This window comes from Chlamydotis macqueenii, chromosome 1 (assembly GCF_036417535.1).
Source record: "Chlamydotis macqueenii isolate bChlMac1 chromosome 1, bChlMac1.mat, whole genome shotgun sequence".
NCBI classification, from domain to species: Eukaryota; Metazoa; Chordata; class Aves; order Otidiformes; family Otididae; genus Chlamydotis; species Chlamydotis macqueenii.
In genome coordinates, this window is record NC_141556.1 from 24,201,488 (window position 1) to 24,273,576 (window position 72,089).

Below are 72,089 nucleotides of genomic sequence, written 5' to 3' on the forward strand. Positions count from 1 at the left end.
GCTTTGATGCAAGGGTAGATGCCAGTTGGGCTGGGGAAAGAAAAATGTTTTCCTCTAATTGGCAGGGCAGCTACAGAACTGTTTCACAGTTACTGCAGGCAATGATCAATAAATAAGTATTAAGAGGAGAGAGAGGACACCTGAAATTCCAGTATGTTGTTTGGTCCATCTTCTCCACTGTTGAGCACAATTCTACACCCAAATCAAAATCAATGTTATCCTTTGCTGAGAATAATGGAAGGACACAAATTACTTTCCTTCAAGTAAACATCTAAGGTCGAAAATGAGGGCTAGAAAAGGTACGGCAAACAGAAAGACACATGTAACAGGCGCTACAGGGAAAAAAAAAAGTTCTAGCTGGCACCCAAGATGCTGAGAATAATGGAAGGACACAAATTACTTTCCTTCAAGTAAACATCTAAGGTCGAAAATGAGGGGTAGAAAAGGTACGGCAAACAGAAAGACACATGTAACAGGTGCTACAGGGAAAAAAAAAAGTTCTAGCTGGCACCCAAGATGACATTCGTGCAAGAAATGAAAGAACTTATTGTCCCACGGCATTGGTTCTCAGGCTCCAGCCTGCTCACCCTCATGGTGAGGACGCTCTGCTGTGCAGCTGGCCCACAAGACGAGAGGATTCATCCTACTGACATTACACTTCCACATCCATATGGACTTAGAAGAGGCTTTACTGACTAATTAAAATAAAGCTTTGTCAACTTTGCAACTTCTGTGGCTACTTCATGTCCTTCTATAACTGAAATCTACAGGATATAAATTCAATATAGAGAAAAAAAAACACCATAGACTCCAGATCCTCTTTCTTCCAGACTACTACCCGCCTGAAACAGATAATATAAAATCTCTGTGAGAAAGGAAATGCAGTGACTGAATCTGAAATGAGCCGTAACTTAATAGATGATTCAGTTACCTCTAGAGCAGGCTGAGATTCCTAAATGTTTAAAGGTTCAGTGCACAGAGAGTAGAAGTGAATGAACCTCTTGTCAGGAAAATAATACATTATTTGCGACCGATTCAGTAACAATGTAAACCCCATTCTCTTCGACAGGGTCTCTGTTGAGAAAAACAACATCATTTACTTAAAAAAGAGAACTTGTGTCTTCACAGCTCAAAACCCACTTCCAACCACAAAGACAGTTCCTTTTTTTGGTTACCACAAGCGGTTTTACAGTGAGTGGACTGGTGTTTTCCACAGGCCCAACCAAAAAGGGTGTTGAGGGAAACAAGCCCTTCCTCTCTTTTGTTCATTCTTGGGCTGCCCTGTTGACAAATCCCTCCCATGTGGTGACAGGAATCACACTCTCTCACTCGTGTTCTCTCCCAGCCATGCTTATGCGGTCACTGCACCAAGGTTTGCACTTGTCGCAGGCTGCTCCACTTGTCACCGAGTATAACATGAGATGCAAGAGAGATGGTAGGAAATTTTTTTTCTGTGGAGAGCCATGTTCTCCTTTAAGCCTGTTTGTTCTTGGTGTAAGCAACTGCCTCTTCATCTTATGGAAAATAAGAAAACCAAACTGTGTGAACTAAATTCAGCACTGGGACAAAAACCAAGATTTGAGAAATGCAGTGATTCTACGAAAATAATAAATCTTTGGAGAACTAACAACTTCTTGCATTTAGGTAATTCAGATTTTGATAAAACCTTTAAAAATATTCTGATTTGTAGCACTAGAAAAATGAACTTTAAGTACAAAGTTTTCCTCACCTTTTTACTCCTCTTTCAATTGCAGAATGTGATTTCTGAAATTGTGTGGATATTTAAACTCTGAAACTCAAAGTATGAAAGTATGAAAAATTACTGTAGAGGTCCACATTTAAAGACAAAATTCAGATATATGTTTCCTGGCAAAGATTAAGTGTGACAAGGATAACAAAACTTGTTTATTAGATAATTAATTATAATATAAACCTTTAAAATCATCGTGCTTGTTTATATTGACACACGTTACATCACCTCCAATGTATTTCAGTACCTTGGTGCTACGAGCTGGTACCCTGAAATGGAAAAACACAAAAGAAGCTTACAGACATCAGCAGTGGGTAACATCGCTTGAAACCTGACTACAGGGAGAAATTCAGAGGAAAGCCTCCGATAAGCAATGACAGCAATTTCCCTAAGAAAGGCCAGAAAGAGCACTGCAATTTCTTCAAAATACAGAAAGGTAATTCTAGCTGGTGGCTTTCCTTGAGAGAACTTGCTTGAAATTGTACGTTTTATGCAGGAATAGCAGCTCTTTGCTGATGTTAGTGCAAACAAACAATAAGGCAAAAATCTACTTTTCAATGGGTCCCTTGGACTCATCACCAGATACTGATATTTCCATTTCCCTTCAGGACTTGCTGCTTTGCCATGATACAAAAACAGAAACAGCTTTTGCATAATTAATGAAATGCAGGGTCTGAAAATAGTCCTTTTTTCCTTCCCTTTCCTGCCTACCTCTATTAAAAAAGCAAACAAAATCCAACAATAGAGCCTGAAGGTTAAAGGGCCCTTACAAATAGCTACCAGTCAGCTAGTTTGAGAAGAACACTATGAAGCAAAACATATCACCCGTCACATCCAGAACTCTCTTTGAATGGCAAGATCTACACAGTAAGGAACAAATAGTAAAAGTTAACAGAAATTAGGAAAAAAAATAAAGGAACATAAGGGGTCAGAGAGATGAGGAAGGTGTACCCATCAAAGGTGTACTGCACTTTTAGCTATTTACACTGAGACTACCAACAGAGGTATTTAAATTTCCTTGAAATGGCTTTGGCTATAAAATGTTAGTTTGTTTTGTGAAATTAAAAAAAAAAAACAAGTGTGTTGTAAAGTGCTTCCATGTATTTTATCTTTACGTACATTTTCAGTGAGTGAAATGTTGCCAGCATTCTTTAGCTAAAATATTTCCCCTTCCACTAAAATATGCACATACTTACATAAGAAAAGAATGAAAACTGAAGAACCTAGAATTGCTGAAAAGTACTTTGGTTCCTACTGTTTGTTTCTCCCTTACAGCAAAGGAGATTGAGGAGTCCTGTATATGCAGATTTAATTTTTTTTTTCTATTCTGGAAGCTCAGAATTTTCCACTGTCCTCTCCCTTCCTTACACTTTTGGACACAGTTACAGGCTCTTTTAAGTACAGGGAAAAGGGCCTATAAGCAGAGCAGAAGGTGTTGCCATCTGTTGCCGCCTTATCTTTTGGAAGATAAGAAGTCAGTACAGCTTTGTACAAAGACTTGTGTTCACAGGTTTTCCTCCTGTGCTTCTTCAGTTCTTTCCTATAATACAAAGTAAATCACCATGGGGTGACTGCTTTACTACCCTCCAGGTGGACAATTAATTTATCAGAGGATGTGAAGCTCACACATTCTTCACCTAAAAACACGGAGAAAACTAGCAAGGTGCTCACTTTGACACTTGGTTTTCACCTTTGCACACAAGAAGCACGAGCATTTCCTTCGTGCAGCTGAACGCCAGGCTGGGCATAAGGCAGCTGTGCTCCGGATCTTCAGGCTTTGAAAGGTCTTCAACCTCCATCCCAGCTAGCTGCTGTCACATGGAGGAAAGCAGAAGGAAGAGAAATCCAGCTGACAAAGGCTGCTGGTTGCATACATGATTTCTCCTCAGCAGCTGACCCCCGGAGAGCATGGAGTACTTACTACTATTTTTAGGCATTTCACCTCAGACTGTAGCAACCTGCATCGGGCAGTGCGATCGCGGCCTCTGCGCCTCCAGGACTGCGCAACCACTGTCCTGCACAACGCGGCGGGGAATGCCGCCAGCTCCGGGACTTGAAGGGAAAACCATGAGGAAACATTTCCCTTTCAGTCACAAAAGCGGAAAAGATTTTCGAGTTACAAAGTACGTCTGGTTTCACTAAAAACTGAAGGGCTTCCAGCACACCCTCACTCCCTCGGCCCGGAAGCCCTGAACGAGGCCAGGCCCCCCCGGGCACCCACTAACGAGCTTCAGTCAAGGCAGCGGTGCCGTTCCACGGACTTCGAGGCCTCTTCGCGCTCCGGGTGACTCCTCCTCAGACGGATCCGGCCTCCCCCCGCCCCTGGGCCGCACGGCCCCTTGCCCGCAGCACCCAGCGGCGCCCTCGGCCCCGCTCCCCATCACGCCCTGTCCCCCCCGGCTCCCACGGCCTCTGGGGCAGCGCCGCGCCGGTCCCATCCGGGCCAAGGGACAGCGGCGGCCACTCCCTCCTCTTCTCCTTCCTCTCCGCTCCTCCCTCCTCCTCCTCCCCGCCCTGCCCGCCTGGCAGGTACCGAGGGGGCGGGCGCGGGCGGCGGCTGCCGAGGCGCGGCCCCGCGGGGCGGGAGAGGAAGGCGGTACCCGCCCCCCCCCCCCCCCTCACGGCGCATGGTCGCGGCGGCCTCCCCTCTGTCTGCCGCGCGCTGTAGTCTCGCCCGCCCCCGCTGCCATGTTGGATCGTGCGGCCGCCGGAGCCGGGCCGGAGTTGGAAGTTTAGCGCCTCTCGGAGGGGCGGACGCGATCGGCCGCCGGCGCGGAGCGGCACCGGCGCGGCTGCTTCCTTCCCCGGGTCGCCGGCAACCGGCCGAGGCCCCGCCGCCCCTCTCCACCTCCCTCCTTCCCCGGCCGCGAGAGGGAGGCTCTGCGATGCGGCTGCTGTGAGGCCGCGGCGGGAGCGGAGGAGGGGGCCGCGGGCGCCAACGGTCGCAGGGCGGCGAGGGCAGCGCCGGGCCGGCCCCGGCCATGAGCGGCAACCCGCAGCAGCAGCCCCCGCAGCCGCGGCGGGTCACCAATGTGGGCTCCCTGCTGCTCACCCCGCAAGAGAACGAGAGCCTCTTCAGCTTCCTCGGCAAGAAATGCGTGGTGAGTCCTGACCCGTGGCGGCGGGGAGGGCAGGGGAGGGGGCGGCCCGCGGTGCTCCCGGGCAGGGGACCCCGAGCCCATCCCCTCCCCGGGCGCGGAGGGCAGGGGCCGTGTGAGGACAGGTCGGCCGGGCCGCCGGGAAGTTGAGGGCTGCGAAAGTTTTAGTTGCCCCATCCCGGCCCCCGGGAAGCGGCGGGGGGGAGCGGCCTCCGCAGGCCTCGCTCCCTGCTCGCCTCGCCCGCAGCACCCCGGGCGGTGGGAGCAGGGCGGGGGTGATGGGGGCGATGAATAGGGGGGCCGCGTTCCGCGGCGTGGATGGCGGGGCTGCCTACCCCTCCGCCGGGCCCGGCCTCGCCCCCTCCGCCGGGCCGGCTCCGGGAGCACTAATAAGGGCTCCGTCCTTCCGCACTCCCCTGTCCCGCGGCGTTGAGCTCCCGGTGGGCTCACTCCTGCCCTGCACCTGACCCGGGCTCCGCAGGAGGAATTGGTCAGCAAGGGAGCAGCCACGGGGCTCGGTGGGAAAAGTTCGGTTGCTCAGGCGAGGCTGGGACGAGCCCCAGGTGCACCTGCGGTATAACAAAGCAGTGTTGACTAAGTTGTAGGCAGGCTCGTATCAGTGCTAGGCCTGCCTTGGATTTAGTCTGTACTTTTCCTAGCCTAAACAACAGGTTCGTGTACTCAGATGCGACTCAAATACTGCATCTTTTCCTGTTTTTATATATATGTATGAAAAGCAGCATAATAGTGTAAAGAAAAAGCCTTGTAGTAAATGTGTCACCAAATACATCAGTAAGCTTTTCATTTTCAGAATACCTTCTTGAATATTAATATAAAACTGTGCTTACGTGTATTACAGAGCTACTCGAAGGCTTCAAAAGTTAACCACTTCCTTTAGAAAATAAGCAACTTTTAGAAAAATATTATTTTTGGGAAAAAAAGAGAAAATGCTTTTTAAAAAGAAATATGTTACCATTTGGAAGCCATTGAAAACTATGTTAGTTGGCTTTCTTATGATGCTTTGTGTCCAATGCTCAGCCTACTAATGTTAGGCGCTGTGCATCTTGCTATAACACTATGAAGAGTATTTCATGAACTTAAAATTGTGATTTAAAGCAGGATATCTGTACAGCCATAATGGTTCCACGTAACTCTTTGGACTTTGATGTGGTATTGTTGATCAAACTGGCTGTTGCAAGGAAAGCATAAGATGTAGTAACTGAACAGGAAGTAGGTGATATTTACATTAGGGTAGGTTAAATAAGATGCTGTCACAGTAACGAAGTTGAATGGGTCAGAAGGTGTGACTGTAAAGCATGTTTTTTGAAAAGTAATAGATCTGTAAAAACACCCTCAATTAACTGAACTACTTTCAGGTGCACACTTCATATGTTTAGCTCCTTTGCAAAAAAAAAAAACAATTTTTCTCTAAATCCAAACCGTAGTGCATGAATTTGTGTGCTTAAGTTGATTGCCAGTTTGTTTTTTTGCAACTTGAATTTTCGTCAAGTGAACACACTTTTCATTTTTGTTACGCTCAGCTGTAACGCTCACCTACTCAAGTTCTCAACTTTTCTGCATAAATAGCACATTGAAAGCAGACTTTGGAGGTAAATATCTTCACAGTGTCTGTTGTGTGATTTGTGACAGGTTGATAGCTTCATAGACATGACTTGCTTTGTATTTTTCTTGAAACTACACATTCTTGTGGTTTTCACTGAATCTTGGATGACTTTCCAGTTGAGGTTCTAGTTGTGGCCTATTCTCTTCCCCTTTTCCCCTAGCCCTTTATGCTCTCTGGGTTAAGCATAGGCACATCTTACTATAGTTGAGGATCTCTGCTCAGTCTTGAGGACTTGAGTGTTGAGGCTCTAGAAATACTTCACCAGGCTTTTTTAGCTTATTGTGGCATGAGCCAAAAATGGTGACAACTCAGAAACTAACTCTTTACCAGAATGGACACCTCTGTCCCTTGGAGGGCAGTGTCTATCAGAGAAGTGGAATGGGCACCTGGCGATGGAAACAGCTTCGGCTAACTTAATCCACAATGCCTGTCTGTTAGAGCCTGATTGTACTCTTCGATACTCTTGACCTCGCCTGACTCAGTGTTGGCATGCTGTGCTGATAAATGCCTTTTTGCTGTAATGTACATGATATTTGATCACTTGATATCCGTGTTTGAATTATTCAGTAGTGAAACTTCAGACTATAAATGCTACTTTTAAAGACAGGAAAATCTTTTGAGTTTCATAGGATGCTCCAAGCTTGCTTTCCTAACCCTTGAATTGTCTATGCTGCCTGGCTGCTACAGATGGTGTTCCTGTCAGTGTGGGGCATGGATATGCTACTGGATGTGAAGTGCATCTGCCATATTGACATAATTTTAGGTTATGTTTGACTTGACCTTGTGTGTAGGTCACTAGTGAAATGAATGCCAGAGGAACCGTTGAGACATTAAACTGTGATCCTAGATACTCTTTTTGTAGTAATAATTTATAGTGCTCTTATGGAGGGCACAGTGTTTTTATCTGTCCTGAGAGGCTCGGTTAAGAAAGCATGTGGTGCTCAGGACTTGATTTATTTCAACAGTCTTTACTTTGACTTTATTTTTGACTGATAACAAGGCAGCTACTTTGAGATAACATTGAGGATTCAACTACTTGATTTTTATTCTGTGGAAAAGCAAATGAAATTATCACGTAGCTTAATGTTGATTGAGTACTTGCAACTTAAGAACTCCGATACTGACATAATTTCGATGGCATCTTAAGTAATGATGACTGGTAAACACAAAAATTATTTGGGAGTGGGGGAAGTAGTGAAGAGCTATCACTCTGTGTGTTGAAGAGGCTGATACCATTTTCTGGACTACTACTGATACTTTCGGAATCTCATTAACTAGTAAGCAAATGTATGTACAGAAGGTTACTGATTTTTTTTTTTTAATTCCCTTTTTTCCGCCACTTGCTAAGCTGTAAAATGCTTATCTGAATCTATAAGCAATTGAAATACCTTTGTCCATTACAGATCAGGTATTCAAAACCAAGCCACTGGCTAATAGTCAAAGCTGCAGCTAGAGTTAATTTGGTTGAAGTATGCATCCAAATGTAGAACTACTTGCAGTAGGTATCCAGCATAAGGTAGTCCTTTAGGACTTCCATTGTTGCTTAGGCATGTAACTAATTTTCATGCAAGTACATGACATTTGTTATCTAGGCCAGGTGTAAGATTTTCTATTTGTAGAAATTTTTCAATAACTTTTTCATCAAAATATAGAAATAAAAGTCTATATAGACTTATGCTAAGGTCCACTGTGAGATTACTTTTGTGTGTATTTATGAAATATTTTTGTGGTTATGGAAGTCTTGGAACTTGGAAGTTTTTGGTTAAGTCTGCTTCGTTATAAATCAGTCACTTTAATTTTGTTCTGAGGAACAATAACGGGTTTTGTAAGGAAAAGCAAATGTTAGATGTCTCACTGATAATTTTTAATACAGAAGGTACTTTTATAATTTACATTATTAACGTTGGTCAGTAATGTCACTGACAAAAAACTGGTTGATTCTGTAGAAGTAATTTTATATGTGCAAGAGGTCTTAGGAAAGAAAACATGAGAAGTGTATACTCAATAACGTTAGAAGTAGATAATGGAGTGTTGATATTTTTTACTGCTTAGAAGTGGGACTCAGCACTTGGATAAGGTGTAAAGAGTAAAGCTAGGAATGGGTTGTTATTTGTAAGATGTTGCCTTGGTTGATATGATAAACAGGAACTGGTAAAGAATGCAAAAAGTAAAGTAAAAGCAGCCAAAACAGTTTTTTGAAAGTGCATGTGACCTGAATAAGATTGTATGTCAGACCCAAAGGACAAATTACGATAGTAATTGAGATAAAACAAAATAAAAACCTGAATGGCAGTTATAGCTCTTAATTTATAAGAATTAAAGGTTTTACCAAGAAAGGACCTATAAGATTACTTGTGCGTATGAAAACAGCATGAGCCTAAGACTTGAAGGTGGACTACAGGTCTGAGTAACGAGCATCTTCATGTGGCTGAGAAGTGTTGAGACTCTTCAGTTTGAGTCTAGCTGCAGGCTGTATATCCAAAAAAGGTTGAGACTGTAGTTTGAAAATAAGTTGTCTCTTGAACAGATAGGAAGAACTAAGCCATCAATTCAGTGGTGGTTTTCATCTTTGCATGTTTTTTTTAATGAGATGCAGAGAGAGAAGACAGTGTAAAGGATAGGGTATTGTGAAACAGAAGAATACTGGGAGTTATGCCTGGATTTCTTTTGAGAAAGAAATCTTCAGATGCCTCACTAGTATCTACTGGAGTCACTTCCCTAAACAACTTGTCAGCAATAATCTTCCCTTCTGGAGGGAATTACATAGATTTTTGACATTTCCTCTGAACCAAACCTGTGTGTACAAAACTAATTTTCACAGGAATGGGTCAGATCAGACTCTTCAGAGCAAGCGGCTCGGCCATCATCCTCAAACTGTCTCCATGTACCTATAGTAGGGTTACTTATCATAAAGTGTCTCTCATGCTTGTTTTCCTCACAGCTTGCTGTTAAGCTAAGGTAGTGAACTATGCTGTAAACAGATTGTTTATCCATGGATGAAAAATGTTTTGAGACCACATGTGAACACCCTACAAGGCATTGCATCTCATAGCTGCTTGTATTTGAGACAAAGCATCAATTCACAAAGTGTGGGATTTGGTTCAGGAGTAAGAGACAGAAATTTAGGAGTTAAAATCCCATAATTGTCAGTAGACAACACTGGCTGTCATCTAAATTTCCTATGCCACTTACCTTAATACAGAAACTAAGAATTATCAGCTGAATTCCTGCCTTTGCTGCATTGACTGCAGTGGTTACATCTCTCCTGACCATGCTTGTACATGTGCTAGATGCATAAAGCTGTGTCTTGATATGCAAGGTGAGTCCCACTACCAATTTCTCTGTCATGAAGATGCTGCTAAACAGAAGGTGATCTAGTAATATAGGGCTGGAACAAGTATCTCAATTTATTAAGGCTTCAGCGCTCTTGCATTCCCTTCTGAGATACTTTGTGGATCTTTTCTCTGGTTTGGAGGTAGTCAAGTGCTGCAAGTGTCTTAGCATCTCTGTGGTTAATCAGCTGGTGAAGTATGCCATTCATACTCCTGATAATGTGCTCTGGAATGCTATAGTATGCAGACGCAACAGGATGAAAACAATTTATAGTCACAAGCTGTTGTGTTGTAACTTACCAGCTCTTCACAGTTAACAATCAGGTGGATTAAAAAAACCCACAAAGTTTTAATGTAGGATTCAGATGAATAGTCGTGTTTTGACTGCAAGATTTCCACCAAGATGTCCATACACCACATCTTTAGGAGAACACCTAAGGAAGAAGTAGTTTCTTGTTAGAAGATAAAGATTTATTTTACTGTTTCATGACAATATGTAAATGTAAAGACTGTACTTTGTTCTTCCTTTAATGGAGAACTGATGTGATTTCTCTGCATTATCTGATCATAAATATTGATTTGAGTCTGTTACCACTAGAATGTTTCCACTGTGAATATTTCTTCTGGGCTTCTCGGGGTTTAGTATAAGCCCTATTTGTAGCAAGTAGAGTGTATAAGATCCATCTTATACTGTGCAATTTCAGGGTGAAAAGATGATAATGGAGAATGTTCTAAGTTTAGATCTCAAATATCTTCTTTTGGAGGAGTTCTGGGATTTCTGCCTGAAAAAAAAAAAAACTTCACTATCTTTTCTGTGAAGCTTCTTATGACCCTTGTTGCTCTACTGTTAGTATCTCTAGTAGTGCTGGAATTAAGAACTTGTTTATTACTCTCACTGGTAAGTAATGGCTGCAGGTGCCAGCAACAGCAGCAATTGCCACTGGCAGCTCCTAGTTGAGTACTGTCGTGGGTGAAGTGTTGAATGGTTTGTATATGATGAGCAAATATCATCTAGAAACTTTGCAGTAGTTCATTAACCAATGTGACAAAAGTCCTGATTCTTTCATTGACCTTTTATAGGCAAAGCTGTCTGCAGTGGAGATGGGGTTTGCGAAGCTTTTAAGAGCTCAGTTTGTCAGAGAAAGTTAAACTTAAACCGTTCACTTAGAGCCATGTTGTAAGTTGGTGTCATCTCTTCCAGTGAGTGTGTTTCATAGACTGATCTCGTGAGGAATCTTTGTAGTACAGAAATAAAACTCAGTATAGTGCAGGAGACTTATGATTTCATGACCTAATACCTAGATAATAAAATATAGGAAGTAGCAAAAATGTGTCATGGGCACTAGACAGAATTGCTTATTGGTAGGTTAGGGTTCCTCAAGAAAGGTTGGCATTATGTGTTGCTTGAGCACAGAGGGATATTTTTTTATTGGACAGTTTATTTTCCTTGTAACAGTAAATCATATAAAGTGGATTTAGTGGAACTAGAAGTATATCTTCATGGGTGGTTTTAAACAGCCCACTCTACTGGGACATGACTCAGATGCTGTGCAAGATAGTTTTGTTTCTCAAGGCATTTGCTTGGATACACTGCCACACTAACTTCTGTGGCTTTCAGACATATTTATGCCTGGATAACCAATAAAATTGGCACAGTAGATGCACAGTTACCTTCAGGGACAGTTGCAGTTAAATTCGAAGATTCTGAAGTGTGCTGTGATCTTCACGTGACAGGAGCAGTGTACTAGAAGGGCCAAATGGAAAAAGAAGAGATGTAATGCAAACAATCATAGGTCTAGTTTCTTAGGAAGCTGTTAACTTCCTTAATTGTTCAAATTCAGTAGTGTATTTTCAGTTACCTGTGAGTTAAAGGTAGACAATTTTCCTGACACCTCTTCATGTTTATGCAGTGAGTGACACTTCAGACATCTCAGATTAGAATGCCTGTATTAAGAGTATATGATTCTGGAAGAAGTTCATTAAATGGATTACTCAGTTCCTGTAGACTTAATGTTCTGTGGAGAAGAACGTTGCTGGCAAGGAAACTGTTGCTGCAGAGCTCCACAGCATACTGGCAGATTTGCAGATTGGAGCTCACCTTAGGCACTTTCATGCATGTATCCCCATCTTGGTGAGACTGTTTTCCCTGTGCTGTTTGTTTGGCTATTGCTAAAATCCTTACTCTAAGGCAGCTTTTTTCTTTTAAGTTTGCTGAAAAACTGTATTCATGCATTTTCCAGTTTTCCAGTGTGTCTAGGTTAAAGCTGAAAGATCACATTAAGGCTTGCTAATCAAGGTCACAAGTGTTTCCATTTCTGTAAGACAGTTTCACACACCATCTTCCCCTTCAGAGCCTGATGTGTATTTCAGAATTTTCCCTGCATTCATCTAATTTCTCTTCAAGTGAATGTGTTATTTTGCTTTTTATCTCCCCTTGTTAATTAGCCACTATGCAGCATCAGAGTGCTGTAGTTATATGGAACATATCTGTGCTCACCAAACATATTTTGTATGAGAGGGTACTGTGCCTGCAATTTGAGAAACACTGACCTAATGAGAGGAAAAAGTGGCTTTCTTGTCTCTGAAAAGCTAAGAAAACTGTGTTTCATTATTTGAACTCTTAATTATGGAAAGATAACTCTTGTCTCTAAGATTGTAAATACTTTTAAATAACGTATTTACTTTAAGTGTTATTGATGATGGTTTTCCTGAAAGTTAGCCAGCATTTGGTGAGACTATTTACAAGAAAGGTTAAGTTAAAATATGGATTCCTAAAGAACATTCCCTGAGTATTAAGTAACAAGACCTAGTACTTGTCTTGCTGTCTAGGCTGAAGAACAACAAGAATGTTTGAATATGGTAACTTGGCACTAAAATGTAAATGCTTTCTCTCCCCTCAAGGTGACAGCTAAGAGATTTACTTATCTCTGTGTGATTTGTGGATAAGAAAAGAAATGGGAATTAATTTGTTGTGTTAATATCTTTCTATGTTAGGGATAAAGAAAAGTAAAAGATGTTTACAAAGTTCTTAGTACATTTTGTAATAGAAGCAGTAATTTATTGACTTAAAAAGAATGTTGGTTTCTGTGTAGAAAATAAAGCTTTAAGATTTTTATATAGCAGATTATTGTAAAGTTAGTAATGATATTCTAGGAATCAATTTAACTGCTATTTCTTTTGTAAGCCCTGTCCTGCACAGTGACCTCTGTCCTCCAAATCTTGTTTCTCAGCTTTCATCAGGGTCTCCTTGCACTCTTACCACACACACTCTTTTTTTTGAAACAAGTTTTATCTCCTAGCAAATGGGTGTCCTCCTCTTGTTTCCTCTTTCCTTCTTGTACCTCAAGTGCTTCCTGATCTTCCTTTCTCCCTTCATCCCTTGCATCCATAATCTGCACAAAGATCTCCAGATAGAAGTGTCTCTCCTCCTCACCATTCTTCCTTCCACTCTTACCTCCCTATTTAGTTCCACAAATGCTTTATTCTTGCTGATTAACTTTGTCTCATCAGACATGTAGTCCTACCCATACCCAGTACTGGGACAGACATGGGTTGTATTCTTCTAGTTCAACAAAGCGTTGCATGAGGAAAGAGATGAGGAGAGGAGACAGTCTTTATACCAGCCAGCTGTTTACTACTTCATACAGAGAGCGCACTTCAGCCTGAGATAGACATTAGGCGTTTCTCTCCTATTTCATCGTCACTGACCCAAAGTCATTGTTAATGTTGCTATAGAAAAGAGAATGTTTGGTTTACAAGAGAGAAGGAAGCAAAAACCAGAATATTATATTCCTCGGGCTTCTTGCACTGCTCCACCCTCCACTGCTGCTTCTCCAGGGAGGACCAGACTCTCCAGTTCGTAAGCTGCTATATTAAGAAACTGTATACTGGAAGATACAACTTCAGCAACTCTACAGGCTCAGATTTGAAACCACAGAATTGCTTAGTTCTACTTTGAGTGAACTGTAAGTTATTTCCTGCTCCTCTAACCATGTGACAGCTCTCTCAGCACAGCTAAGATGTGGTCATTCTTTGTAAGTAGGCATATTTTTCCTTTACTCCCCCTCAGTCAGCCAAAGCAAATAGAAACATCACTTGGCTTGTGACACTAAATATACACAAAGGCATCCAAATAGGCTTCTCTCTGTAAAACTGTGCTTGATTTTTGTGGTTAACTGAAAAGAGGAAGAAAACTATGAACATCCTGTAGTGGTATGTGTTCTGTGTGATACCACAGGCAAAAGCTTCCCCTTGTATTTGCAAAGAAGGAAGCGGTAGTTTCTAATAAATACAATGCAGGGCACTTTTTTCTTCATCTGTCTTTGTAGTTAAGAGTATCTCAGGTATTAAATTCCTTTTATAATTGGGCACACAGAATTATTAGCATTTATAATAGGTTTGTCTCTGAGAGATTTGTCCATATCATGTTCAGGTACCAATATTTACATACTTGAGAGACTGTTACTAGGTCTGTATCTCTGCGCAGAGCATGTCCTTCTTTGCCTTAGTTCAAGCATGAACAAGATGCAACACACCTAGTTGCGTTACGGTTTTGTTTGATAGGCTGAATGGAGATGGATTTGATGCTAAATGTTTCTCTAGGAGATGTACATCTTACTCCATGTCAAGGTTTTAACTTCATCTTTTTATGTCACTTAGGAGGTCTCTCTTGCTTCAGTTCTTCATTGAGACTTTTCTTTAATAGTCTCTTTGAACATCTCTGGCCTTTGCCTGAAAACAACAAATCATGTCTGTTCCTCTGTTCATATTGTTTAGATGAGCATTGCTTATTGAACAAGTGTTCCTGCTGCTGCTCCAGGTTTCACACTGTGTAACCAAAGGGTCCATCCCTCATACTGACCAGACCTGTCTGGACCGTACAGCTTTCTGTCCCTGATAACCACAACAGACAGGCTCAAAATGTACCTCCCAGGGTACAGTGAAACTTAGTGGCAGAAGGATGCATCTTGTCCTTTCTCTCACCTCTGTTCTGTCAGCCAGCTGTGCTAACATACTGATGCTAACAAACTGAAGTAGGGCAGTAGCATGAACTCAGGCACTATTCTGTGACTGTCCATAGTATTTCATTTGTTGGCACACTTCCTGCTACAGATTTGGGTAATGTTAGTTAGTACTTGTCCAAATTAATAAGCATGGTTTTGGGAATGGAATGGTATAAACACAGTTCCTAATAGATGATATGGGTAGGGCCATCCTTACCCAATTTGTGTTGTGTTGGGAGGACTAAGAGTTCCTCTGTGCAGATGTGCATTCTACTGTATCACTTTTCATCAGATCCAGAAAGAGCCCCTTGTCCTAGTTTGCACAACCAGTGAAAACTATCAGGAGACAAAAGCAGCTGTAGTGCTAGGGGTGGCGAAGTGTCTGTTCTCACATTGTCTGTAGCATGTACGTCACAGAATAAGGGTCAGCTCTGCTGCTGTTCTCATGACTGTCCTCTTTGACATCAAACCAGAGTCAAACCTGGTTTTCCTGCCAGCAACAAAGTTCAGTCTTGTCTCCCTGCTCCTAGAAATTGCTTTTGGAAACCTGAGAAAATGCAGGTGACTAGAAGTTTCCAGCAGATGAAAGTGTGCCTGTGCATGTAGCAGCCTACTGCAGTGGACAAATGATCAAGTGCATCTGACATATTATGAACACAAGCTCATAATGTTCCTGATTCTTCTTCTCCAGTTTCAGGAGGGAAAAAAAAAAAAGCTGTTTTGCCTTCTGCTAAGGAGATCTGTCTGGTAGCTGTGCTTCTACAGACTGCATTAGGTACAGCAGGGGTGACCTTAAGGGCTGCTGCATTTCACTTACTGTACTACTTGATTTCAAAGCACTGACTGACCAAGAAAATGAATTCCTATCTAGAGCTTTTTTTTTTCTGATGAGTAGTTTGTAAGTAATTTCAGGAAAGTTCTGTGCATCTTTAGAGACTCCAGGGATGTGCTGAGGTCTCTTGGAAGCTTCCCTGCGGCTGTATTTTGAAGCATTTTAGCAGTTTTCTCTCAGTTCAGATGCAACAATTTGTTTCCCACTTGAGGTCTAGAGATAGTTCTAGGGTGTGAAGTAGCATGATTAATGATAACTTCATCATCACATACTCTATCTGTTCTGGTGTCTCACCTTAAGCATTGATTCTCTCTGGGATGTAAAGGTGCAGACTCGGGAACCTTCTCAGTTCTATCTTCTACATCCACTAGATATGTTAGATGGTGTGCCTCAGTTCTATAGGCACATACCTGAAAGTTTTTTGTCTCTCCCACCCTCTAGTGTCTTTTCCCCCTTAAGCCATATTTTTTTTCCAATGGCTGCTTTTATAAGTCAGCACTTGCAGGAACTGGACCTCTAGCAATGCTCGGTGCTGTACAAGCAGTTCTCCCACAGCTGGTAGTCTTTGCTTCAGAGCAGAAGGGAGATAACAATCCATCGTGGATTTAGAAGCTGAGTGCTTTTAGTCTTTAATTTCAGTTTGGTGACTTGCACGTCAATTCTGGATGCGATAATTGCTCTAGCGATGAAATGACGCAAAACCAATATCCCTATCACTGGAAATAACTTCTCCAGGGTCACCACATACAGAGAATATCACTATGATGCAGGTCTGAATTAACAAAGGGCATTACGTACTTGGCTTACTCCAAATAAACAAACCAGCCATAAATGAGGATGTCTGCCATGTATCATCAAGGCTGGTTTTTCACTTCATATGCTTTGGGCACTGTGTTGAAGTGCAGTGTATTGTCGTGGTTTGTCAGAGTAACCTGGTCATGAAGTGAGGTGACTGACATGTCAGTTCTTAGTCTCTGGGATTCTTCGGAGGGCTGTAGTGTTTGTCACAGAACTGAAGCTTTTACATGGGGACTGGCAGATTTAAAGATCTGAGTTCCACATCAGCTAATATGCAACTCTCAAGTTCCGTATCATATTACACATCACATGTTGGATGGCAGAGGCCACCTTCTGAAGGATGCACTTTTGTATAACAAATGTTCTGTAGGACACTTTAACTGGTAAAGTTGGCTAGCCTTGCAATTTATTCCATAAATCTGCTTCACCTTCTGCAAATAGTCCACATGCCCAGGAATGGATTCTGGACTACCAAGAAATCAGGATTTTTTTTTAATTATTTTTTAAATTTGTTTCTGTTTCCCTTGGCTTGGTCAAGGTCTAGTTGTGTTGCTGGCATACCTTCATTGATGTTTGTACCACAGTATTGAAGTTTCTGGCAGATCATTTAATTGCTAGATCTTTTGAGGACTCAGTTATACAGACTTTAATCTGCTGTTCGTAAAATTTTCCATACAGAACATCTAGCAACCTGTTAATGGATTGCTATTATGTAGGTCTCACTCCTGTGATTATTTCTTCCAGGAGACTGGAAAAAATATCCTGTTTCTATATGAATATAAAGTCTTTTGAGTAGAGTGTCATTTTCCTTGAACTCTGTCTTAATTGAGTAATCAGCTTGTTTTCTCTGAACTGTATACTCCTGGCTGGTATTATCTTTCATATACTCATGATCATTCTGTTTCTGTGCTGATTGTGCATATTGAGGCTGTTCAGGTGCTCAGAGCAATTGGTGTAGTTAGTTGATCACAAAGAAAAGGAATATCCATACAAAAACTGGAAACTCAGTGTCTGCTTTGACAAGGGGTACCTTGTTTCAATCATTGGGATTTAAGTTGTGTCAGTGCCCTTGTAGAGGAATATTTCATTTCCAAAGGTGTTACACATCTGAAAATATTAATCAGTATGCCATTACTAACCTTTTTTCTGGTTAACCGTTTTCTGGTTAACGGTTACACCAGTATAAATGAACACTTTTGTTCTGTAAGTGTGGTGTAACGATATACCTGCTGCCGTTATACTGTCATAAAAGCAGTGAAACTTGTCGTTGCAGAAGTGGAGGCTTTCAGAAAAGTGACAAATACTTGACCTGACAGTAAGGCTGCTGCCAGTTCTCCCGAGCAGCAGGGACCAGTGACAGTGAGGCTGTTAGCCTCCCTGTCAGCTGTGGAATAGTCTTGGAGACTTGTAGAAAAGTAGATCAGAAACTGAAGCATGTCATGCTTCAAATTGGATGCTTGGTTAGGGTAATTATACTGGCTGCTTGGACTGCTAGTGTAATACAGATTGATTGTTTTCAGTATTTCGTTTTCACTGGGATCGAAAGCAAAGCTAGCTTGAGATATTTTCCGTTAAAGTTACTATTTTGGCTCAACTTGCTGCATTTCTTTAATTCAGACAGTTCTCATCAAAAAGAATAAAGATCAATTTCAGACCTAATGTTTATTCTAAGTGTTATTTGAAACAAATATTTTCTATCATAAGAGTTTTTAAAATATCTTAAACTACTGTGTTCATGTTAAAATTATATTGATGTGGCTTCGTGGATTCTAAACTCTTGTATTGGTCTAATAAATACTGATTTTCTTTATTGTAAGCTTTGTTTCTCACACAAGATCTAGTGCTACTTCAGGAGCGTTGTAAGTTGTGTGAAATAATTTCTGTATAATCTGTAAAGGCTGGTATGTATTTTTAACTGTTCATGTAGTGTGTTTGAACTAACTGTTGAACAATGTTCACAAGTTGTGAACAGGAATGCAGCAGTACTGGAGAACTAATTATCTTCATTTTTTCTCTGGGGATGTTTTTGTTCTGACCCATCCAAACATATGAATATTTAACAATAAAAGATTGAGAACGATATAAGTGCCTTTGTTCCTCAGTTCTGCCTATGGTTGCTCATTAGAACCTCTTTGTGAAGTTGTGCTACCAGCTCCACTCTGAAGGGAAAAATAAGTATTGTATGATTTAAAATGGAAACTGGTGAGTGGACATGGACACCAAAGCATTGAGTGTAGAGGAAAAATGCATCCTGTTGCCCTCTTCCTACAATGTTTTCGTTGTATAAATAAGCACTTTACTAATTTACACAGTTAATGATAGATTCTTCACAGTTTTTTGCAGTTCTACTTGTACCCAGCAGAGCAGAGGGAACCTTGTGATAAGTAACATACTGGCACCTTATAGAGTTACAGATGAAGAATTTTGGCTTCAAGGAAGAAGCTTTCCCATTCAGCAGCCCTCTGTGCATTCATTTTTGGGTAGTAGGTAGTAAGTTCAGAAAAGAAATTAACTCTGCTGTTAATATCTGAGTTTCAAGATTGTTCTTCATCTGAACTTTTTTTGAAGTCCTAGCTTGACAGAGGTCAGTTGTATCCGTTTCTTTTTTCACCTTGACAATTGAATATTGCAAACTCGGCAGTTCCTTTCCTTAAGGTTCTTTCCTATCAATAGACTGCACTCAAATATTACCTTTGTACTATTTCATTTAGATAATCCAAGGAAGGAGTGTAACAGAAGTACAAATTGTACAGGGGAGCTCTTCTTACATGGTAGGAATTTTAGGGTTTGTGATACCTGGCTTCAGAATTAAAATAAAAACCTTGAGCTGCAGAGCCCATGCCTCAGGATATCACTGAGGGCAAACTCTTATATAGTTTCTAAGAGGCATAAGTAGCAATGCCAAAAGCTGAACTAAACTGTCTCTAGCATTTTTTATTATGTAGCCTTAATTATTTGTAAAAGAACCTAGATGTATGAGGTGGTGATTGCCCTATTGAAGGGCTGTGTCAGAACTAGGGTAGAGTGCCTAATTTTCAAAACTTCTTTTGTCAAATGATTATCTAGTTCCTCTGGTATTGCCATCAGATTGGTTGGTTTTTTGGTGCATGGTCTCATGATTTTCCCAGTAATTATGTCCCAAGACTTCAGAGGTTTTTGTTGCTCAGGGGTTAGGGTTATCATGGAAGAGACAACTGAGAATTGCCAGGTAGGTGTGAAATTACTTTTGTTTCATAAAAATATTTTTCCTTTTGCCATTAAGTTTTGAGTCATGTGCGTTGTGATTTTTATTATTCCATCTTAAGAATCAAGTGTTAAATGTACTATATAAAAAGTAAGTTTGATGATGACTTTAAAAAGCATTAGTAAGTTTGTTACAAAGAATTTACAGCTACACTTTGCCTAAAATAGAAATGGGTGACTTACCGTAAGCCTGAGATTTGCGTAGAATTGGTCACGTAAGACCACCGTTCTGTGGCACTACTTCTAAACTATTAAAGTTTGGTTACACATGGGTGAATTTAAGTGGCTTTTGGCCTCCAGTGTACATTTGTAAATGCAGTGCTTTGAACCTACAAAGAAGGAGCCCATACAGGCAGTAACAATTTTAACTGTTGGATTAATAAATGTCACTTGACTCTAAGGGACATCATCCCTCATGGTAAAAGAATGTCTTCATTTCCGTATCTTCATGCTTATAGCATGTCTAGGACATTCTAAAACAGTCAACAGTGACCAGACGATCAAGTAATAATTAGTATTCATGCACTGAGCAGAAAAACTAACACTAGTGATATGCAAATTAAACTGTTTTAACATTTACTATTAGCAGGGAAGATAATGTAGGCACACCACCACACACACACGCCCCCAAAATAATTTCTCTCTGTGGCACCATAATACTTTTTTTTTCCATCAGTAGTTCTCAAGGCATTTTACAGAAGTAGGGGTCTGTATCTCCATATGACAGAAAAGGAAACTGAGATGTGGAGGGGGAATAAACGCTAACATGCAACAGGTTGTTGCCAGAACTAAATGAAAAATAGCAGAATCTCAGACATTCAGCTGATGCTTTCACTGTTTCACTCCAAAAGAGCTTGTAGCATTGTATCCCTGGAATGAGCTTTGGCTATGGCCAGGGATCATGTAACTACTACATCTTCATGCAGTTTTTCCTGTACTAGATCTACTTTTTAAGATGTACAACTAGGAATAACTTTTTTCATAGCAGACTCAGTTATTGGTATAAAGAAAAAAAAAATCTTATGTACAGTTATAAGCTTCCTTATACCTGACTTGAATTATTGTAACAGTTCTGTTCAAACATGAACTACTGAAGGAGAAATTAAAATATGTTGAGTTGTGGCACAGTGAAAGTGTGAGGGGGGGATTGCTTTTCTAAATACCTTTATGTAAGTGGATTGAGTCTGCTTTATGGGACAGGACACAAGTTGCATACACAGTTGCAAGAGCAGTTGCTGGCTATTGTTCAAAGAGGTTTTACTTTTAATAGCCTTTTCTCAAATTTGTTAATATTTTGAAGGGGGTTCTTTGTTTTATGTTGGCATGAAGTTCATGTTTTCTTATAAAAGAGTGTTTTTTCTTTTAAAATTACTTAAGCTGTTTTATTTCAGTGTTCTCAGAGTATCTGGAGTGAAAATTCCTTATTATTTTCTGTCCTGAAGTGTAACAATCAGAAGAAAAGTTCACCTAAACCTCACCTCTGCAAGGCAAATATTCTTTCCTTATTTTTATTTTTTTTTTAAATCTGGACCTAGGAGTACCGGTAGATGCTAAATAGCATCTTCAAGGGCTTGTTAATGAGTATTTCAGAGTTGGGGTAATTGAGGAATTCCTGAGACTTATGTTTCACGTCCTTTCTTTAACAAATTTAACTGTTCTGAAAGCTTTTACTTGTGAATGTGATGATATATATAGCATTAAGTGGGTCTATGAAGAACTACAGTAGGTCTAACTCTTAAAACAAAACAAAACAAAAACAACAACAAAAAGAACCCTAAACAAACAACAACAACAAACCCCATCAAAATAAAAACAAACAACCAAACCAAATGTGTTTCAGTTTTTATGGATGGTAAGTGAGGATCTGCTTATAGGAACCTGTGTTTAAATAGGGAACTAGTGTGTAGCATCTGGAAAAATGTTACAGCATAGAAAATTGAATAATTGGTGAAGGCTGAAGAAAGAGGACCTTAGTGCATGAAGGCAATGGATTGCTGGTAGAAGAGAAGACAATATTGAGTCAAAGGAGCTGGTTTTCCTTATAGCTGAATAGGCAGTGGAACAGGACAAGATTTGCTCTCCAATTTTATCCCATGGATTGCATGAAACTCATGATTCTTGCCTTGAATCTGGATGGCTTGAAACACCAATCTGCAACTTCTGAAACATAGTTTTGAGAACTGGTTAGTCTACATATCTGTACAGTGCCCTGTTTGTGTGAGGATCATTCTAGTCTTGGGAGCCTTGATTAATTTTAAATGGCTCAAAATTGAAATCTAAATATTCCCCGAGCTTTGAAAAGAAACCGTCTTATGCCATGATTCTGAGGCTGGGGGTGGCAAGTGTAACTGCAAGATAAACTGTCTGTCTTCGGCAGTGAGGATTTTTGCCCCATGGTGGTAGGACAGTAACAAATTTGTGGACGGCCTGCGTAGAGCACACTTTCTTTTGTTCTGAAAGTAACTAAATGTATAACTTTCAACAACAGAACAGAAATAACTGCATTTTGTCATGTGTCTGCTGCTTTCTGGCCAGCCAAGATTCAGCAGCATTAAGCTGTGAGAGGCAGCCGAGTAAGCCACTGATGATGCTGTGCAGGTAAACAGGAAGTGCCAGTGTTTGGTTTGCTCATTAATTAAAACCTCAGGTTGTGTATGTCATCTGGTAAATTATCTGCTAAACTGAGATAGACCAGCTTGGAACATTATAATCTGGAGCATGCTTGTGGTTATGGTTATGTCATATCTCTGGAAAGCTCAAGTCTCACATGTGTTGTCTGAACTGAGGTTGCAGGATTTTAAAGTATCTTTGTTCTGTGCCTGATAAAAGCACATCTCTTTTAATCACGTGCTGTTTGATTTGGTTTTATATGCTATGATGTTTACCCACAGCTTGATTGTTGGTCTTCTGTGACCCACAGCTGAGCAACAAGTGTTTGGGAAGGAGTCCTCCATCTCTGCCTGGCTCATCTGAGGGGTTCTGGGAGGTACTGAAAATGTAAAGGAACTTATCTGTGAAGACACTGAGAAAAATGTGAGCTGCAACTGGCTGACCAAGGATTTGGAGTGAAGGATTGCTTTGCTAGACAACTGCAGACTTAAGTCTGAACAAGCACTTTTATAGTTAAGTTTGTTAAACAGCAGTCTCCTGTTTCATCTCTTTTTTTTTCTTTTTGTTGCAACATCACTTAATGATTACTGGTACCTTCTACACATCAGTAAAAGATCTTCAGTGAGGATATTGCAGCTGACTTGTGTGCTGATCAGAAAAAGGCAGGGAATCCATTCTTGGGTATTAACTTTTTTTTTTAATTGGTTTTGGTTTCTTGATCCCTTAAATGTTTTGGGCTATGTATTGTGTGGAATTGTTTTTTAACTTAGATACTCATGTTTCGATAGACTCATGATTCAGAAATGATCACTGAAGTGGCTTTCTGCTGTTTCTCTTCCTTCTTCTCTGGGCAACCTGTTCCAGTGCTTCACCACCCTCATCGTAAAGAAAAATTTCCTTATGTCTAGTCTAAGTCTTCCTTCTTCTTTGATAGGACAAGGGATAATGGTTTTAAACTAAAAGAGGGTAGACTTAGATTAGACATAGGAAAAAAAAATTTACAATGTGGATGGTGAAGCACTGGAACAGGTTGCCCAGAGAGGTGGTGGATGCCCCATCCCTGGAAATGTTCAAGGTCAGGTTGGATGGGGCTCTGAGCAACCTGATCTGGTTGGGGTCGTCCCTGCTTCTTGCAGGGGGGTTGGACTAGATGACCTTTCAAGGTCCCTTCCAACCTAAGTCATTCTATGATTCTATTTTCAAGTAAGAAAAAGGCAGCATCTCTTATGCAGCGTCTTTATTTTTTACATGCCTAACTTTGTGTATAGGTGGAAAAAAAATGCTAGTTTCTTAGTGTCTACGCATAGTGCATTTTTAAATTGGTGGGCGATTATAGGAAATTAAGAAATGAAAAGGAAGCTTTAAGCTTAAAATTGAATGCTCTTGGTGATTGTAGCAAATAATTTCAAAAGCAGTAGAACTGGTGAGGCCTCAGTGTAATTGAGTGTAGTGAGTAATTTTTCAACTTGTACCAACTAAAGCTTTTCTCATGTGACTAGCTATTTACAAAAGGCTCTCTTATGTCAGTTCTGTCAAATAACATGAAATCTTGCTTTAGTTTTCTTGTCTGTGGAGCAATCAGTCTGTCTTCTGAAAATAATGTCCTGTAAATGGCATTAAAATTAGAAAATTGTTTCCAGCTGCTTAACTTGTTCAAATCTACTGGCAAACTTCTGAAGTTCTGTATTTCTTCTTTCTATGGGAAACTAGTTTAAAATGCTGTTTGTAGCATCTGAAGATAACTTTTTTGCAATACCCAATGGTCTTTAAAGATAAGACTGTTAATAATCTGTTAAATGTATCTTTAACAGCTATAATAACTTTAAAAATGGAAGTAATCACAGTTTACCCGAATTGCAAATTAAAAAGTATCCAAATCCGCACTAGATGAACACTGTCACATGTTGGACTCATTTGTGAAGATTCTGGAGGCAACCTGGTGTGAAGACATGAATTATAAGCCAGTCTAAGAGTGGCAAAATCTAACTTACTAAAATCTAATTTCATAGACAAAATATTGTATAGTCCTTGAAAGGTATTTTTATCTACAGGAAAGTGTATATGTACTATGAAGAGAGTATCATCACAGTCTTTTATTTTTTTACAAAATGCATTAACCATAAATAGCCTGATCCAGTGCTCTTAAGGGGAAAAAAGCTAAAAAGAGATGGGTGCATCTATAGTACTTACTCTTCTGTTGTCATTACTGACTGGGGCCACAGTCCTTGTGGTCCTTCAGTTGAAGGCATCAGCAAGAAGCAAAAGCAGAAAAGCAGTGAGAGTTTATCACAGAATCATAGAATAGTTCGGGTTGGAAGGGACCTTTAAAGGTCATCTAGTTCAACCCCTCTGCAGTGAGCAGGAACACCTTGAACCAGATCGGGTTGCTCAGAGCCCTGTCCAGCCTGACCTTGAATGTTTCTAGGGATGATACATCCACCACCTCTATGGGCAACCTGTTCCAGTGCTTCACCACCCTCATTGTAAAAGATTTTTTCCATATGTTTCATCTAAATCTACCCTCTTCTAGTTTAAAACCATTACCCCTTGTCCTATCACTACAGGCCTTGCTTGTCCCCAGCTTGCTTATAGGCCCCCTTATGTACTGAAAGGCCACAAAAAGGGTTCCTGAGAGCCTGTCTTCATAGGAGAGGTGCTCCAGCCCTCTGATCATCTTTGTGGCCCTCCTCTGGACTTGCTCCAACAGATCCATGTCCTTATGTTGCAGGCTCCAGAGCTGAATGCCGTACTGTAGGTGGGGTCTCATGAGAGCAGAGTAGAGGGGCAGAATCACCTCCCTCGACTTGCTGGCCATGCTTCTTTTGATGCAGCCCAGGACGTGACTGGCCTTCTGGGCTACGAGCGCACATTGCCAGCTCATGTCCGGCTTTTTATCTACCAGTACCCCCAAGTCATTCTTCTCATGGCTGCTCTAATTCCCTTCTTTCCCCAGCCTGTATTGATACTGTGAGTTGCAGGACCTTGCCCTTGGTCTTATTGAACCTCGTGAGGTTCACAGGGGCCCACTTCTCAAGCTTGTCCAGGTTCCTCTGGATGGCATCTCATCCCTCAGGTGTCTCGACCACATGTCTCAATTTAGCGTCAGGACCAGTGACACTAAACTCACCTTTAGTGTCACTAGTCTTTCCTCTATCCTTGTGCTCTTTCTTGATATCTTTATCCCTTTGCCATCTAAAACTGCATAAGTGAGTAATTACAAGTTGACAATTCTGAATACTGAGAGACCTTTAAAATTTGGTGAAGGTGGTGATTCATATTAATATTTCTTGCTGTTATGCCTGAATTTGCACCTAAGCCATCATACTAAACACCCATGCTTGAAAGTGTTGGATTACCTGCTATCTAGGGCTAATACATATTGGAGGATTCTGAACCTAGTTAAACTCAACTTTTCTGAATTTCTGTGAAAGTGCTAGGAAATATTTTTGTCTATTCTAGCAAATGCCTCTGCTACTTATAATGTGGAAGTTCTTAGGGAAGCATACTTGCATGTTGTTTATGTGGCCTAATTAGTTAGGGATCATCTGCATAGTGGCAGGCTTGTTCAGTTCATTTAAAAGCACCATTTGAAGAGATTGCAGTGCGTGCCTTCTGTAGGATTGCGTGGTGATGAAAACATTCACCCTGGAAGTGGGTTATCAGCTCTTCCTAGCAGGAAGGGAACACACTGTTCCCACATGGCAGGAGGCATCCTCAATGCCAAGAAAATAGCTATGTTTTCTCTTGAAATGGGACTGTTGTGCAGAAGGGAAATCAAACTGCCAGAAAGGGTGAGCAGAGCTTGGTTCTGTAGGCCACTGAAGGCCTTCCCTTAAGAAGGGGAGGAGGCTCCAGCACCTGGTCCTTGCAGCAGGTTTTGTTTATGTTTCTATATTAAGAGTGATGAGATAAAATGCTTAGCTGTATTGAGCACTGTAGACATGTTCTTGGAAGCTCCATATATCTTATGACACTGAAGATAAGGTAATTGCAGAATAACATGAAGGTGTTATCACTGTCTAACTGCAATTTAGTTTGCTTTGAATAACGTGAATTTATTAATGTATTGACGTTTAAATGTGTAGTTGCTTAAGCATAAGCTTTTTTGAGATAAACTAATATTTCAAGCAGTATTTCTACTTGATTGGTCAGTGCTACATTTCAGGTTTGGGTTTTTTTTTTTTTTTTTTCTGCAGAATGCTTGTAATCTAGAGAAGGAAATGTCAACCACAGAGTTCTGTCTAATTGCCTAATTTTCTGTGGAGTAAACTGATTTCTCACTGTGTTAGCTGCCCTCCATTCTCACTTCCGCTTGTCTTTCTCATTCATGGGTCTTCATGAGTTTCCTTATCTTCTTTCATGACTCAGGTAATGGTAGGCTTTTAGAGATTGACCAGTACTGAAGCTTCTTGTCCTTTTTGTGGTCAAGATTAGAATTACATCTCACTAAGTGTTTTCCACAGTGAAATGGTGTTTGACTTTGGGATGTCACTGTTCCTGAACCCTACTGTCTGAGGAAGATTTACTTAATGTCAATGAATAGCAACAGTCCTTTGTTCTTGAACAGTCATCCTAGAAGCAAACTTCAGACTATCTTCCTGGTCTTGTATCAGAGAAGAAATGAGTGACCCAGAAGCACCCAGCATCACCTGGTCAGGCTTCAGCATGTTGGCTTAGCAGTAATAAGGATTTTCACCGTAGTACGTCTTTAAAAATGCCTGCCCCACGTACCCTCTCATCGGCTGTAATATTGATCAGGACAACATTTCCAGATATCTACTTCAAGGAGTTTAAATTGCACACAACTATTCACCATAGTTTTTTTTCCCACAGAAATCTTAAAGTAGCTAACTTTGTTCACTGTGACTTTCAGACTGAAAGTCTGACTTAGTGAAGAGGCTACAGATATTATATCAGCATGTTTTTGGGGTTTTTTTTGTTGTTTGTTTTTTTTTTTCCCCCCCAAGAGGTTACTCTGCTTGGAAACAACTGCTGCTACTTGTATTCTTACATTATAGGGCAAGATCTTTCCCCACCCCCGCAGCCCCCCCCAGTTTTATTTGTAAGATACTTCCAGAGCCTGGGAAGGATAACTAAGAAAAGCAAGCCTGTCATGTATGATTAAATTATGTGAGTATGCAAGGTTCTGCACCTTTATTGGAAAACCTGTGACTCTTAAAATTGGAGAAAGATTGAAAATCAGACCTAGTGTGTCTTCAGTAGTACTGTCAACATGTAACACGTAACAATACTGAACCATTAGAAGAATATGCCGCACTTGGTTGCGTTTTTACAAGCACTGAAATGGGAGTGATTAAGTACTGGCACAGGTTCCTCAGAGATGATTTGCGGCCTTTAAACTTAACTGGACAGGACCTTGAGCAACTTGAACTCCAGGCTTTTAATTACACATACTTCGAGCAGGAGATTGGACTGGAAGACTTAGAGGTCACATCCAACCGAAGTCAGTTTATGCATCTTTATCTTTTTATGCATCTTTGGTCTTTGCACCACAAGTAATTGTCAGCTGTACGTGAACACTACACAGACCATCCCGATGGATATCTAAATATTTTCTATTCTGATTCAAGGTGGCTGAACTTCGTCTTACAGCCTTAATCTTACTGCTGCTCTTTGTTGTGACCTTTGGCCCACTATTTTTTAATGTCTGCAGTTTCCTGTAATTTCTTAGTTTTTCACAATCCATGTCAACCGTAAGCAATATAATGTGATGGCACTTTCTTGTAATGACATGTGCCACTGTCTGTGTTGGCTTGCTTTACTGTTTTTGAGAAACACTGGGTTACAGCAAGTCATTAACTTGACAGGTTACTGCAGGAAATGCTCACACCGGAAGCTGAGCAAAGTACGCAGCTATTTACTGCCCAGTTGGAAGCTATCAGTGGCTGCTGTGATCACGTTCTACAAATGTGCTGGGACTAGTTGTGGCTACCTTGTGCAGGCAAAAGGTGTTTTCATGAGCCTTTTATTGATGCCACATATCCTGCAGTATATGTGTCCCAGGATGAGACCAGCTCTGCCAGTAAGGCAGCCACCATACGGCTGTCAACACCAGACTTATTGCTTCATAGGTCATCAGTTTGAGGGGTGTGACAAGTCCCTGGAATCAATGGCATGTCCTCCAGCTGGAGGTTGACTGTAGAGAAAATTAAAGGAACTGAGGGAAGTTGATTCTTATCTCCATGTCCGGTCAGTTTTTGATGAGCTACCTTATTTCTTTTACCTCTGCACTTTTTCCAAATATGTAGCTGTCTAAAAAGGATAAGGTCCTCACCAAAATTTTTAAGCAAAGCAGTAGTGACAACTTCAAAATCCTCCTCCTGAAAATACAGTAATAACTTTATGTATTCTGAAATACAGTAAGTTGATTGTTACTTTAAAAATTCACTGAAGACATTGAGTATTTGGTGGCAGTGGTGTGACCTCTTGTGAATGAATATTTCTATATATAGTCTTAAAGAGCCCATACTTTTAAATGCAGTGTTCCTTTCAAGAATGCTTTCAGAAACTGAGCGGGATATATTAATTGCCTTCAAAATAGGTAAAGTGAATGCTCATTCAGAAAATGTAGTAGAATACTCAAATTATGGTACTTGCGTAAGTGTTCTCAGGTGCTGCAATTCTGGAATTAAAGTACATTTTTTTAAATGGATTTATATGGCTAGAATTCATAATGAATAGCAGTAGATGAAATTTATGGTTCATGTATTCTCTCAAGTTTTAAATTTTGCTGGTAAGTTTGTAAGTTTCCAAATTAAATATTTTTGCCACCTGTCTTCCAGGAGCTGAATAATGTAAAGCATGACACCACTGCTCTGCATGGTGAAAATGAGCAGTGGCTGAAGTAAAAGGATTTGGATTTTGTCCTTCTCACAAAAACCTTGTATTGTTTCCTGTATTGTTCTTTTAATAAAAAAAAAAAAATAGTAATGTAACACTGGAATTTGTAATCACAGTCTGTCAACACCAGGAATTTGTAGAATGCTAATGAATAAGTTAAAATGTAATTCAACTGTGAGATTGGAAGGCCTCAAAACAACATGTACTTTAGATTCAGTGAAATTGTTCTCTGACTTGTAAATTAAGCTCTGCTCAGAGGGTATCCAAGTGTACATTACATCTATTATGATTATACAGAATGAGGACACGTTCTTTTTGTGTAATATTCGTCTGTCTACTCATGTGGTAGGTGCTGGTTCAAGGTTTTATACGCAATCGTCATGAAGTTACGACAGTTACTGGTTAACCCTGATAATCCAGTTGGTGCTTTTGCCGCAGGATACCATAGGGAGCAACACATAGGAAGCCCTTTCTTGACACAGGTCACTGTCTTCTGTGCATTGAATTTAAGTGGTATAATTCCTGCCAAAACTGCTCATTTCTGTGGGTAGTCCTGTTGAGGGGAGGTTAGTGGAGCTGGACTTCTTTTGGAGGGTTGAGAAGACTTCCTACATGAACAATGGGATAGTTGCTGTGGTTGAATGAGATGCCTTTGTTACAGCTGTACAGTGGCCCACCTGTGCTCCTTTTTTTGTCTTGTGTCTACAAGAATATTGGTCTAACGATGAGATGATACTGGAGAAATTAGAGAAAAGGCTGTTAGTGGAAGTTTAGAACAAAATCTGTCCGACTGTGCCCAAAATTAAGTCCTTGTTGCAACATAAGGGGCAAAATAGCATCTCATATACCTGCAACTTAATGTCAGGTAATGGTTTTGTTGTTGTATGGCTAATTCACGGGTTCCTTTTTGCTCATCTGACAAGTCCAGTTATGATTAAATTATTCATATTACTCTGTAGGTTGTAGGGAGAGAAGTTATAGAGCATTTTAGGAGACAACTGCAAAGCTTTACGTTCACCAGTTATGCTTTAACTTTTTCTGTAGGTTACCAGAAAGGTTAGTAGCTAGTCTGACAACTTTGGAAGAGATGATTCCAAACAGGAACAGAATTATATCTTGACTTGTGAAGGGTACATCACAGCTCTTGGGCAAAGATTATAAAGCTTTCCCAAGGAGTAGCTGTCAGTTTAGCTATATTACTTTAACTCTATTTTCACAAAATTGGAAGGTTTTTTGATAAAAAAAAAAATCCCATGAAATTCCAGTTATTCTTTTGGTTATCTTAAATCAGCTTAAAAGTGTGATATGAGTGATACTGATCTTTAGTAGATAATCTTATAATGCAACAAGGCATGCCTATGTTCTAGGTATGGATTCTAGATGATGGATTCGATGGGTGGACTGTTTTGTGGATGAGGAACTGGTTGGGTGGTCGCATCCAGAGAGTAGTGGTGAACGGCTCAATGTCCAGATGGAGGTCGGTGACAAGTGGTATCCCTCAGGGGTCCATACTGGAAGCAGTACTATTTAGTATCTTCAGTGATGATGTAGACAGTGGGATCGAGTGCACCCTCAGCAAGTTTGCAGATGACATTGAGTGGTGTGGTTGACAAGCCTGGACAAGATGCCATCCAGAGGGACCTGGACAAGCTTGAGAAATGGGCCCCTGTGAACCTCATGATGTTCAGTAAGACCAAGTGCAAGGTCCTGCACCTGGGTCAGGGCAACCCCTGGTATCAATACAGACTGAGAGATGAAGGGATTGAGAGCAGTCCTGCAGAGAAAGACTTGGGAGCAGCGATGGATGAAAAGCTTTCTCCAGAAGGGTCTTATCTACGAAAACATGTGCTTAATGTTCCATAGTGAAAGGGGAAATCAAACTCTGACTTACGTGGAAAGAAAGAGAGAACTAAACAGAAAACAATGTTATTGTGACCCTATGTTCAAAAAGCTGACAAATTGGCTTAAATTTGTTACAGCATAAGTCTCATCCTCAATCAAAGAAGAATGTAGTAGGACTAGGTAAGATCCATGTGAGAGCAACAAGGCTAATTAAAGTGTAGAATAATTATCTTTTTTTCTTGGTACAAGAATGACTTAAAATTGGTATTGCTTCCTAAACAGTAGAGAACTTACAGGGCAAAGAAGTGTGACAAATATCTATAAAAGCATGTGCAGTATGGAGAGGTAGCTAGGAAACAATTAACACTATCTCCTAGTGTAAGAACAAGGAGGGACACTCAACTGAAACTAGCAGGTGGCAAACTTAGGTTCAGTAGCTAACTATTCACACAGTGCATAAGTGAACTGTGAAATACTATCCTGCCCAGTGTTGTGATGCCCACAAGTTCACATGGGTCTGAAGAGTGATTAGATAAATTCACCAAGGGAAAATGCAACGTGCTGTAAAACACATTTGCTGGCTCAGGGGAGCTTTGAGCTCCAGCCTGATGGTTGCTGGGGGTGTACTCCTGTAGTGCAACGATGCGCTCCTATGTTCTTACTTAGGCATCTGATGCTGTTGTGGAGTAGATCATGGGCTAGATAGCCTCTGGTCCATCCAATTACAGAGCCTTTAAGCTTTATGTCCTTATGACTTGGCTGCTAAATAAATATTCTTCAAAGGCTCCAATTTTCATGCCCCCATAGGACTTTTAAGGTAAACACATATATACTAGGAAATATGCTGAGGAACATTCCCAGTGACTGAAGCACTCTGGTGTGGAATAATCTTCATCTCTTATTAAAATCTCTCAATTTGAAAATAGGATGATTTCAAGTTGCCAGCTGGGAGCGAGCCTAGCTCATGTGAATTCTCAAACCATGCCCAAGAATTTCAGGAGTTTGCTAGTTGGCATAAGCTAAAATCATGCCAGAGACCATTTGAACAATTGAGCAATGTAGAAAGTTGCATTCTAGTAGTCAGGAGTGTTTCCAGGCACTGTGGAATTTATAGTTCTAGTCTGACTATTGCATTTCTCTCTAGTTTGAAGTACAGAACAGAAAGAAATTTAGTTGCATAGCAGGGCTTCTCTGTGTGACTGCCATAGTTAATGGTCTACCTTTTACAGGCAAAGTCTTTTTGATCTTTATTAGCAAGAACACAGAGTTCAATTGGGTTCTTAAGCTGTCTAAATCTTGCGTAGAAGATGAAATCGAAAGCATAGAAATTGTTTGGAGTGATTTGAACTTTACTGTGTTACCACTTGGGAGATCATCAAAGTTGCTGCCTAGAACAAGGAACAAAATTAGGAGATACTTTGATAAAATATGAAAATGTATAATTTGTGATTTTAACTTAAAAGTAATTGCTACCTTTTCTTTTTAGACGATGTCTTCAGCAGTTGTTCAAATATATGCAGCAGATCGCAATGCCGTGTGGTCAAAGAAATGCTGTGGTGTAGCTTGCCTTGTAAAGGACAATCCGCAGAGGTCATATTTTATCAGAATATTTGACATTAAGGTAAGCATCTTTTTTTTTTTTTTTTTTTTCCCCAAACACTTTAAGCTTGGTTGTGTTCATTCTTCATTTTGAATTGAATGAGTGTGGGTTGTTGTAGCTACAGACTCATAGACATTCTCAAGTAAATGGCTGTGCTTTAAGCGGTGCGGTTACAATGCTTGTTAATAGGCAAGTGCATCTTTCTCAGATATTCTTGAATTTAAACTATTTCATAGATGTCAGCTTTTATGGATAACAAATATCAGATACAATTTTCTGACAGCTCACAGAAGCTGTCCTCTATAGATCTGATTAGTCAAACTAGTGAAAGTTAGTACAGTGTCACTGATACGGATAGCTGTCAAAATTCTAGTGGATATCGCTACTTTGGATGATATTAACAAAATAGATGCTGTCTTCTTTACGGGTGGAAAAAATATTTTTGATTAGTGTGTTGGTGTGTGTGAAAACTGTGAGACAAACAAGTTTGTTTTTCCCTTCTGCTATACGTACATTCATACTGAAGATCTTTGTCCTGTTATAATAGTTCACTCAAGACAGTGGGAACTAAAAGATGAAGTGTCCAAGATGTGTTTTCATAACAAATATTGAGAACATATGTCCTACTGACTTCGCTGAAACTTTGTAAAGCTTCCCATTATCTCTGCAGTTAGGAACAGCTCGTTATCTGTCAGCATTCAGTGCTTGAAGTCTCTCAGATTTTGTTCAGGATCGCCAGTTGGCGTTTGTATTTGACTTTGTGATTTGGTCACTTGACTAGTAGACTTAGTGAGAAACCTGTTCCTTGGGTGCTGAACTATAATGCCATTAAAATATATAAAAATTAGTAAAAAGGTGAGACTTTTGTTCCCTTTAAGCTAACTGTTTTCAAGTCAAGCCTAAGATAATAACAGGAGACTGGAAGTCTCCTTTATTACTATTGCTGTTATCACTGTATTCCTACCACTGATCACTGTTACTGCTCCCAGTATTAGCACTATTGCAGGATTGTAGAACTTGAAGGATGTTTTTTGAAAACATCTAGGAATTTGAACAGAACACAGTGACCTGATGGAGTAGTCTTCCACAGCTCTTCCACAAGTTCCAGTATATTTTGATTTTGATTGAGCTCATTCATAGAGTTAATAGATCTTAACATTATGCAGCTTCCAATTCTTAATAGGTTCTATTGTAAAAGAAGTTAAACTTTGCAATTCATTTAAGTTTTACAATTTTTTTTTTTTCTTCTTTTCAGGATGGGAAATTATTGTGGGAGCAGGAGCTGTACAATAACTTTGTATATAATAGTCCTAGAGGATATTTTCATACCTTTGCTGGAGATGTGAGTCTCGATGCCCTTGAACACGTATTCTAAAATGCCTTTTATTTAACAGTAGCTTCTTTTAATACAATGGAGGTTTCTATTTCTTTCTATAAATTATTTGTAAAAGTACAATATTACCTGTACTCCTTAAAGCTTTTTAACCTTATATATAAACGGACTAGAAAACTTAATCCATAGGATAGAAGCGTAAAATGCGGTTCTTTATTTTCAACTCCTTTTAATGAAATTACATTTTGACTTGCAGATGATGTTTGTGAAGTATCATGTATTCTTAAAGCCTAAATTTTCCTCTCTCCTCTTTGATTTCAAGCTACAAGATTTTGCTTAAATTTGTTAGCTATGATCTCTAGAAACTTGATTAGTAGACAGGCATTCCTAAGATAGAATGTTTCACTAAGACTTGGTTCCAAATTTGTAGTGATGATCTTTTTTTTTTTTTTTTTTTTTCTGATTTTACCTTCGGAAGGTGTAAGATGACATTTAAGAAAGCCCTTGCAACATTTTCTTAGTCATGGGTGGGGAAATATTAATGTTTTTCAGACATGTCAAGTTGGTCTTAATTTTGCTAATGAAGAAGAAGCTAAACTATTCCGCAAAACAGTAACAGATTTACTTGGACGACGGCAGAGAAAATCTGGTAAATATTCAAATTAATCTTAAATTCAGGCTTCTTTATGTTGTTTTGGGGGGAGGCAGGGAGTTACTTATATGTCTGAAAGCTACTGGAGGCACTACTGCCATATTTATATTTAGAAGCAATTGTGTTAACCTGTACTGCTTTTCTCCATGGTGCAAAAATAATATTTTTCTGAAATAACTTGATGCTTCTTGCTGTAAGTTTCCTTGTAAACTGAGACTCCAAGGTTGTGGTGTTTGAAAATATAGATCAGGAGGAAACAAAAATGGTAAGCTGTCAATAAGAAAACCAGAAATCTTTCTGTAAGCTGTTTTCACGTTTGACTAAACCCTCTTTTAGCTCTGGGCTGATTATAGCCGATTTGTTTAAATTCACCCCAAGTGGGTTGTAACAAAGATTTTACCATCTGGTATGTTCAGTAGTTCATGTGAATGAATTTTTTGGCATTGGTTCAGCATTTAATAGATAAATATATTCTATTCCAAACTGTTAGTGATTTTGACAGAGGCCAAGAAGAGAAGACATAATGTGCCTATACTGTCCTTAGCAACACAGGACAGTCTGAAGCACAGAAGGCTTTTTGCCAACTGCAGGATGCCTTCAGAACATGGTCAGTGTTTTAAAGGGAGCTCAGGCTTCCTACAGATCTTGTGTTGGTCCTTTTCCAGGGAGCCCATAAGCAACTTGCCTGTCTGACAGCCATATGTCCGTGAAGAGTAAGGTGGTGTAAAACATAGGCTGGGAGCACATGTATGTGCTCAGGCTTGCTGTAAGCTGTAGCATGGACTTGTGTTCAAGCTACAGGATGCGTTTTTGTAGTCCCTTCTGGAATTGAGTTGCACTAGCAATGTAATGTAATGTAAAGGGAGGAAGTCTTCCTCTTGAAGTGCCAACCTTGCAAGTATTCTTGGGAGCCCACATGATCTATACTTATTCACTCGGATTTCATCCAGGTATTGTGACTTGCGTGCAAAGCATTTGTTCCAGAAGCTTAAATGGCTTCTTTAAGATTTCTTCTCCTCAGAATTAGGATTAAGTTCAAGGGGTTTCATGAGAATAAGTGGAATCATTAAGAAGTGGCATTAATAATATTTCTCATACTTGTGTAAAAGTAATTTTGCATCAACTTGCGTCTCTTGTTCCTGAAGTTTTCACTCTATTATGTGTGTAAAACACAGTGCTACAGTGCACAGACATGACTTGGGAGGAAATGTGTTTACATTATTGGCCACAGCAAGTTTTGTTTGAAAATAGTGGTTCAGTTCAAACTGTCTGTTTGCAGGACAGAGGTTCACCTCTGTCCTTCCACATAGAAACCCCCCCCCCACCCCGGGGAACCACATAAGTTTGTCGTTAACTCTGTGAGCTTATATCTTGGTTTGTGTGCTCAATCTGGTGTTGTAGGATGAGCTTACTCCGCACATTGTCTTTTGACAAATCACTCCCTCTCCCCACTTACAACTTAAAGAGTACTTCAATTAAAAAAAAAAACAAAAAACAAAAAACCCCACAAACAAAGTACTGCAAGGTTTTTTTTTCTTGTTGAGAGCTGCAAAACAAAACTTGAAAGCAATCATATGGGATTCCTTAGTCAAGCCACCAGATGGAGTTCTGTATTTGTCATTGATGTGACTGTATTTAAATGCACTTTTAAAATAACAGGCTATGCGCTTGCCCAAGTCAAAGCTGATTTGCTGCTGGTGTTTATATATTTATTTGTTTGTATAGAAATGTTTATATAAACATATTAATTTATACATAGATTTTATAGAATACAAATTATATATAAAAGTTAGATATTATTTATAATGTATATATGAATTGTATGTATATTCTAATGTATCTTAACTTCTCAAACACAGAGGTAATAATCGGATAGGTTTGCTGCCTTTCTGTTTTAATGGGGTTTTTGCTCCTGTGCCTTCCAAAACATATTTCATTTCATAGCAGTGCCACCTGACATGCTTTCAACTGACATAAGTACTCCATGTGATCACTTAGCAAGCCCTGAACAGTATAACCGGCTGCTAGGAGACTCTTCCAGGAGTCTTGTGGAAAACTTACGTTGTTGGGAGTTAGCAAGAACAGCAGGTATAGCTCACAAAACTATGTCTTGGTGCTGAGACTAGTACACAAAATACTGTCTAACAGCTGTAAGAGGAGGCCACAGTAGTCTTCTCTTCCTCACTTGGCGTGAAATGCACTCCAGTATACAGACAACTTCTGAGTAACTGCATCTGGCATTCCAGAGAGGTGAAAGTTTGGCTCCAAATAGAGAACGTACAAAAACTTGCAAAGGTACAAAATATCTCATAGATATTAGAATGAGGGAGAAAGGCAGAGAAAGAATTATTGATGTGTTATCTTAATCTTTGTAATATCAGGCTGGTTTTCATCTAGCTAAATTCTGAGTTTATTTTTAAATCAGTTAAATTCTTAACCTCAGGTTAGGAAGAAACTACTGTAATTAGTTAATTTCTTTACTAGATTTACTGAAATAATCTCTCTGTTTACTTCTTAAACTGATCCCAAATAGTTCCCCTGGTAAGCAGGGTGAACACAGTGTTATTCTCCTCTCAGTGCTTGTCAGTACCTTCTCACTTGGGCTATTCTTGCATGTAGTACCATTAGTTTTTATTTTTATTATCTTGCCTCAGAAATGTTAATGTGTGTACACACGCACACACGTGTCCTTTCCACGTGCTGAGCACTCACCCATAAAAGGGCAGCAGAGGCTCGTAGAACAGAGCCTCCTTCTTAACTGCCTTTCTCAAATAGGAGGCTGCTTAACTAATTTTTATGGTCTGCTTGTAGCTCCTGAGTGGGAGCTCTGTTAGCTCTCTCTGAAGCTGCCTTTTTCCTCTACAAGTTTTTAGCTTCTGATGCCACTTCATAAGCTTTAAGCTGGATACTTAATATGGAGAGTTTGTTGGGTTTTGGTGGTTTGTTTGTTTTGGTTTTGAGGTGGGGGTGGGGTGATCACAGTTTTTGGTTTTGCTTCAGAGACAAGGGCATCTCTGAAGTGCTCAGCTTGCATTGGATTCAAATCTCAGCAGAGATCATTCTTGTTTTCAGGAATACTTATTGAAGGGAGCTGTGTTTCTTGGACGTAGGCAGCTGGTGAGGTTGACCCGGTTTGGATTGTTAGACATCTGAATCTTCAAAAAAGGAGAAATCTGCTACTCAGCTCATCAGCACTTCAGAACAGGAGTCCGTATTTTCTAGTCAGCAGTGGGAACCACAGAAAAACAGATCTATTATCTTTGGGCCACAAATTAATGTTTTATATACCCAGCAAAAATTGCAGGAAGTGCTTAAAATGTCTCACCTTGTTTTCCACTATCTTATCTCTTGAACTCTTTCTTCTAATGAAAATTGTAATGGATTCCCATGTTTTGGCAGAAGGCTTTAACACTTCCTGTGAATACCTCCTGCTTTTGCCAGCTTCCCATCCTGTGCCAAATGATTTGCAATCAGTCCTGCATTCTCCTTTGCTGTCTCTGAGTTGTTGGCTAAAATTCTAATTATGTACCGAAAGTTGAGTTTGGTTTGTAGGGTCTTTTGTTTGTTTGTTTGTTTTAGGTTTTTTTGACAGTACAACATGTTTGGTTTCTTAATATTCTAGGAAGAGAAAGCCTTTTTAATTTTTTTAAGTTTTTTTTATTTTCTCCCCTCAAACTTGATACCTTTTGCTGAGGCACTCTTGCAGAGGTTCTCCACCTCTGTGCCTAAAGCTAACCTGCAGTGAGATAAGAGGCAACTGTATAGAAGGCTTGTTCAGCAAAAGTTGATTCTCAAGGGGTTTTGGTTACCTTCCTCTGAAGGTTTGACCTTGACTGGTTTTTTTTATTCCTACCTGAAGATCAGCTGACTGATAGGAGGCTGACTTGCTTTGCACACTTTGGATTGTAGGTTTTTTTAACTATTGGTAGGACAAGGTTTAACACCATACGTGGAGGCACCTTCTCCTTTCCCTTTATGTTTGTGTCTGGAGAAATACAGTAATTTAGCAGTTTTTCTGGGACTTGCTGCAAAATGAAATGTTTGTTATAAATTGTTGTTAGAAAACTCCTGGGAGTCCCTATTAGGTTTCAGATACTCCAGTTCTGAAAGGGAGAGATGTACAACCTTCCTTATAGAGCAATGTTTTTTGAAGTGGTGAGATGACAAACTGCTTGCCCATATGGGTACTGCTAAATCCAAAATTTTTAAGAGAGTATGTGTAGGTACACAAATAGTGTAACTGTTTACTGGGAGTTTTGAAGGACAGTTGCTCAGTAGGTAAATGTTATTTGTGATGGATAGGAATTAATAGTAAGTGAGGCAAATCCCCTTTAAAGGAGAATTTACTATTGTAGGCTGAGAGTACTGAGGTGTGAAATATTTACAACTATATTTTAAATCATCAGGCCAAATTCTTCAGTGAAACAGTTGGGTGTTGTGAATAGAATATCAGATTATTACTAAGGAGATTCTCATTCTATTCCATATGGTACAGTTACCTGCTGGATAACGTAGGTGAAGTGTCTTGCCTCTCCATGTCCTATTTTCTTTACATAAACAAAAAAAAATAACTATAATATAATTTTGGTTCTGTGGGAGAAAAATACTGTATAAAGGTGGTAATTATATTTCAAATAAAAATGAAGGAACAGTCTCATTCAGTGGAAATCAGAAAGGATAACACTTAAAAATCTTACTTTGATAGGTTGTGCCAAAACAGCTCCTTTTGAATATTTCATTTTACTTTGAAGTCAAAATGTCTGAAACCAACTCAGTAGCTATTTCCTTATGTTCTTACTCAGTCTGCTCACTTGGAATCAGTGCTTATTATCTAAGGTTGGGTTTTTATTGTTCTGTAATGCTTTTTCATTCAGCTGCACAACAAGTAGACTTTAAGGATATTAATAGATTCTTAAGTTTGCTTTCAAGGTCATTGAAAGCTTCACTAGAAACTAAAATTTAGAATGAATTTTTCCTGTGATAACCTGTGAATAAATAGCTCCTTTTCTTTTTCAACAGAAAAAAGACGAGACCCACCAAATGGTAAGCTTTTTGCATGAATCACTGCATTTTATTTTTTCCTACTGTGGTCATTTACTGTTTATGTATATCTTTGTTTTGGACTTGTTCTGTATAGTCATGTGGTGGCAAAAGCAGTAACTCCTGTTCTGAAGGTTAGTGTATTTGTTTTGTTTCTGTTCTTTGGTATTTGTTTAGTTGTAGCTTGAAAGATTTGTGGCTTAGTTGGCACTTGTAAAGAATGTTTTTGGAGGAGCATGTTTTGTTGCAAAAACGACAGAGGCCCTTCAGCTTAAGCAGAGAGGAAAACTTTGTACTTTGCATATGCTGCTTGGTCTTCAGAATATGCATATATAGGATCGCTCTACAGAACCTCGCTGAAAGTAAAAGCCTGTTTGACTACAGGCAGGCAAGCTGATGACAGATTTCATAAAAGACTGAAATTGAAATGTTATGGACATCCAGCTAACTGTGTAATGTAGCCTTTTGGTCATACATCATATGTTTGTCAATATTATCCTTCATGCAAAAAAAAAAAGTTTTGTTTGAATCTACTTGTCTCTCAGGAATACATCTCACTGGTATGAAGATAACAGGTTCCTCAAGAGATCTTGTCATTAAATTGATGGAAAGAATCAAAACTATGTATCAATTTGATCCAAAAATTTTTTACCATCTATTCTAAAATGAAGTGGAAAAAACACACATCAATGAATATAAAGTTTGGAGTCTTTGTAGTTCTGAATTCACACTGAAGCTAAAAAGTGATTTATCATGGGACAGTTCTGTCAGTGATCCAGTTTGTAGATCATACCACTGTAAGTTTGCTGCTTGAGCAAATGTATAGTCAACTGGTATCTGAGGAGGTAGTCTTCAAGTTGTACTAACCAGGACATCCAAGCATCTCAGTACGTCATCAAAATAAGTAATCCTTAACTAATCCTGGATTATGGGAACTACTGATACCCTTTATATGCAAATAAAGCCTTGCTCATGTGGAATACTTCTCAAAAATTACTCTTTCTTTTTCATAAATACTAAATTTTTAGGAAGTTCAGACAACCATTAGTTTAGGCCAGGCGTTTTTAGTTTTGAATCCTTCAACTGGGACAGGGTTGTCATTTTGAAATAATCATAGTAATACCATCCACGATCATCTTACCTGCTTTTCTGAGCTTTCAGAAGGTTTTAACCATTCTGCCTCTTGAGCAACACTTGCACCTGCTCACCTGAGCAGCACATCCCTGATAGCAATGTCTGCAGAGCAGATGGGAATTAAAACAGCAGTGGTGACTGCATAGTGCCATCTACCACAAAAAATTTAGCATTTCTCTGTACTGTACATGTTACCAACAGTAACACAAACAATTCATTTGTCTAGTTTGCTACCTGTGATAGGAATAAGATTTAAGAAAACTAAATCTGCAAAAATTTCTGTGCTTAAAATACTCTCATAATTAATTCTGTAAGACCTCAGGCCATGACTTTTTTTTCTTTTTTTTGAGAGAAGAATATTGCATAATAAATTTGGATTCAGTGATCCTACACCTTTATCTCAAATATTCTGTGGAATATGTAGGTTCCTGCCCAGTGTTTCATGATAAGCTCTGAGCATCCCTGCTTTTTTAGTAAACTGTTTCACTGAGAGTCCATGTAGTCTTTCACAACCTATCTTCCTTTTTTGATTCTGTCAAATTCTGTAATGCCTGGCTTCCCTGCTGCAGAGAGTTAGGTATGTTCCTGCCCTCTGTAGTCACAGATCAGACATGCTCAGAGCATGCCTGTGCATTTCAGTGTTTGGAATTCAGACTGGAGCAGATACATACTATCAGCATGTAACTTTAGGGGGGAAAAAAACCCAACAACTCAACTGTTGTAATAGCAGCTGGTTTTTGTTTTACCCTCCATATGCAATTATATTCTATTGGGGGGCTTAAAAAGGAACACCTGCTTTTTTTTTTGTACTGAGTATCAGTATATAATTACCTTTAAAACTGAAAAAACAAGAACAGTCACATTTCTGTACTCACATGATCCATGCTTGAAATACTGTGGGGAATTTTGTTTTAGTGGAGCTTGTTTGTCTGGATTTTCTGCATACGTTGAAGCTGCATGGGAAAAGCACGTCTTTTCGTATGACGTTTTCAATAGTACGGATTTAAGATTTTTTTTTGTAGAATTGCAGGATTAAAATCAAATTGGCATTAACAGTTATGTAAAATGTATTAGTCTGTAATTTCCTGGGATTTATGTTCTACTTATTTGTAATAGCTAGGTCTCTATGCAAATAAAGACGAGCTATTGTGGCTGAGCTGACCTCTTAGTGAAGTTCTGGATGAAATAAGGATTTGTCAGAGAACTAGGTTTTGAGGGAATCTTTAAGAACCATGTGCCAGAATTTTGTTTCAGTTGTTAACTGGAATAGTTTGCATTTATTGTAGGGCTGTCTGTAGTCTGGGACAGATGTCTAGAGAGGCTCTAAAGAAAATACAGAGAGTTTCATAGAATTAACATTTCAAGATGTTTTGTACTACATTTTCTGGAGCTCCTTCTGAAGATGTCACAAATACTGATAACAGTGGATGCTTAAGTCCACTGTACTGTCAGGTACTTCCTAATGATGAGCTCTATATGCATCTCTCATCTTCATTGATTGAGCTGTCTACTTCTGATGGGGAAGGTGCATGTCTTATGATGGGAAGAATTTTACTGGATATAAATATGGCAGTTCTAGAAGAGTACAATTCTTTACAAGGTTCTTTTATCTCTCGTGGACATCTAAGGTCTAAACCTGACGGTAAGAAAAATTTTCGTCTTTAAGAGTACTGTGATCTCTTGTATGAATATTGTTAGTATCAAGGAATCAGGCTATCAGTCCTTAATTTGAGCTCAGCTTAATAAAGTTCAATCTGCAAATGGCTGCTGCTTTACATGGTTAAAACCTTGTATGGTTAGTTTAGGATTTTACATGCAAAAAGGTGCATTTTTCAAAGAGTGCTGGGGTTGTGAGAAGAATATCATGAACTTCCTGGCATTGCACAGGTGCGTGTTTCTTTCTGAATGTCAGTACAGCTGTTGAAACTACAAATATCAAAGTAATAGTGGAAAATAGAATAGAGAAAATATAATAAGTGATTAAAGTGAAAATGAACTCCTACAGTGTTCTTCGTTTTGTTATCTAATGAAATTAAGATTAAAGTTTTCAATTCATTCTGAAGATTTTGCTGAACTCCACTTGTTAAGTTTTGGGTTGATAATATTTGACTATTAGTGAATTTGATGCTACCTTTGAGTGGAATTTTAACAATGCAAATTGTTTTGCATAGTTGTATGTACCCGGTTTGTGCTTTGGTAGTCGCAAAGGACGGTTGTCTACATCATAGCATTTCTAAATCAAAGCATTTCTGCTTAGCAGAAAACACTAGAAATTCTGCAGTTTCAATGCAGTTTTAGGTCTTGTCTTTTAAGACTCCTACAGGAATGTAGGAGTTGTCATATGTTTCTAGATGAGTTTTGTCTAGCCTAGTGTCCTGTTTCTGTTCTTGTTTCTTGTTTTGGCCAGTACGGTGCTTCCCACTGAGGTGTTAAACTACAAATTTTGGTTATGTTATCCATTGTATTGTCTGCTTCACTTTTCTGATTTGGACTTTGGACTGTGAAACTGAAGGCTTGTTTGTCCATTCAGAATATTTAGGGGAACTTTGAATTATCCATACAAAATGCAGTTACCAAAAAATAGTGTCAAAGTAAGGTTCAGATTTTTAAATTCTGATTAGACATTTTTTATCATCTCCACAGTAAGACTGGATGTGTGAGTCTTATTTTAATTGATTTCCTAACCATTGGGTAGTAACTCACAGAGAAGCAGAGGATGCTTTTCAAACTGTTTCTGGCCAAACTGGTCTTAAATTGACTGCTTAATCTCGTTCTTCCAGAACTGAAAGTACTTCCTCTTTTTGTAGATTTCCTTAAAAATAAGAGTAATAGACATATGCTAGAGAGAGAGAGAGAAATTGCCTCTTAGTATTTAAATGCTACTATCACTTGCTTATGTCAAGAGTTATCTTCTGTCAGAGCTAAAAAACCTGAGTGGAAAACCTGCTAGGTGTGTTTATTTGCTAGTATTACATAGAATCATAGAATCGTTAGGGTTGGAAGGGACCTTCAAAGGTCATCTAGTCCAACCCCCCTGCAAGGAGCAGGGACATCCCTGACTAGGTCAGGTTGCTCAGAGCCTCATCCAGCCTGGCCTTGAACGCTTCCAGAGATGGGGCCTCCACCACCTTTCTGGGCAACCTGTTCCAGTGTTCTGTAACTCGCATTGTAAAAAATTTTTTCCTAATTTCTAATCTAAATCTACCCCCCTCTATTTTAAAACCATTACCTCTCGTCCTATCGCAACAGGCCCTACTAAACAGCCTCTCCCCATCTTTCTTGTAGGCCCCCTTGAGGTACTGGAAGACCGCTATAAGGTCTCCCCGGAGCCTCCTCTTCTGCAGGCTGAACAGCCCCAGTTCTCTCAGCCTGTCCTCATAAGAGAGGTGCTCCAGCCCTCTTATCATCTTCGTGGCCCTCCTCTGGACCTTCTCCAACTGGTCCATGTCCTTCTTGTGTTGGGGGCTCCAGAACTGAACACAGTACTCCAGGTGGGGTCTTACCAGGGCAGAGTAGAGGGGGAGAATCACCTCCCTCGACCTGCTGGCTACGCTCCTCTTGATGCAGCCCGGGATGCGTTTGGCCTTCTGGGCCGCAAGGGCGCATTGCCTGCTCATGTTGAGCTTCTCATCCACCAGCACTCCCAAGTCCTTCTCCTCAGGGCTGCTCTCAATCCATTCCCTGCCCAGCCTGTACTTGTGCTTGGGATTGCCATGACTAACATAATGCTAAAATTAGCAGAAGTATAATTCAGATGTATTTTAAATAACTAGACTAATAATTCAGAATTGTTTATAATGAAGAATGAGGTTTGATAACATAATTTGTAATTTGAGTGTTTAATTTGTATTTCTGATGCTATTTTTACTGTCACTGCTGTTCAAGCTCTGTGTCTTACCTGAGACTTCAATTATTTTGCCAACCTGTCAGAGTAAGATGCAAGAAAATCCTGAATAGTTCTATGGATAATGTTCTGTATTTAAAGACAATAGTGTGTCAAGAGAGGCCTTATAAAGTTCTTGTGATGTTCAGAGTCTGTGTGCGATGGCAGAAAGCATTCCCACTTAGGGCTGTAAAGCGAAGGTTCCCTCTCCTTTAAGATCTGTTTACAGTGCTAGCAAGGCAATGGTGTGCTGGGTGTTACTGTTTGTCACTCACTTCTTTGATCTTATTTAGGACTGTAGCCATGCTGTATCTGTATGTATCTTATTCCCTGTGTTCTGTGCTTATGAAAACTCTTTAGTTTAAAATTACTTTCTATGCCAAGTTTGCAAAAAACTAATGATAGTTAAAAAAATTTTTTCTGCCATTGCTCTGCTCTAGCAACATTTTTTTTTTTTCTTCAGCAAATAGCTTCGTCTATGTGTCTGATATCCAGAAGCCAACCAGATGCATGCGGCATGTAGAGCTATAGCTGCAGTACAAGTATTTTGCTGCTCAGGAAAAAAATAAAATAAAAAAAAAATTGTAGGTTAAATATGACTTTGAAACGCAATAGTAAAAATCCTTTACTTTACTTTCACAGGCCCAAATCTACCAATGGCAACTGTCGATATCAAAAACCCAGAAATTACAACTAACAGATTTTACACTTCACAAGTCAACAATATTTCATATACCAAAGAAAAGAAGAAAGGAAAAACTAAAAAGAGAAGACTGACAAAGGCAGATATTGGAACGCCATCTAATTTCCAGTAAGGACTTTTTGAATTTGTTTTTTGGTTTGGGTTTTTTGAGGGGAGGGGAATTGGTGTCAATAACACTTGCTCAAGACATAAATGTGTGACTGTTGTGTGTAACCTGAACTACATAAATGCTAGCTGGAATGCTGTGAGATTTAAAACCAGGTTAGTTCGGACACAGGTACACAGGTGAGGAGTTTACTGCAGCTGTAAGCAAAAAGTAACTTGCTGTCCTAAATTAGCTTAGAAAACAATTTAGCTGCTTAAAGATGCCTTATTGAAGTAGCTCAGTGCAGGTTCATATGCAGCCTCAGTGGTAACTCTTTGACACTGTTATTCTTACAGCTGTGCCTGCTTAGCTGTGCTTTGTTGTACAAAATACACATGTGGGTCCTAACTTGTCATAACAGCAGAAATGGCATAGCCATGTTTTTATCTCTGTCTTTCTATTTACAAACTTACTTATTCTGATATGTAGGGCTAGTTCCCATATCTTGTGATGAAAGTACAGCATGCATGTATACACTCCTTAGGAATGGGTTGGATTTTTTGTAATATCATTTCTTGCATATCTTCAATCTTTTAAGAGAATTATGATGTATCATTTTAGGATTCACTTTCATGAAACTTGATTTTGGTCACTTTACTGAATTAACTATCATTTTCCTGAACTGTGATTTAGTATTTTAATCTTCTGCCTTTTAAAATAAGCATACTTTAATTGTAAAGCAACAGGAATTTAAAGAGCTTGGGTTAGTACTAGTTACAGGAAAGATGAGTTTCTGTGAAGTATTAGAAAACCAGCATGGAGTTTACATGCCAAGTGAATGTCTTGTTCTTTTGAGCCATTATTTTGCGTCACTTCCAGTGACATGCTTTCCCAGAATAAAACTCCATAAAAGTAATGCTGGTATTACCAGTTACAGTAATGTTACTGCTCTGTAGAATGGAATAGTAGACAGTAAAAGGAGACATGGGCTAAAACCAGACTGTGGTTAGACAATTCAGACATCAAATGTCGTCTTTCTGATCTGAGTATTAGTGAATTGCTGTATCTATTATTGTCACAAACTGAAAAATGCAGAAAAGAAGGAAGAGTGAAACAAAGAAAACTGAATAGTGTTTGGTAGCTGGTCAGTGTTGTAGCTGTATTTCAGCATACGTGGACAAAATTGCAGATAATGATTTGCATTAGTGTGTCTTATCTCTGATCAGAATTTGTGGAAGGAGTTATAAAATGAATTTGAGACTTGATTTATAATGTCTGTCAGGTTCTGACATAGAAAAGCTGAGAATAAGATGAGGAAATACTTAATGAAGTTCAGACAAAAGACACATTCTAGTATAATTAAATGTAACATAAAATTGTAAGTGGTGAACCTTTGCAAAAGAAGATTGAAAGACTATTTTGTTTGACTTAAGGTCTAATAGTTTCCTGTAGAGTGCAGCTATGCGTCTTCTTACTGTGTAAGATACTTCAGTTGCTGGGTTTGTACAAACATATGGGAATTGGTGTTTGGTGGTGTTAGGCAGATATGCCAGTAGAATAACTTTTATGTAACTTGAGCTGTGATACTTGGTGAAGACCAACACTGTTGCTGTTTGTTTATGCCAGATCAAAGTTGCAATCAGTAGGTAAGATTTTTAAATGCTTTCTGTTAGATGTGGACTTTCATTGTTCTGAGCAAAAAAATAATTGAACTCTACTTAACATTAATGTAACTTACTGCTGTATGTATTCTTTGAAGTTACCTGATAAGTATGCATTTTAATTGAAAAGACCTCTGAAAACAAATGTGTTACAGTCACTGTGTACAGGTAACTTATCTTACTCTGAGGGATGAAAAAAATAAATGAGAAATAATGCTAACACAACTCCATATAAACTTTAATATCTATTAAGTGCACTAGGCTCTGAATCATATGCTCACAACCTCTTGAAAGAGCATCCTGGGTAGCGCAGATATGCAAAAATGTGTGAGTAAGGTTGTATTTACTGGTGAATTTCTGACAATTTATATATGCCAGTTTATCTATTACAATCAGATATGAGATCATATATTAGGAAATGTGTGTCTAATGTACATGAAGTGAACTGTAGCTTCACATCCAGAATTCTGTAATCAATAAATCATCCCATGTTTTGGTAGTAAAAGACATTTAAATATTTAGGCAAAAGAAAGGGCTTTCCCATTTTGCCTTTTCTGTAGCATACTATCATTTTAAATCAGATCTTGTACTTTTCTTCTTGCCCCTCAAACTAAGTAGTTAACTAATCAGTTACACCAAGACCAAAATTGATCATTGAGCTTTGCTATTCTCATTAAGAAAACTTGTGCTGTCGGTAGTATGAACAGACCCAAGCAAGAATACAAAGACTATTGCACAAAGCACTGTGTAAGGACAGCAAAACAGTCCTGTACTTTGATAAGCCTAGCCTAAACTGTGTTGGCTACTAACAGCTCGCTTGATATTTTTAAAACTCTGAGTTGGACTTCCTGAAGACTGTGGTGATTTTCTAGGACTGACCATTGGCAAAAAAAAACGCAAAATATGGAGTGCTGGTAGCATTATGGTTCTGTCTTCCGTAGCCAACAGTACTTGCATGAAGTAGCTTGGAAGAGCACATGCTCTTCTGCCTTTTTAACTGATTTACAGCATCACATTAAACGTACTTTAGTAGCCACGTGAAATGGCTGCTAGAAGCCTAGGAGGATGGCGACTGAAAACAGTCCTCCATGGTAGGGAGGAGGAGGTTTCTGGCGGCATGATGCTGAAGGCCTTGGCAATAGCTCCAAGACCAGTTAATATCTAAAGGCCAAACTCCTGCCTTGTTCCCTGTGCAGTCCTTCTATCACCATCCATGTGTACCACAGAATGGCATGGAGCCTTCATGTTTTGCCACATACCGTAACATGAGGGGTGAAAATGACTTCTCCACTTGGTCTTTTTGATATAAGACAAAAAATGGGAGTAAAGCAAGTTTTACCATTTCGTTCTCAAGCGGGGCACTGAGAAGTAAGAATTGCTTAGTGTCTTATAAGCCTGGAGGTAGAAGCTGGTAGTAATTTCTAGTTATCTTGGTGTCCTGTTATTTTAGTTAACAAGGTCCTTTTTATGATGATTAAATGGACTTTTCTACTTTTTTAGACACATTGGACATGTTGGTTGGGATCCAAACACAGGTTTTGATGTAAGTAACGTAAAGTTATTCAAGACACTGAGTAATTAAAAGCTTTAGAGGCTTTTTAATGTAAGTTGTCAAGATTTGCATTAAATAAATTTAACTATACATCAAAATAGTTGTAAATTGTGATTTTTATAACATTATTCAAACATGGAGAGGTGCTGGAGTAGAAGGGAATAGGAGAGATTTGGGATTGAGGGGAAACCATGCACAAAAACTTAAATACTATTTTAGAAGAGGTAAGTACCTTGCACAAAAACCTAAATACTTCAGGTTTTGTGCAAGGTGCTTACCTCTTCTAAAACAGTCCTTTCTGACTGAAAAGTCAACACAGAGACATGTCCTTGACTTTGCTGTTCCTTTTAACTACATGCGTAGCGGTTTTTTTTTTTTTTTCCCAATACAAATAATATTTTTTTAAAAATATTCTATTTCAAGGTACTTAAAACTAATATATCTGACTTGCAGGTGAACAACTTAGACCCAGAACTGAAAAACCTGTTTGATCTGTGTGGAATTTCAGAGGCTCAACTGAAAGACAAAGAAACTTCAAAGGTCATATATGATTTCATTGAAAAAACAGGAGGCGTGGAAGCTGTTAAAAATGAACTGCGCAGGCAAGGTGGGATTGCTTTTATTTCCATGTAAAAAATAGCAGGGTGATCTTTGCCTTAAGGATTAGAGTAGAAGCTATTGATGATGAGCAATTCTTGATTCTCGTCTCTGGACTTCATGTCACCACAGTTGCATTGGCTTTCATAACGTTGCTGTGTACCATACGCTATGGAAAAACGTTCATGCATGACCCATGAGAATTCCCTAACAAATAAGGAACTTATCGATGTCAGTTAAGTTATTGCCGGTAACATTTAGTCTGGCTGCAAGGCTATGCAGTATATTCCATGTAGATTTTTCAGACTGTATGTTGCATATTTATTTTATAATCTCAATCTTACAAATAAATAAAAATCTTAAAAGCAATATTGCTGTTGCCAGTTACAGTAGCAGCATGTGTCTGACAGGTGTATGTGTGGTGCCTGTTCACCCTGAGCAGCACCGTGGAATGAACAGCTAGAGGCCTGCAAATTTTATACGAATCTTCTAAAAAAGAAAAAAAGCTTTTTTTGTAATTTAAAGTTAAAAGTACCAGTTTTGAGCAGGCTTCTGCTGCAAGAAAATTCTCAAATAAGCCGTTTCTTGCCTAACCTTTAAATGTGATCTCAACTGATGCATTATCTAGTGGAACATAGCAAGTCAGTCTGAAAATTACACTGCCAATGTCAAGCTTTAAAAAATTTGCCTAGAGTGCTTCTCAAGAGAAATAGGATAGAAATGCCATTGAAATTATAGCAGTTTGAAACTAGTGAATAAATTGTTCGAGGGACTGAAGCAAGACAGTTTCAGGGTACAGTGACTTGTTACATTTATTCCTTAGGTCCCCCCCGTTGGAGCGGTATGTATTTGAGCTGGCATCTAAGCATATGCTTCAAAGTATTCATGCTGCTGTGTGATTTCTTTCCTAGATGAGAAACCTTTGTCCACATCTGTTTGACTGCAATACTAAAAATTATAGTCTGAGTTAAATTGCAAGCAAAATTTCAGTTATGATTTTTTTCCTCAGTAAGAAATCTGTCACTTTCTTAACTCTGTTTAAGTGTCTACGGAGTTGTTGATCTCAGACTGCTGACCATAAAATTGGATTGAGAAGACTTGCCTTGGAGTCTTGTGACTACCTTAGAAAACTAAAAATGCATGTTTTTCTGTTATGTTTGTGTTAACTTCAAGTGACGACCACTTGCATGTATGCAATTGAAAGAAAAGCTGCCTCATCTTTAACATGCATGATAATAATCTACCTCTGTGCTTTTTGATAGAGGTAGATAAAATATTCCAGTATTTCAGTGAGTTTATCTGCAGTTATGTTATTTGATGTGTAGATTTGACTGCTGTTTGAAGTGTTCTTTCTCAACTGAAACACTTTTTTTTCTGTGCTTTACTGCAAGAATTTCTGTGCTTACTTATTAACCGTGCTAGGATGCTAACTTAGAGAGTTGCAGACATGTTGTTCTGCTCAGAAAGAAGTTACTTTCCTGTTTTTCCTGTCATTTCCCTAGTTTTGATACTGCTGGTTGGTTTTTCTAGTGACAATACCATCAACACAAGATTTTACAGACTTTTTGTTAATAGCAATATTCAGATTAATGTGCATTTATTTTAAAAAAAAACCGAAATTATGTTGTTGCTTTGCTTGTACCATTTGTTGGGGAGGGAAGGGAGAGAGGATGAGGTAATGGTGTTCCCTCCTTGCTCTTCCTCCCTCACTTCACTTGAGTGCAGCCAAACCTTATAAAAACTGCTGAACTCTGTTTCCACAGATTGAATGTGGCATCTCTCTCTAGATATGATGCAAATAAACCCCTTCCCAACAGGAAAGCTTAAACCTTGTGTTTAAATCTACAGACTCTGGAGCATCACCATGTTGTATATCTTTTGAGTAATACAGACAAACTGTCTGTGGTGCTTGCGGAGTAAGTTATATTGGAAAATACTGGCCTACAATGGCCAAAGAGGAAACTACAGTCATGCCAGCCAAAAAGTGGATTTTTTTTTTTTTTTTTTTTTAAATCAAGGATGCTGGCATTATGTCTTTTGGAAAATATATGAAGTTTGAGAGGAGATTCTACTCATGTTGTTCTTTCAAAGGCATGGAGAAAAATAGAGCAGTTTGTGGAACTTAAGAACATAACACATAACTTCAGGATGGATACGTTTCTCTAAGATGAGTGGGGAAGGAGGAACTGAGACACTAGTGTCTCCTACTTCCTCAAAACCCCTTTTTTAGGGACGTACCCTCTCTGTTCCAGTGTAGACAATGTACTTGCTCAGCGTGTAACAGGAAGCAGGTAAAAGAAGAGGTAAAGAAGTATCTTTAAGTGTATTATCCTTTTTGTTATCAAAGGATATGAAATCAAATGTGAATTTTTCTTAGTTGTATGACAGTACCTGGATTATTAAGTAGTTATGTGCAACAACCACAAAACCTAAAGTCCCATAAGCCATCAGATGCTTAATGGAAGAGGAAATGAAACAGTGCTATTTAAAATACCATTAGCAGAGCAAGTACATTTCAAGGCCACTTCATGTAGAAATGATCCTCTGTGTTGAGGTAGCCCTGAAGTTGTTTCCTTTCTGCAGTCCCTGCCATAAAGATAGTGTTGGAACTAATTTTCAGTAAAAGACACCAAGAGTCGGTTTACACTGCATCGTAATGCATTAGTAGGGCTGGTTTTGGTACTAGATGATGGTAATTAAAAAAATATTTACCTTTGTAATTCCCTAATAAAATAATGACTAGGTTATAAAGTGGAAATTCTGTATTTCACCTTAAGTGTATTTTCCAAAACGTCTTTTTCTTGCCTTGTGTCCTCGCTCAACAAAATTTTAGAGGATTCTTTTGAAATTTTTCTGCATTTTGTCATGAGAAATTGAAACACTAACTTAAGATACGCTTGGATCATGAAGAAAATCAATACCATAAGACCAAATGAAAATCAATGACCAAGCTTGTTTTGTGATTTTAATTAGTCTTTTGTATTGCAGTTGCTTCCTGCAGTGTTGATGCTTTTACAAAATGCACAACAGACATGGGGGCTGTATTCAGTTCAGTTTGCTTTCATGTAAGCATAGCTTATATTCAGCTTAATCCAGAATTGGTAAAATTCGCACAAGCGCAGAGATCCTTGTAAAAGGCAAAGCAAAGCCTTTTTTCTTTTTCAGCTAGTTGAAAAGACTTACATATATTGAGTAGCATGTAACTGTAATTATTTTGTTTCATTTCAGCTCCACCTCCACCACCACCATGCAGAGGAGGACCCCCTCCACCTCCACCACCACCTCCCCATAGTTCAGGCCCTCCTCCTCCCCCTGCTAGGGGCCGAGGGGCACCACCTCCACCTCCTTCAAGAGCTCCCACAACAGCACCTCCACCCCCACCTCCATCTAGACCTGGTGCAACAGTGCCCCCACCTCCTCCAAACAGGATGTATCCTCCACCACCACCAGTGCATTCATCATCTGCACCGTCCGGCCCTCCTCCTCCACCACCACCACCGGCAAGTGGGTCATCTGTTCCTCCACCGCCACCACCTCCACCACCTCCTCCTGGTCCTCCTCCACCACCAGGCCTCCCTTCAGAGGTTGATCACCAGCTTCCAGTTCCTGCAGGAAACAAAGCGGCACTCTTGGATCAAATCAGAGAAGGAGCTCAGTTGAAGAAAGTAGAACAGAACAGTCGACCAGTGTCCTGCTCAGGAAGAGATGCACTGTTAGACCAGATACGACAGGGTATACAGCTGAAGTCCGTGAGTAAAAGCTGTTTCTCATCTATGTTTCCCTGAGACTTGCAAATGGCTTCCAGTGTTGCGGTGTGAACAGTAACTTGTGGCTCTGTTCTGGGCTGGATCATAACTTCTAGTTTTTAAAACGATGCTTTAAACAGTAGTACTGAGAAAATGCTTAGAACACATACTTGCTATAGATGAGTATTGGTGCATGAAATTATCCTTGTTCCAAACTAATTTCTCACTTTTCAGTAAAGCTTTAAGCTTTACTGAAATACCACAATATTGTGGCTATAAAGAAGTTTTGCAAGAACTATGAAAGATTGCTGGTCTCCTGACTACTTCAGTACAGTCATCTAAACTACTGCAGGCGATGAGTTCAGCAGTAATGATAGTAGAAGGCAAACACTGGATATGTGTTTTTTCTTTTTTTTCTTTTTCTTTTTTTTTTTTTTTTTTTTTTCCTTCCATCTTAAAACGGACCTGTGCTCTGCAAATGTTGAGGCTTCTAAGAAGGTGGCTGCCTTTGTCTGGAAAAATGCCACCCATGAGGAATGACTCTGCTGTTCCTGCTGCAGCTCAGGCTATTGCTAATTGTTTTTGATGTCACTGAATATCTTCAAGATAATTTTGCCTGTAGGTACAAGAGAGATGTCAAGGTGACTGCACTTTCTAGGTTGCATAAAATGTGTTCATAGTTGTAAGTTGGCCAAAGAGCATGATGGCTGACATCTAGAGAATGTTATACCTGGAAGGTGATTCACTTGTAAACCATCTTTGTCTCCCTTCACCTGTCATCTCTCACCATCCTTTACACATTTGGTTTAGATTGTTTATTCTCACAGCTTTAATCTAACCTTCAGCTATTTTTTGCTCAACTTCATTTTTACTGTTGCAAACCCTCGTCTAATCTCACTTCTGCTTTTTTTTTTTGCCACTGTTCTGCGCTTGAGGCTTCTGATGCAAAAAGTGTGAGGGCATGTTAATATTTATTTACCATTACAGATACACAGTATCAAAGTCTATTACTTTCAGAAGGGATTATCAACCCAAAGCAGACCTGGTTAACAAACCCAAGCAAGAAAAATATTTTGTGATATATAACAAGAATAAAATAAATAGTGATTATGCAGCCACATAAGTTGTGCCTGTATAACCATAGTAAGAAGCTTTCCTTTAGCTGAGTGCTCACTTCAGTGAGAGTCAGAGCTGAAATATTTAGTCTTGAGTATGGACTAACTACAATTTTGTTATATGGCAAAAGAGAAAAGTTTGACTTTTTCATAAATAAACCAGGCTTGAGCTAAAGAAACAAACTTCAATTTCACTCTTCTGGCTGAAAATAAACTCATTAATCTTATGAGGAAGTTTTTCCAGAAATATACAGGTTCATTTTGCTAATTACATCTTCCTAACATAACCTTTTTTTCCAAGGTATCTGATGGCCAGGAGAGTGCACCAGCTACACCTGCACCCACCTCAGGAATTGTGGGTGCATTAATGGAAGTTATGCAGAAAAGGAGCAAAGCCATTCATTCTTCAGGTGAGTCTAATGGATTTTTTTCTGACCTTACAGTGTCAGGTTTTCAAGCGTTAACACTTCTATTCAACATAAAATATTATCAGAGAAAAACATGGTTTTCAGCATATAGTCCAATACAGAATATTCTAGGCAGATCCCACGTGATGAGTTGAATAGTTACTTCGTGCTACTTTGAATTAGTGGTACATAGTCGTTTGCAGTAATACTGCATTTAAAATTACAATAATTGGGGTTACTATCTTCAGAAAGAAATTTTTTTTTGTTGTTTTTTTTGTTTGTTTGTTTTGTTTTTTTGTTTTGGTTTTTGTTTGGTTTTTTGTTTGTTTGTTTTTTTACAACTGATGTATTTTTATCCACTAGATGTCTGATGAAATAAATCATAAAAATATTTTGGAAGGAAGGTTTTTAATGCTTTCTGGTTCTAGAAGCCAAAGCTCTTGCAAAAATTCACGCTTTTAAAATGGTGTTTCCAGTGTGCTTTGGATGCCACCTGCTGGATAATCATCAGATAACTAGCGTTACTTGACTAGTCCCATACCAGTACTGAAGCAACTTTTCACACTTTAATGCTCGGAAAAAGTAAGGCTGCAAGAGGATTTGCATTTCTCAAATACCAGCTTGTAATAAATACAGTGCAGTAGCTGCAGGGCAGCTGTTTGGTTACACTTTTTCTGTTTAAGCTTTGATGTATTTTATTCCAGAGCTTGCCTTGATACCAAAACTGCACTTGTAGTCTGCAGACTGTTTCACTAAGTGCAATCTAGTTTGTTGATTTGCCGCCTTACGTAGTAATTTCAAGTTTCGGTACTTTACATAAATGAAATACCAGAAGGCGCTAAATACAATGTTTTCTTAGAGAAGGAAATGCTTTTGCCTAACAAATAAGTAGTTTAATTTTAACAGGCTACAATTTTTAAATTATGGTACATACAGAAATAATGGAAGGCTTAATAAAGTTAACAACAAACGTTGATGTTAATGTGCATTACACAGCTTGGAATATTCCAGTAACCACAACGGACTTGAGCTCACAATTTTTTTTAATCTGTTTGTACAGTAAACAGAAATCCCATTATGTGGTAAACCTGGGGAACCAGTTCTTACGTTTCAGGCGTTAATCCATCCTTGAAGTTTAGAACCCAATCTGGAACAAGCTGGTCACTCATATTCTCTAAGAAAGAGTAATAGGTAGTAAGTGTTAAAAGAGAACTTCTGATTCTTTTTCTCATAGCAGAAAACAAGATACACTTCTCTTACCTAGAGCAGGGACTAAGAATGTAAGAAAATTAGATTTAACTTTCAGCCAGTATCTATATAAACTGAATGTCATGTCCAGCATTCTTAAAATAGAGTATTACCGAATGTATTGTTGTGACCTCCTTGAACTGGTTGTTCTGTTTTCAGAAAGTTGTGGGAGAAATCAGTAACACGTTTCTCATGTTAATTTGGTGCATGCAAGTGACTTGCTTTTTTATTTTATAGATGAAGATGAGGATGAAGATGATGAAGAAGATTTTGAGGATGATGACGAATGGGATGATTGATCATATATTATTATATATATATTTTTTAAGGTGAATGATATACTAAACACTACTTTCTGTCTATGGATTCTGTAAAATTATCATGTAAATGTTCTACCAATTTGCTGTATATTTTTGTTGCCTTTTGCTTTTTTATTAATCTGTGCAATACCTCATTTAATCTGTAAAGGTTTGTCATAATCCTCTACAAAGCTACTCCCTGTTAAATGTGTGCAAGTTTACACCTGGATGATCATGTACGTGTGAATACTTTCCATTCCATCAATAAGGGAGTTTAAATGTAATATGTGAGACTGACAAAAACCTTAATGTAATTTAGTTATAATGCAAGAAGGAAAACACTATTTTCATACCCTACTTTTTCTGTATCTAAATTTTCTTATTAAAACCTAGTATAGCACTATGTTCTTTAAGTGATGCAGCTCTTAGTTTATTTAGCCCCTTCATTGCAAATGCAATGCTACATGAATTTTGAGGCTGGTTTATACTATTGCATGGTTTCAAATACATCACAACATTGCAGTTCAAATCTTAGCAGTATGCTTTGCATAAAACAAGATCACTACAGAAATGCACAGCTAGTTGTGAAGATTGCCTTGTCCTAACTGTAGCAATACTGACTGCTATTGAACAGCAGTAGTAATTAAATCCTTCAGTTAGAGAACTCTCTATCTGAAGTTAAAAGAGGGTGGCTTTACACTGTCATACTGGCAAAGGCATCTTTGATGCAGACAAGTTCAGTCTCTTTTTTTTTTTTTTTTTTTTTTTTTTCCTCTCCCCCTTGTTTTTTTTTCCCTAGCTCTTACTTTCAGAATGAAGAAGTTTAAATTACTGGGGGCTATACTGGAGACTGGCAATTGCTACAGTTTGATTTATTTTTAAAATCAATTTTATGTGGTTTTCAGGCTGAAGGGCTGCGTTTAATGCTTGCTTCAATGTTTAATTACTTTTTAAAATTTGTAGGACATTGGTGTACTAATAAAGTAAACATAAGTGGTATTACTTTGCAGTCTTTGCGTTATGGTACACAACAAAGCTGAAACACCAATCCTACATCCGTAAAGTTGGAAAGCCATTAACTCAGAATATACACTTTGAATAAGTACTGAACTTTATGGCAATATTCTGTCTTCATGTTGGCTTTAAGACCAACGGTTGTGATGAAGATAAAGAACCCAATTCACAAGAATAGTATTTGAGTAAGTGGACAGAAAATGGGATTCTCATTTCACAGCTTGCACATTTATATGTCATACTTTGTAGTGCAGTAAAACATTGGCATATCTGCCTATTGCAAAATACTAATCTATGCCGTATGGGTATTTAATATCTGCAGCATTAAATACTGTACTTACTGTAATTTTCAGATAGAAAATATCTTTTTTTAAAAACCACATTATCTGACACAGAATGTTTAGTTAAGTCAGTCATTTGGAGCGTAGTTAATGCATAGTGTCCTGGGTCCTTGACTGTAGTCAAGCTATGAAACTAAATTTAAGTTATCAGAATTGTATTGACTGAAACCCAGTGTTGACCTGATCTTGACAGGCTGGACCTGCATGATACGGCTTGGATTTCTAACCCAGTTATAACCTAGTCTTTAGCGAATTAATTTAGTCATATGAGAAGAAAGGAAAGTTGCTGAAAAGTAGTGGGAGAGGTAAGGTTGTAGTTAAATTATTCAAAGGATACTAACTTCCTTCCAAGAGTAATTTAAGCACATGACTTGAGGAAAAAAAAACTTCCAAGTGGTCTCACTTTCTTGCGGTAACTTTCGCATTGCCCTCCACTGCTAGAAATACTTCCTACTAGCTTTGCTGCTGTAATGGCTTGAGCGTTCGATCAGTTGCAAGTGCAGCCTAGGGTACCTAATGGCAGTGGAGTTAAGAACTCGTGTATAAGGAAAATATTTGTATGGCTTCCATAGAACTTCTGGCACTGCTCCGGTGTTTTAATTGCATATAGGGCATTTTAAAATTAAGCAGATGAGGCCTAGAGGTTTTCCTAACATGCTACTTACTAGATATGTTTAGCTGTTATGTTCCCAGAATTGGAATTTCTGTAATATAGTTAATTATTAAGTATCACAATTCATTAATCAAACTTCTATTCCAGATTTTGGGAGCTCTGAAGTTACATTGTTGAACAAAACTTTGATTTGTAGATACTGGCCAAAGAAAGCTTTTGGTTTTTCTATTTCTTTTTCTTCATACAAAAAGTACACTCACATTCTGTGGTGTCCAGGTTAATATTTACTTTAAAGTAGTGTTTGTACATGATAAATTTCAGGCATAAAGACTGCAGTGGCAGTTCAGTTAGTCATAACTGCATGCTTCAGCACTCTGCCACTTGCACTATGAGCAGAAGATAGCACTTCATGATACTGGTGCATTGTTGCTAAACATTGTAATGAAGGCCTCTCTTATATATTCTGGTGAAATGACTGTCCAGATAGCCTTAGCAATTAACGAACTAGCATGAGGCTTTTGTATCTCAACACTCTATGTGCATAGACAATATCAGCTAGCCACTTGTACGTATGAAATCCGTAAGAACTTCTCAATCATTCAGTTTTCCATTTATCAAACTGAAATTTTTAGTATGTGAATTTTTGAAATGTACAGTGAATAGGATGTTGCACTGGTGGCAATTCATCATGGAGCATAATAAAATTAATTTGACCCAACTAGCGTAAAACTGTGTGGTTTTTAAGTGCTAATTGTGGCGCAGCTTTTAAAATAGATTTGCATATTGATTACACACTTTTAAAAGTAATTTTGGTTGCCTAGCCAGGTTCACAGAGCAGTAAATAGCCACTGTCAAGTTGCAGGAGTTTTCACGTCTCTGGAAAGTTGGATTGTGCTAGCGAATAAACACAATGAGTAAGAATGTGACACCCTGTCCTCCTGGCAGATCTCGCAGCTGCTCAGCAGCTTCTCTGGAAACAGCTAGTGCTGCAGGCAAGTGCAGTAATCCAGCAACCGCTCAAGGTCAAACAAACATGGCTTCGTTAATAAACACTCCGAGAGGAGTACTAAATAGTTAACTCTTGTCAACTAATTCTGTAACTCACAGCATTTTTACAGATGTAAGTCTGTCTTGCGTGTTGTAGTGTTTGAGCTCAGGACACTTCAGAACTCTGCTTTCCTCCTCCAAGGCAGCTGAAGAGTCCAGCATTTCAAATTTTTATCTGTTGTACACTTTCTTTTGAAGTTCAGTACTTCTATGATTTTTAGGCCTTAAGTGCAAGGCAAACTTGGAATTGTTTCTTACAGGGTGTGCTGAGATACAATTATTTTCTCTCTACTGAGTAAACAGAAGCTTAAAACATGATTTTGAAAGGAGGAATTTCTTTCACTTTTTTTTACTTGACAATGGTTACTTTCCTGAGTAAGATGTATGTAAAGCGCAAAAAAAAAAAAAAAAAGAGATCCTTTTGGTTTTGTTTAAGACTGTTGCCAATCCATTGCAACAGCCTTTATCTAATCAGTAGAGAAATTCCTGGTCTAATTAAAGTCCCTAAAGCTTAAGTACAGTGATAAGCAGCTTTATTTATAGAAAAGTGTAAATGGTTTAGGGAAGCTTAGAAGATACTAAACCTCTGTCTCTCAAAGGACCCGTGTTACCTCCAGCACTGCAGTCAGGGCTCCTGTTGCTATGTATTTGTTTACAGCCTGGAGTTTTCATGTGAGTGAGAGGGAGGAAAGGGTAGGGTAGCATGAACTACAATGTGAGCTGCTGGGGGTTTAATGTCCATGTTTAAGCTTGATACTTCTCTCTAAGGTAGTGTTTGAAAGTTTTAGACTGTTTATACGGTTGTGGAAGAGACTTTAACCACCAAACTGCTGAGACACGACTGCATTTCCGGGCTTGAAAAAGTAAACCATTAGTCATCTGAAATCACAGATTTGAAATTAATGTAGATGCATGTTGAGAAGTAGAATCATGGCATCAATATTGAAATATAAATAATGAGTTCCTTTCTGACATTTTATTTCATTATGTTTTTTACAGTATTTGTGAAGTAACCTGCTGAAATCAGCTAGAATAGTAGTTTATCAGGTATTCATTTTTTTCTCTAATGTAGTTTTGGGTAATACCTGCAGGACTTACCCATCTATAAACAGTTTATACACACCTGGAAGTTTGATATTTTATATTTATTGTGGTTTTTGTCTGTTAATACTGACAAATATACTTAAAGGCCTTTTTTGCTAGTGCTCCAAAGAGTTTTTGGAGTCTTTTTGGAGTGAAATTCCTGAGCTATTACTTCATGTTTTTCCGTTTCCTGGAGCTTTATCATCTTTTCTGAGTTTTGTTACTCTACTCAAGCAGTATGAATTTTAAACTTGTTACTTGAGAATGAGATGAGGAGGTGTGAGGTTTTCTGAGGAAAATACTTCAGAGAAGTTTTAAAAAACAGAACAAATTCAAAAACAAGATTATGTTTTTGTGTGTGCCAGCTGGGGGACACAATACGATTTGGAGTTTAAAGCTTAAGAAATATGATAATGCTTGTATCGTGTATCAGACACAAAGTATTTGCTTAAATGACATCGGCAGGCATGCAGAATCAGGAATCTGCTCTTCTGGATGTTGATGCCAAAAACCAGGCAACTGCCAGAGCAGTTGAGCTGGATTTGGAGCCCTTTGTTGGTAGATGCGGCTTTCCCAGGTGCTCAGGATACAAGGTACACAGACTAACAGACTTTTGAGAAACTTCTTTTTTTTTTTTTTTTTTTTGGTTGGTTGATTTTGTTTTGTTTTGGTTTTTTTTCAAGATACTACTACAGAAAATGTTTTTGTTAGAATAGTCTTTTGGACCAAAACAGTGCTTATTTCATCATCAAGGGAAGAAGTGATCCTCAGCATACAGTCCTTTGTCAAGGTTATGCCTGTTCAACTGTCAGCAGAGAATCTCTCTTTGTTTTTAAATTCAAAATGAAATGGAAAAAGCAATCTAGACCTGGTTAACATAAACCATGTTTTCTATGGTTAGTCTGCTGAGGGTAATGTGTGTAAGTGTGAAAGGCAAGTGGCTAAAGCAGAAATCTGCTAGGTAATAGAATTCTCCTTCAAGGTCCTTCATGAAGAATTAAGTTTTCACTAGTAGTAGCTTTAGTAGCTAATCCTTAGAGAATATATTACTAAAGCTTACCTGCTGTCCCCAGGAGAGGTAAGAGGAAGATTAGTTCTGGAGAGCAAGTGAGCCCCTCTGCTGTCAGTTGTGTTAGACAGTACTCAGGCCTGCTTTTATATTGTTGACTATGCTAATAGTGGGTTATCTGGTACAAAAACAAATAGCAAGCTCTTTGTATCAAAGTTGGTGCCAAGAAGACATGACAGGGAAGATACAGGCTGTTAGGCTTGGTTTTGAAATGGGGATGCTATTGATTAGTTCTCAGCATCCCATCTTGCTCCTCTCTGTGCTGTGCTGTGGAGGTTCTGTGCTGCCCTTTCATATGTGAGTCACTGTAATTCCTGGATGCAAAGCATAGCGGGATAGTACCTGGACTTTATCGTTTCTTCACCATGTCTACAATTTGCCAAACAGAAATAATACATCTGTGCTTTCAAATTCAGTACCTACTGTGTGATCAGAGCACTGGAAACCCAACCACAGCATGTAGTTTCTCATGGATTTAGTTTTAATAAACTAGAAAAGTTTTAATGAACTATGTGAGAGACATGAATTTTGGGACTTAAAGTTACAGAGCAGTTGTTCATTGGCTGGTTTGCAGCACGCCCTCTCACAGCAGCTCCCATCAGGAACACTGCATGGTGATTGACAGTGTCAGAAGCTTAACTGATCCTGAACAGGGAGTCCTCGCCAGGGCGAGCCACCCGAGCCAGAGTGCATGAATGTTGCAGGCAGCGTTTGTACGAGTGGCAGCAGCTATGTATGGCCCTGTCATACAGCCACTGAGCTCTGCCGATTTAACAACTCGCCCTTCCTTGCTGATCAGCCACTAACGGTCACACATTTCTCCCTAAAGATGTAAAGATCATTTGTTTAGTGGGTGTGATTCATTACAAAATCATGGGAATCGGTGCCTCTTCTGAATCCCTGTAAGTCTGCAAGGCCAAAGGGTGCGGCAGCGCTGCCATGCTTTCATAGAATCATAAAATCATAGAATGGTTAGGGTTGGAAGGGACCAAAAGAAAGCTCTGGGGCCTCGGAAGATTTTAAGTACAAGAGGCATTCTGTTTATGGCTTGGATTTGCTGCAGCTGCCTGTGTGCTCGCTCCCGCTGGTTTCATCTTACTGCCTCGTCCGTCTCTATCACCTCAGTTTGAAAGGGGCCATCCTGTTTTCATCAGGGTGCACATTAAACTCTGACTTTATTTGAGGAAAGCTAGCCAGTAGCTTTGAAGTGTGTGATAATATTTTTGCTGCGGGATGACAGTCACACTTTATATCCCCCAGCCTCGGATCATCACGGGACATGAGGAGGAATGGTGACCAGATGCAGCTGAAATCAGATTTATTTACTTTCCTCTATTAAATTTCTTAATTAACTATTTGCACATGATAAATACTGCAGCCACAAGGTAAAAATGTGTCAGCTATTTCAGCTGAACAATGTGATCCATGCTCAAGTAAAACTGTTGGACTTGCTGTATATTTTAAAATTCCAACTAGGATTTTGATCTTTCTGCATAATTCTCATTGAACAGCTGCACTGTCAACTTAGAGGTCTTCCAAGAAACACAAGGGCAAATGTAGCTCTTTACATCTGACCTCCTGTGTTATTACGATGAAGACAATTGGGTTCTAATGTAGCATCATCTGTTTTGCAGCATTAAAGACAGAAAAAAGAAACAAAAACTTTTGTCTCTTGTGTTGCTGATTTGACTGAAACTGGCAAAATGTATCTGCCTAACACAACTTCTTAAGGTCTTGCTGAACAGAAGCTCATAGAGGTACTAACCCCAAAGTTTTTCATTCAGTGTAAATATTGGCCAGTCTCCGCACACGTGTTTTGTCTGGGACCTCTGAGAGTTTTCCTAACACGAACCAGATCAGACCATAAGAAGTTCTGTGAAGGGTTCAGGCAATGAAATGTTACTGCTCGAGTTGTGAATGGGGAAGGTGCATTTCACCCAGGCTTTTGCAGAATTATCTGATCAATTGATGAGATTGCAGACGGGGTCACCCGAAGCGATCTGTACGTTATGTACAATCAAAGCCCTCAGACCTCTCTCCGGGACGTGTGAGCATTTGGCAGAATTCATGGAGCAGAAACAACGACTGGAATTACAGGCTTGAGAAGGGATTTGTTAGGCTATCTCAGGCAGTGCCACATTACACAGAAAGACATCAGTCTCTATGAGAATATGTCAGGAGGTCCACAAGTTCATATTACGGTTTTGGCAATTCTTGCAATCTGGCAAAACATTTGGCCTTTGTAACGAGGGTAGTTGTTTGGCTGAGCAGAGGCTGGAGCTGCAGAAAGGACATACCCCTACGGTACTGCAGAAGGCATTTAAAATAAAAATCAGGCTGAATCTGCATGCTGCGTTATATTTATCAAATTCTTCTGATGGAGGATTTTTAATACCAGAACAAGCTTACTTTCTCCTCTGAGCTGCAATTGGATATTTTGTGTGGTGCAGGTGATTATGTAGCTGCTTTCCAATAAAATCTGTAAAAGAGATTTTTCAGAATATAAAAAAGCAGCAAATCTATATTAAAAATGCTTTGTGAATTTTTTGCTTTAGAGAAATTAATACTGAAGAACATTTATTTAGATTCATAGTGGAAATTTCAGTTTTATCTTTCTTTATCCACCAGAGAAACATCTAATTTATCACGTTTCCAACCACTGGGACAGGACTCTGTACCTGAAACATATTCAGCAATTTAAAAGCCTCTGAGATGTCTGCTAGGAAGTACATTCTTCATCAGTAGTGAGACATAAGAAGAAAAAATGTCTTATTCTTCTTTCTAGTTCAGAGCCAATGAGAAGGAAAAGCTGAAGCTTTGATTCAGGCTGTCTTCATGGTCTAGGCTTGGCTTTTCCTTACTTCGTGTACTTATATCACCCATGACCCAAGGTTTAAAGGGGAAAGAAAAGTTTGCAGAGTGTCTTTTGTCGTGACAATGTGAAGCCCAGCGCAGAGACGTGTGGGGAAAGGACTGACATTGATGAGAGCACCCGGAGCTGAAGCTGGTAATATTTGGATCACACTGAGTATGTCTCTGAGAGAGTTATTAAAACAGACAAATGCACCTCTGTGTTTGCCTCTTCTATACAAAACACTGAAATGAAGGAAAGGGGCAGCAGGAGAAAATAATTGGAGGAATGGGAAGAGACACAAAAAAAGAAAAACTGACCATAGTTAAACCTTTCTTGGTGCCATGCAGCGTGAAGGCCAAGATGGTGAGGCAGCCCTTCACATGAGAAGTCTGATGTCCGAGTGGAGTGGTGTTCCTCAGGGGTTGGTATTGGGACCAGCCCTGTTTAACATCTTTGTTGGTGACATGGACAGTGGGATAGAGTGCACCCTCAGCAAGTTCACTGATGCTACCAAGCTGTGTGATGCAGTCGACACGCTGGAACGGAGAGATGCCATCCAGAGGGACCTTGACAGGCTGGAGAGGTGGGCCCATGAGAACCTCATGAAGTTCAAAAAGGCCAAGTGCAAGGTCCTGCACATGGGTCGTGGCAATCCCAGGCACAAATACAGGCTAGGTGGAGAATGGATTGAGAGCAGTCCTGAGGAGAAGGACTTGGAGTGCTGGTGGACAAGGAGCTAAACATAAGCTGACAATGCGCCCATGCAGCCCAGAAAGCCAGCCATACCCTGAGCTGCATCAAAAGAAGCATGGCCAGCAGGCAAAGGGAGGTGATTCTCCTCCTCTACTTTTCTCTAGTGAGACCCCACCTGCACTACTGTATCGAGCTGTGGAGCCCCCAACATAAGAAGGACATGGACATGTTGGAGCGAGTCCAGAGGAGGGCCACAAAGATGATCAGAGGGCTGGAGCACCCCTCCTATGAGGACAGGCTGAGAGAGTTGGGGCTGTTCAGCCTGGAGAAGAGGAGGCTCCGGGGAGACCTTATAGTGGTCTTCCAGTACCTAAAGGGGGATTATAAGAAAGATGGGGAGAAACTCTTCAGCAGGGCCTGTTGTGACAGGACGAGGGCTAATGGTTTTAAAATAAGACAGATTCAGTCTGGACATCAGGAAAAATTTTTTTACAATGAGGGTGGTAGAACACTGGAACAGGTTGCCCAGAGAGGTGGTGGATGCCCCATCCCTGGAAACATTCATGGCCAGGTTGGACAGGGCTCTGAGCAACCTGATCTGGTTGGAGATGTCCCTGCTCCTTGCAGTGGGGGTTGGACTAGATGACCTTTAAAGGTCCCTTCCAACCCAAACTATTCTATCATTCTTTGATTCTAGTTCCTCATATATTTTTATGCAGCTTTCCCCTGTGTACTGCAGTGGGAGTCTGGCTTACAAGCAGCCATGCTGAGATTGTACAGGAAATTCTACCTCTGGTTTGCTCAGTGTTTGCATTTTAAAACATTATAGAATATCTGGTGTAAGAGGCAGGAGATCAGGGCAGAGCTACAGCTTCAGCAGCGTTTCCAGACTAAATCCCTAATTTCACTTAAAAGCTTACGCAACTCCTGACCTGCCTTCAGGTCATTCCTCTTGGTTTTCAACTGAATCAGATGTGCTGCTTTTAAAGTATGATATTCTGTGTCAGAAATAGCATACCCAAGCCCACTACTTGCTTTTGAATGCTAGCAATAGCCCTGGAGACCTCCCGCGACCTCCAGGCAGAGCAGGCAGCGTCTCTTGCTGACAGAAAGCCTGGAATGAGGTGGACACATTTGAATCTTCTTTCTCCTTTGCACGTTCATTATTTCAGCTCTCCCAACCCCGGTGAGAGAACTGAATGTCCCCACAGAGGTTTTCCATCCCATGGCTTGTTGAAGAACTGAACTTTTTCGCCATTTGATCCAGGAAGAAATGCCTGATGCTGTCCTCCCTCTGTTCCTGGACAGAGGTTCCCACCACCTCCCCTGCACCAGCAACACAGCACTGAACCTGCAGTGAGAGGCCTGGGGAACCCAACCAGCAGAACAGTCTTCCTTTTTGTTAGGTTAGTTTTATTTTTCTTTTCTTTCTTTCTTTTTTTTTATTTTCCCAGGTTGGCTTTGTGCTGGTTTACCTCCCCAAACTGATTGACAGCAGGTTTGGTGTGAGAGGGAGGGCAGCAATGCACAGACAAGCAGGCATGAAGGGGGCAATGAGGACCACAGCAGTGCTGATCCAGAGCTGCCAAATTGTCCTTGAGCTGTTCCGACTGGTGTTACACCTAAAATCCAGCGATCAGGATGTTTGGAGTGACTGGATCTCACTTAGACTGTTTTTGGTCACTCTAAGCCATAGCAGAGATTGAAAAGTTTGGTTCATGACCGTGTAGACAGAAGATAAGTCTGGCATGGGATGTCAAAAGTCATGTAAGAGGGGCTAGTGAGGCGCCAAAACCTGCGTGCTAAACCGGGATGAATTCAAGGCAGGAATATTTGCCCTATCCAAGCACTGCCTGTGCAGTCACACATGTGGACTGGCACTGGTGCCGGTCTCACCAGCTCCCAACATGGGCAGAGTTTGCCCATACCTGCCCGCCCTACACAGTTGAGATGGACCTGCCGCGGGCAGGGCAAGCTCGGTGAAGGGGAGAATGAAGAGCTGATGTTCGGCGGAAGTGTTCAAGCTCACACGAAACATGAGCACTGTTGCCTTCCAACTTGTTTGTGAAACATAGCAACATGTGCACGCATCGCTAATTTAAAGAGCGGTAAGCCGAGATGGAGCGAAAGGCGTGACCCCAGTCTGTGTACACATAAACACTTCCTTCAGGTGCCTGTGAAATTCACTGCTTCAACTGTTGCACATTGACAGCCCTCATGAACATTCATCAGCGTGTTAATAAAAAATAAAGCTATAGAATAATAGAATAGCTCCAAACATTTCTCAGAAAGAGCCCTGTGAAGAGAAGCCCAGGAAAAATTTAGCCGTTTTTGGGTAAATTGACCAAGTGCTCTTACCAGAAGGGCATAACGGGCTGCAGAAGGGACAAATTTCTTACCTATGGAATTGAAACTTCAGGTATCTCCCACACAAGAAAATTAGTCTGGTGGATAAACGTTATACTTGGTTAGTCTTGTGAAATCGTCTCCTAGGCCTCTCCTGGGAAACAGCCTCAATTTATCCTCCTCAGGCTATGTAAGCCTGCTTGACTGCCCTTTCCATTCCTCACATGCTTGTTTATTAGATGACTAAATGACAGAAATGGCATGTCTTACTTTTGATGGCATTCTTGCGTGGTCAACTCAACCTTGGGATTCCCGTCCTTGTGGCTTGCTTCATCTGAATTTACAAAATTTCCTGTATTGGGTCATGGGCTGTGTTTTTCTTACCACTTAGAAATACACTGACATTCATCATACTCACTGAGCTATTCAGCCGTCAAAACAATGCTGTTAGCTTAAATGAAAATAAAATAATAAAAAAATTACAATAATGCATCTAGTCGCTCTTGATATCTGTGGATTTTGGAGCACATTTGAGTCTATGTGAACACAGCCTTGCAGTATCGTGAGGCACATCAGTATGGATATCTCCAAGGCAGTTTAGAGGGACAAGAAATTAAGCAGTATACCCGAGAGCACGCAAAAAGCAGAAGCATAGCCCAGGACATGACCCTTAGTCTTGGCCCTTGGATGCGTGTTCTGGCTTTTACCAGAAACCCACTGAGAATTTTTACTGTGGCAATTATTTAAAGAGAAGCCTCTTTTCCTGGGTTAGAGTTCTGTAGAAAATAATCCATTTTCGCCATTAAAAAAGGGGTTTTAAAAATTTGTGTTCATTTGAAGCTGAAAAAGTAAAACATTACAGACAGAAATAAATACACTTGACAGGCAGGCTGTTGTCCTACTTTCAACAAGGGCAATTTTTTCCATATTTCCATTTTTCTTTTGGACTGATCCGTCCTTTTCACATGGAACTGTTACATCTGGGTCTGATAACACACCAGCTACCCCACAGCCCACAGGTGATGGTTGCCTTATTTTTCCACCAGCTTCACAAAAAGAAAATAAGCCCCTCAACTGTTGCACGCTACCTGCAGTTTGCTCTTTCACCTCCCAATTTCAACTCAAGGCTGCCTCCACCGCACAGACCCAAAGCTGTGATGGACCTTCGGCCTGCGCTCGCCTCACAGGACAGCACGGGGAGCAGCCGGGGAGCAAGCCGGGGAGCAGCACGGACCGCGGGGAAACTGTCACAGGGAAATCTCTGCTTTGCCTACCCGAGCTGTGATGGCAGCCCTTGCCTGTAATCCTCCTTCTTCATGGCTCTGGGTCTTGGCAGCCCACTGGGATAAGGGTGAGGACCGGGAAGCCCAAGTCCCAGCTGAGAGCTGGGATGCTGAGAGGTCTCCCCTCAGATGATGAAGGTCTTTTCTGGGTAGCAGCTATTAAACATGAGTCCTCTGTACTTCCAAAAACAAGATAATTATCTGATAAAATAAAATGACCAAAATATTGCAAAAATCACAGTCCAGTTCAGAAACTTAATTTACTAGTGCCCAACTTGAAACCCTGTCAGTGGGCTGACATTTTGCACGTCTGAAAAGAAAAATACCTCATGCTGCTTATATAAAAGCAGCGACTCCAAATCACCAGGTGCTTCTAAAGAGCATCTGCTCAGTGACACAGGCACACAATTTAATCTCTGAGCAAGTCTTTGTCTCTCAGTTGCAGTTTTCTCCTAGAGTGTAAGGCACCATTATCACCATCCCATTTAAGAACATAACATTCACAATGAAGTCATTGAACTGGCAAGTCAAAAGAAACTTTAGTTGTAAATTTTCAGGAAGGAATCTAAAAATCAATTCCGTCTTAAGTGCAGGGTTTTGGAAATGGACATCTGTCAGACCAAGACATTGCAGGTACTGGGCTTATCAATATGTGAAGCAAATTCTGCTCCCTCTTTAAAGTATTTGGCTCCTGTTGGTATCAAGTGTAGATGGTATTAATCCAGCACCTAGCAGAATACTTCAGCTTCCCTGTGAGAGTCTGTTTCTGAAGTTACGTCTGACTTGCATGGATTTGAAAAGAAAGCATCTTACTGCAAATTGTAGGAGATTTTTACAACTTTCAATACTATTTTGGCTTGCAGATCCTGTGGAGATATCACATGTAAGAGGATTAGAACAAAAATGGCAGGAGCTCCTGTGTTATCAGTTTCAGGCTTCTGCTCCTGAAAGCACCATACCGTACCAGCCTTCTCAGAAGCTTCTTGCATCCTTTTAACAGTAAGTTGGTGAATTTGCCCATTCCTTTTTATAATGGGAACAATGTTCCAAGAACCTTCTTATTCTAAGAGTTAGGTAGTGTCTTCTAATTTCTGATCCAAAGGCAGTCATGCACAGTTTCTATCCCTTTTCTTTTCTACTGCTAGAAAAGGCTAGGCCCTGTAGCTCCTTCCCCTTTGCAGTACTTACAGACATGAGCTAAAATCCTTTTGAGCCTTTGTTTGGATAAACTGATCCCACCACCTGTTCTCATCCCTCTCACAGGGCAGCCTCTCCAGTTCCCCAGTTATCCTAGCCATTTTCTGCCCCTCTTCAAATTCAAAACATTTTTTCCTGGCTGTTAGTCACCAGAATTGTACAGACGCTGTTTGCTTGGGCCTGCACCCACAAGTCATTCTTGGAGCTACATCTCCCCTTACATCCAGGGCCTGCAGGTACCCCCCCTCCACTTTAACTTGTTACTCTCTAAACAACCTACAGACAAGTCCTCTCTATTTTGGCTGTGGAGCTGCTCTGTCTTAAACGTTACTTTCATATATCTGATGAACTTCTGAGGAAACCATAGGAGTGGTGGAGTGGAAATCTCAAACACTCAGTGCTTCTCTTCTGTGCTGCACCTATGTTGTGCTAGCATGAGGGCAAGGGAGAGGGCTTGGCCATAACCCCCTGCTCCCCTCTTCCTCACAGCCTCCCAGGCCCTGGGACATCCATCCTTCCACCACACCACGCTGGGACCATGCTGCAGCAGCTCCTCTGGCTTCCCCGCTGCGTCCAGCACAGACTTGGCCCCCCAAAATGGACATGGTTTTGCCTGGAAGGAGCCTCATTGGCGACCTGCCCTGTTTGGTGGGAAGGAAGTACCTCAGCAGGTCTGGGGAAGACAGATGGAGAAGGCTGCTGGACCAGCATCATTACCTCCAGCCAAATTCCCCAGCTGCAGAGCAACATGGGCCACTGTCCAGCACTTCCAGTGGAGGACTCGACAGGAGGCAGGAAACTTTCAGAAGATGTGGAAATGATATCTCTTGAACTTCTACAAGCTTCTATTCTTTCTACAAGCTCAGACACTTCCTTAGGTGATGAAGCACAAACTAAGGGGCCAAATACTGGAATTACAGGTGACAGCCAAGCTCTGATATTTCTAGTGCTTCAGTAGGTCGGCTCTTACGCACCATGTTACACGGCATGGATGCTCACAAGGCTACATGACTTGGGCAAGGGCCAAAGCATCCTACAGTGGAGGCAGTGCCCTCTTGTCAGACTATCCGGAGCGTGGGGCTTTGCAGGGTGGCACAGCCTACGACCACCACGCAGGGCTGCAGCCGTCGCCCAGTGTAGCTGGGTGTCAGATCACCGCAGCGGCCGCACTGCAGTAGCACACGGGAGGACCTCGTGTCAGTCTCAATCACAAGTGTGATGCTTGTGTGGTCTGCCCAGCACCCAGCCCTCCCCTCCCACACCTCAGCCCAAGTCTGGGGGGACATTCATGTGAGAGATCTGTCTCAGTGTAAAGAGAGGAGGCAGGTTTTGCTTTTTTTTTTTCTTCCTTGGGAAACCACAGTACATCTGCTTTTCAATGGGCTGATCATTTTTGCAACTCACAAGGAGATAAATAATGTTCTAAGGACACAGAGATTGTTCCTAAAGACGTTATAACCCATTGTCCTCTCCTGTCCTTTTACCACTTCAGTGACAGCAAGCACTTGGTTATCCTTCGCAGCTCTTTTATTGCTGAGCAATCCATGTTGACAGACTTTGGTGTGTTTGTTTCCCTGACTGGTCTTTGACAGAAAGTGGACGGCCACCCGCTGCGGGGAGCCCTACGACTCCAAGCGAGGAGCACGCCTGGATCCCGGGGCTCCCTCATCCAGATGCCGCATCCAGCACTGGATGTGCAGGAGCTGACCCAGGGGCCACCTTCCTTACAGGTCAAACAAGAGGCAGTCAGGCCTTCAAAGGAGATGATTTGCCTCTCTGTGACCCAAAGGAAGAGTATGGAAAGTGAACTGAGCTTACAGGCAGGACCTTAGAGGGGATATGCCCAGGGGCAGGGGTGTTTTTTTCCCCAGGGCAGCATGAACTCAGCAGGAATACAGCTTGGCACCATCTGGCTCCTGCTGAACCCCCTCCCAGTCCAGGAAGGCAGCACAGTACCTCCCAGGGAGTATTCATATGCTTGTCATACAGTGCTCGCTTGCCTGTTTGAAAATAAAGCAGATTGCTCCTTGGAAGCATCTCGGAGGGAGCTCAGCGCCATTGGCAGCAGGGCTGACACTCACCCGCAGAGGGAAGGGGGGCTGCTCTTCTCTTCAGCAGAGCATCAGCTGGTTACAAGGTGCTCTCAAGGGCTCTGCCTCGCAACTCTGCAAACAGGAGACAGGCTTGGAAATGCCTTCCAGTGAAATGGCTGCAAAATTTATGTAGGCAGAAGGTAATTACCCAGATTAGACTTTGGCTAAGGTGGAGGACTGACGCTTCGTGAGGGAGTGTGCTGGAGGGACCCTAAATAACCACCCATGGCCTCTCCTTCTGTGACTTTACATTTTAGTTGACATACTGACGTACTAATCTCCATCGTCAGAGTGGGCCGCAGCCCCAGAGAGGATCGATGAGCCACTTGTCAACAACCACCATCAGCCCTCGCAAGGGCTGCACCCATCGCCTTCCCCTTCTGCAAGGGCTGCACCCATCGCCTTCCC

General features: G+C 40.0%; 1 protein-coding gene across 2 annotated transcripts; it reads left to right on the forward strand.

Moving 5' to 3' along the window:
* The first annotated feature begins 4,425 nt into the window (after nucleotides 1-4,425).
* On the forward strand, nucleotides 4,426-58,734 carry WASL (WASP like actin nucleation promoting factor). 2 transcript variants are annotated; one of them, XM_086747186.1, is made up of 12 exons: nucleotides 4,426-4,851; nucleotides 32,480-32,614; nucleotides 33,849-33,935; nucleotides 34,479-34,575; nucleotides 39,598-39,621; nucleotides 45,278-45,446; nucleotides 48,585-48,627; nucleotides 49,090-49,243; nucleotides 50,057-50,074; nucleotides 52,462-52,982; nucleotides 54,396-54,504; nucleotides 55,987-58,734. In XM_086747186.1, the coding sequence occupies exons 1-12, from the start codon at nucleotides 4,732-4,734 to the stop codon at nucleotides 56,046-56,048; spliced, it is 1,539 nt and encodes a 512-aa protein (XP_086603312.1). In that variant the 5' UTR covers nucleotides 4,426-4,731; the 3' UTR covers nucleotides 56,049-58,734. The 2 variants fall into 2 exon arrangements, with proteins under 2 accessions (XP_086603312.1, XP_086603317.1); XM_086747191.1 differs by lacking the exon at nucleotides 50,057-50,074.
* Nucleotides 58,735-72,089: the final 13,355 nt, after the last annotated feature.

What these genes read in the sequence shown, in the direction of transcription:
- WASL (XM_086747186.1), top strand. Translation starts at nt 4,732, where the DNA reads ATGAGCGGCAACCCGCAGCAGCAGCCCCCGCAGCCGCGGCGGGTCACC. An exon ending in TCAGAATATTTGACATTAAG is followed by an intron (nt 32,615 to 33,848) that starts GTAAGCATCTTT and finishes TCTTCTTTTCAG; the next exon opens with GATGGGAAATTATTGTGGGA. An exon ending in AAGACGAGACCCACCAAATG is followed by an intron (nt 39,622 to 45,277) that starts GTAAGCTTTTTG and finishes TTACTTTCACAG; the next exon opens with GCCCAAATCTACCAATGGCA.